We start from the raw sequence: 60,948 nt of genomic DNA on the forward strand, positions 1-60,948 counted from the left end.
GCATTTGGAACGCTGATATCAGTTACTTTATACCAAATGTTTACTATAAATCATCTTGGCAGCACTTGTGCGAGGTAGTCCGATACGTTTCAAAATGGATCCAATGTATCAAAATAAACAATGGTTTGCCTTAATGTTTGATGCCTGAGCTATTCAAAGGAACTTTTAATCTCTATTTATGATTAATTTTCTTCTACTGCATTGTACTTAATACACAGCAATATTACAGCATCTTGAGTATTGGTATTTCATATCTAATCTGAAGCGAACTATAGTAAGATGAGGCAGAGCCATGAATTTCCAGTAATGTCGTAGAATACTGGAATATAAAGTTAGAATTTATTTATTTAATTTGAATTGAACGTGTTAAAATGATGGTTGGTATTTGAATTTCATAAATAAATGTATAGTCTAATATGCTTATGGTATAATCTTAAATTTACATAATCGTTCACTTATATTATGAATTTTTCAATTAGTTTCGTCCTATAAATTTTATTTATTAGATTCAAATTTTACCATATACATTTTTGTGTGAGAATGGGGCATTCACGACCCCTTACTGTTTAACAATGCAAAGACACCTGTCAGAAAGGGCGATTTTGGTTGGAGCATTTTTTGAACTTTTATTAATATCAATATTTTACAACGTAATCAGTCCATGGAACCACTTATCCAGTCCATATGAAAATAATTCGAAAAAATTGTTCTTCGAATGACAACCCGGTACTTCACCCATTGTTGTCCCAGGTATGTAGAGTGCAGACTTCCGTTTCGTCCTCCGATCAGATCTTTTATGTAGATGGCTGTTTTATACTGCGGATGTTTATCTAGAGACAGTAAATAGGACATATAATAATATGGGGCATTGATATTACAGCATCATGAGAATTGGTATTCCATATCTAATCTGAAACGTACTTATAGTAAGATGAAGCAGACACAAGAATTTCAGTAACGTCGTAGAATATTGGCCTCAAATGCTAGAATACATTTTATTTGGAAGTATTCGAATAATAATAAATTTATAGTTCAATATGATTATGATATAATCATAAAATTTACATAATCTTTCTTCTATAATAAGAATTCCTTCTTTTTTTTCAATTGCTCCGATAAATGGTATCTATCAGATTCATATACATTTTTGTAACGAGACATTCAGGACTTGGTTCTGTTTTAACAGTGCAAAGACACTTGTGCGTTAGTGATATTTTTGTTAAAGCATTTATTGATTTTTTCATTAATATCGATGTTTTACAACGTAATCAGTCTATGAACTACTTATTCAGTCCATATAAAAATATAATAAAAATTATTTGAAAAAATTGTCCACCGATGACGACCTGGTATTTCACCGACTTTAGACCCAGGTATATAGAGTGCCGAGTTCCGCTTCTGTGTCCATGAGATCTTTCATACAGATGGCTATGTTGGACTGTGGATGCCTATCTAGAGACACGAAAAAATAAAACATATAGTATGGGACATGGAAAACAACATTTACTTATAACTAAAACAGATTGTTACAGTAGTTGTGATTATACAATTTTTGGTTTATTTGTTAATTAATGCAGTTTAATTAGGTTGTGCTTTTGTTAGTTTACTGGCAATTAGGTAAGAATACTTTTCTGAGTATATATTTCCAGTGTAAAATATTCATTAATTAATTGAAAAGACGTGGCCATAATGATGTTTCTGGTAAATACATGCGCAAATAGTAAGGATTTGGCGGCATTGGTTACAATGCCAACGATTCGAAAGTGGATACGAAAACACTACATAGTACTGAAAAAATGACTAATTTTACATAAAAATAAAACGCTCATTGATTGCTCCATATAAATTATTGCTTACCTGCTGTGAAAAATCTGAATATAGATTTTCACTGGCCGCTGAATACATTTTATCTCACAACTTTTTGTAACTTCAAGTCAGAAATGATGGTTGTAGAAGAAATTAGAGCTCGACCGATATCACTTTTTGACGCCGATACCGATATATCGGCCAACTAAAGGCCGATAACCAATGCCGATATTAATATAAATCGTATTTTGAGCCACAAAATGGGCTCTTATTATGTACCTGGCAAGTCGGTAGTTTCATTTTGATATTTAATATCATTGTAGTGAGACTTTTATTTAACTAACTCCAGTGCTTGAACAAATGTTATTCTGTAACTTTTCCTGCGACTTCAATATCAGTTTAGCCTTTTCCAGAAAAAAGAATTGTTAATTTGACGTTTTTAAATATAACTGTGGTCGTGGGCATATGTTAAAGGTATTGGAAAATTATAAATTGATATATTTTAAAGTGAATCGTTATAACGATAAATTTCTTCGATATTGCGATAGCATATGTGCAGTTGCATGAGAAACTTTTAATAACTGTGTTTCTAAAGACTCTCAATATCTTATTTAGTCAATTATAATGGATAGAGGTTTTTGTGTAACTCTCAGCAAAATGTTAAACAACCATCAACCATCAAATCTGTTACCCCAGAAATTCAAAATTTAGTATGGGAAGGTCACAAATTCGGAACTACATTATGATGACATCATTGCTTTGAGCCCCCTGTACCATGTATCTGTGATTACTAACTCACCAGCTTCAAATCGATTCTATTTATAAAACCACCGTTTTCTATTAATACTGAATTTGCCTTTTTCTCATTGTGCACTCTCTCGAAAAAGTTAATCCGGATAATAACTTTCCAGTTATGACCATGCATGAAATGGCTAATCATGTGCCAACGGTAATTGGGAGAGAGACCTTTTAACGCAAAATGAAAGCGAGAGAAATATTGGGATACCAGCAGTTATGCAGAGGCTAGCCGTTGAAGCGCGCGGTTTACTGCCGATATGATATATAGGCAAACACGCAATATCGGCCCGATATATTGGTTGACCGATATATCGGTCGAGCTCTAAAGGAAATACTTCGACCTTTGGTATATACAAAAGATGAGGTCGAGAGCATTTATACAGATTCGTAGTAAACTATATGTAGGTTCATAGTTTTTAAATGAGCGACATTTATGCCAGTCACATTCAAAGTTGAAATTTTCATTTGATTAAAAAGGATAATATTGACAGTAACTCCTCCTAGTTTTTGGTATTGTGTAACCTTGCAAAGTCAATGGATATATTTAAAATTTAGGAATTGAACTACCATGATTTGACATAATGTGTTGGTGCCTGAGCTGTTCAAGGAAATTTTATAAATGATCTACCTACACCTGGGGTTGGGAACCTTTTTGGTCAAGAGAGCCATAAAGGTACATACTTTCAGTTGCATTTCCGTGCGAGCCACACAGCATTTTTTCTTTCCTTAATCATGTCTGAAATTTTTACTCAAAAGTCAACACATACAATGTCTAAATATACATTCAATGAGACTTCTGATGCTGCATGTTGTCGCCGAGGAACATAGAAAGGCGTTGAGCGTGTTCTCAAACGTATTGGCGAATGTTCTGCAAAATTATGCAATAACTTCATAGTTTGAGAACTGGTAACAATAGTAAGCTTAGCCTTAGATATTTCTGGGAGCCATATGCCGTCACCAAAAGAGCCATATATGGCTCGCGAGCCAGGGGTTCGCGACCCCTGACCTACACTGAAGTGTAACTTTTTTATTCTCGTTTAAATCTTTTGTGTGAGTATCCCTTTTACTTTCAGAAATAAAATACTATGATGATATATTTAGCTTGAAATTCTAATGAGTAAATTTTTGTTTGAGAATTAGACATTCACATTTAAGTACTTTTTTAACAGTGGAGACCCATTTTCACCCAAACCATAATTCCTATATATATCTAATTTCACCGCAACAACCTAGGCTGTTTTTGTTGAATGGACTTGAAACGACTGTTCCGTCCATGTCACTACTTATCCAGTCCATATATGATGATAATAAAAATATTATAAAAAACTGTCCAGCGAATGACAGCCCAGTACTTCACCGAATTTGTCCCAGGTATATAGAGTGCCGAGTTCCGCTTCGGTGTCCAATTAGATCTTTTAAACAGGTGACTGTTTTGGACTGTGGATGCCTATCTGGAGACAGTAAATAGGACATGTAACTATTATGGGACATGGGAAACAACATTTACCTAATTACGTTGCGTTTTAGGTATTTTACTGGCAATTATGTAAAAATACTTTTACTAGGTACCTATTTTCAATCTTATATATTCATATACTAATTGAAAAGATGTGGACGTAACGATGCTAATGTTCAATACATGCGCAAATAGTGAGATTTGGACGGCGTTAGTTACAATGCCAACGATTCGACCTTCGAGGCGAAAATACTATGTAGGATTAAAGAAATGACTGAATTTACATAAAAATAAAACGTTAATAGTTTGCTTCTTATCAATTGTAGTTTACCTACTGTGAAAAATTCTGGATAATCATTCTTTCCTAACCTAACATTTTTTCAACTTTTTGGAACTTTTGAATATAGAATTTCGAACAGGAAATGATGGTTGTATAAAAAAAATATTTCAGACTTTTTGCATATACAAAAGATGAGGTCGAGAGCATTTATACAGATTTGCAATGGGTTGGAATAGGTATTAATGAAAAAAGTCCATAAATAGAATTGAAAAATCAATCCGTATTAGTACAAAAAATTCGAAACGTTGGCAAATTTTATAATTTGCTTCTTTTGAGATGTTCATGTAATTGTTTAATAATAATATTAATAATATAATGTTGCCAGTAACTCCTCGCCAATAATGGAGCTCAGTTTTACTTTTTGGTATTTTGTAAATTTTGCAAAGTCGATGGATACAATTTAAGAATTAAACTACCATGATTTGACATTGTGTGTTGGTTCCCCAGATGTTCAAAAGAATTTTATAAATAATCTACCTCTACTTAAGTATAACTTTGTTATTCTCTACTGAATCTTTTGTTGAAGTATTCCTATTTCCTTTGGAAATAGCATATCATGTGTATATCATAGGTTGAAATTCTAATGAATAACATTTTGCGTAAGATTTAGGAATTCACACCGAAGTACTTTTTTAACAGTGTGGAACTTTACCCACTGCGTAACTTGTATCTAATTTCATCCCATTCATTTTTCGTTGATTAACAATAAAACGGCTGTTTCCAATTGGAATACTATTATGAGTCTATCGTGCTTATTCAAGTAACTTTGACATCGTTAGTATCCACATTCTAGCTTATACACTTAGTGAACTCGTCTTTGTGATTAGTCTAAAATAAATCAAGGCTGAACCTTATATCATTGAGTTGAACAACTCGGTTTACTCAAGGGTATTAGTCAGATCTAAAATCTGATGTTTACTAATTTAAAATATATTTTCACAATTTAGGATGAGACTGCCCATCTTATGTTTGGGGCTTTTCAACAGGTTCCATTACATTTGAACCCATGACATTTGAACCCATGACAATTGCACCTGTATGCTATTGCACCTATGGAATTTTTTTTGTTTCACGGATAGTTAAACCCATACTAACCCTAACCCATGGGTTTTAGCACCCGCATACAGATTGAACCCGTGGATATACGCATGGGTTCAAATGTACATGGGTTCAAATGTACGGTCACCTTTTCAACATGCCGTCGGTTGAGGAAACCGCAGAGACATTTTATCGCTATATAGGAAAAATCTTCTTCGACTGCAGGATATATTTGAATTGAACGTGTTTGAATTTCAAAAATAAATTCAAAAATAAAATAAATTAAACGTTCATTGTTTGCTCCATTTAAATAGTTGTTTACCTGCTGTGTAAAATTCTGGATATAGATTTTAACTGGCCTCTGAGTACATATCATCTCTCAACGTTTTGGAACTTCTCTATAAAGAATTTCAAGCCAGAAATGAATGTTGTAGAAGAAATATTTTAGAACCTTTGGTGTATATAAAAGATGAAGTCGAGAGCATTTATGCAGATTTGTAGTTAACTATATTTATAAGATTCATAGTTCATTCCTGATAGCCATATTTAATCTACCAGAAGTATTTTACAGTATAAAATTTAGGAATAATTTGAAGAAAAAAATTTAGTATTTATTCTGAAAAAGTATTTTTAAATTTTATGATTAGATGCCAAAATAACAGTGCTGATAGTGATAACCTACATAACCGTTATAAAAAAAATGATGACAATTTTCCAACAATTCTATTATGGATACAATGGGTTGGAATAGGGATTAATGCATGCAGTTGATAAATAGATACATAGAAAATGGATACATTTAAAACTTAAGAATTAAACTGCCATGATTTGAAGTTGTATGTTGTCCTCTAGTTTAGGTTGTTCAAGACAATTTTATAAATAATTCAACTCTACTGAATTGTAACTTTTTCATTCTCTTTCCAACTTTTGTTAAAGTATTCCTTCCTATTTCCTTCAGAAATAAAATATCATAATTATATATTAGTTGGAAATTCTAATAAGTGAATCTTTGTGTGAAAATTAGATATTTCTAAGTACTTTTTTAACAGTGGTGAACCATTTTTCACCCACGCCGTACCTCGTATCTAATTTCACCCCAACAGCCATCGCTGTTTATATTGAATAGACATTAAAAGGCTGTTAACAATCAAATACTACTATAGGACTATCCTGCTTATTCAAGTATCTTTGCCATTGTTTGTATACACTTAGTAAACAAGTCTTTGTGATTTGTCCAAATCAGACTTAATCAAGTCTGAACGATGCTTACTTATATCATTTAGTTGAACAACTCTGTTTACTCAAGGGTATTATTCAGATTGAAAATCCTATGTTTACTTATGTACAATATATTTTCACAATATATGATGAGACTGTTTATCCTAGTATTTATTGTGGTATACAACATGCCGTCGATTGAGAATAATTCAAAAACTAACAAAATTTTAATATAAAAGCAAGATATGTAGCCTGTATATATATATATATAACCAAGTTCCACATTTCTAAATTTTTTAATTATCTCATTTCCACTATGTCGACTATGTGAGCAATCTCCAATATGTCGACTCCGCCAGCAATGTCCACCATGCCGTTTACGTTAGCAATATTTTGACCATTGCCCCTATGAAAATAGCTCAGTAAATTTCCAAAACCATAACAAATGTTTTAGAAGATATACAAAAAAGATCCCGATATTGACCTGAAAACGGAATAATATTGGCGAACAAAATGCAATTCTCAACAAGGTGTGCCACAAGTGAATAACTTATACGCAAGTGTATGCACATAACTTGAATGGCTGAATATGTCAATTAAGTGGGCCGTATATGCATATTTTAGCAATATATTTTTAGTAACACTATCCACGTCGAAACTGTGACCTCCAACTGAACAAAGAACTCATTTAAAAAACATAGTCGATAATGTCAAATAGCGCACATTTCCAAATGAAAGACTGTAGTCGACATTACCGATGTATATTCATCGAATTGTTGGCAAACTTGCATCGTTTTCCTCTCAACGATTGTGATTGGGTATTTAAACACGTAAGCCTTACTTTTGCAACTAATTCTAATATATCAGGGGTGTGCAACCTTTTTCGTAGGCGGGCAAAATATCAATAATTGGATAAAACCGAGGGCCGCACCTTCATTTAACATAGGCTTTCTATTAGCTGCAGGCACATAATAGTGTCTATATGTTATTGATCTCAAGTCGTCATCATTGGGGGTCCTTGCAGAAATGATGAGTTAAACTGTAGTTCAAATATATTGGTACATCCATTTTATACAAATTCGGTAAGAAATTTACTGCTAGATTTTTTTCCTGACTACTTTTATTCAAATTTTCTTAAATGAAAGTGCTAGCAATTCGATATGAGCCACTTTTTGAACAAAAAGATGTAATCGAAAAGTGCCATATTTGAAGCCATCACCTTTTTTCAAATGTGGGCAGTTATCTTGGTAGAAATGTTTTCGGTAAAATACGCCAAGATTCATTTCCAAATCATTTGGTGTCAAATCCTATTCTAGATTAGATTTGAACAAAATCAACTGATAGACTGGAACCAAAAGTCAATTTAGTTTTTGTATCTCTTAATATTAAAATTTTAAACTGCTTTCCAGTTGCTTGATCTTTAATTGCCCGTTCTTACAAGTTCATTAGCGTCTGCTCCGCATTTCCCTTTAAATTTTTCGCAGTTCTGCAAGTGGCAGCTTTGTGAATCGCGTTGTTCGCTTCACTGTTAGGACGTTGTGACGTCATAGGTACAGATAACAAATTTGATTCGCATATTAGCTTTGAAGCGCAAAGAGAACCAGTTCAAGATAAATTAAAAACTAGTTTAGCCGCACACCATTCAAAATTGGAAATTTTCTCCGGGCCGCACAATATTCCCTTGCGGGCCGCACTTTGCACACCCCTGTAATATATCATTACTCAAAATATACACCTCAAATATATACTTACGGTGTTTCTTTTCCAGAATGGACTATAAAAAACAAAACTGTAACACATTCAAACTATTTAAAATTTAAATAAACAAGTTAGTAATGCAGAAGCTATTGACAAAAATTTTGTGCATATAAATTTCTTTGATAAGCTTGAATCTCCTTCCAAGTGTATGCGTGTGGGTTTAAAAATCGCTTTGAATTTAAACTTTTATTTACCTTTTTCATCATCATATTACAACGTAATCAAATTACTCAAATAGCATTTTGATGACAACCTGGGATTTACCCGATTGTCGTCCCAGGTATAGTCGATCTCTGCTTTAATGTCCAATCAGATTTTTTTATACAAATAAATATTTCGCACCTTAGATACATACATTTATAGTAATGAAATATAAAATTTGTATATTTTGAATTGTTCTTGACTTATGTACAATATATGGGGAAAACATTATTCATGCATTTTGTTAGATACGTTGCGATTAAGTTGCCATGGATTAATGATATTCAAGATTGAAAGTTAAATTTCAATTTTTTTAGGCCCCATCAATTTTATTAGTGAATCTATATGATAGTAAAAATAATATGATAGTAGTAATAGTGATCTATTTAGTAAAATCTATATGATGTGGATTTTAATATATTTATGGTAGAGTCAGAATTCCACACAGTATGGGGAAAACTACTGAACTCAACAGAACCAAACACAGGTATATGTAAGCTACATTATATTTGCTAACAGAAATAGCAAATCATGTTGTATAATTCACATAATTATTCAAACTGTAGAAAATATTTATCTTGATATTTTTATTTCACCTCATATATGTTGCAAATGGTAATTATGGGCTCCTACATTACTTCCATATATTTTTGTGTAAGAATCACACAAATACGGCTAAATATTTATTTAACATTGCAAAACCATTTCGAAATTCACGTAACTCGTTTCAAATTTCGCCCCAACACAGTTATCTTCTTTTGTTGAGCGGAACACGAGAAGATTGGTTTCAATTAAAATGCGATTATAAATGTACCGTGCTTAATCAAATCTTTTTATTATTGTTTGTATCCGTATTCTTGCTTAAACGCCTATTAAACTCGTCTTTGTAGTGACGAACCGCGGAGCCGACGTAGCGCCGCGCGATCCAGTTTTTTTTAGCTGGGTCCGGAGTCCCAACTTAGGCGGACTTGGTTGTTCTTCGACAATAGCACCTGGCCTGCTCACGCTACAAGTAATAAAATTGGCCAAATATAACAATTCATCATACAAGGAGTGTAATAAAATAGGTGACCGAGGTAAACTGGGAAAAAACGTATTTCCTTACCCACAACAACGTTAAACCACAGACTCTATAGTGTGTTTTCAAGTAATATCTGTCACGAAAAAATTCAATTTTAAGACATTACAAAACCAAACACGAGAAAAGATACCTAACATACCACGGTATTTCTCGGCAAGCAGTTTTAAACTAACTTAAGCCTTTATATATTCCCCTCAAAATATTGGTTAGAACGGTAAAACCTCATTCTTAATATTTTTAAAGTGAGTAAATTCGCGATGTTTTGATCATCTTTGAGTTTTCTCCGACTGCGGCCCGTGAGACTGTTTCAAAAGTTTTTGCGGCCCGCCAACCTCGCAACCTTGGACCACCCTGACCCAAAACATCAAAATTTGTTTTTAGTTTGGTTGTGGCAGCATCAGGCGAGTCAGATTTGTCGCGTGGGCCGTAGTTTTTCCATTTCAAAATTAGTCCTTGGTCCTCCCCGACGGAAGTAGCAGTAAAGTACAAACATATAATTATATCTGGCATAATATCAGTTTCAACTAATCCTACGACAAATCCTTTTCTTTCACTGTAGCTTTTTAGTGTGTTATATGTTAGTGAGAGAGATGCCGTTTAACTGGCGAAGTCCTAAATGTCCGAGCGTATTTAGCTGGGAAGATTTGAAGAAGATCCCTACTCCTTCAGAATGCGGTCGTATTATTCACCTGAAGCATGCCCCGACGACAGCAAATGCTCTTAAGCAACTGAAATCGGTTATGGCCGAATCCAAGTTGGAACAAATAATTTTGATTGGATGCTTTTCTGAGACCGAAGACATGCGAGAAGTACTCGAAGCACTACGTAAAAATAAGCTTTCGAAGGTAATGATTTCTTTCATATTTCTATTAATATTTTGGCGGGTTGTTGGACATTCGTCTCATTATATTGTGTTCCTAAGTCTTTAGTCTCAAGTCTGACTTAATCACAGTAACTGAGTCCCATTGGGGAACAATCCCCTGCATATTCTGATTGTACATCGAGTATGATGACACTTGCATATTGCAACGATGATAATAATGACTGAATAAACCATGTCCTACGCACGTTATACTATACTGAGAATCGTCTTATCAATTTTGAATTATCCATCTGTTTGGCCAATGATTGCTTTGTGAAATCAAACGGTATTAGCCTCTTTCTGAGCGAATATATTTTTATTCAGAAACTTCATCTTAATTTGCACTGGAACGTGTATGACGACAACTGTATTTCAATTCTGACAGATCTTTTGTATAGCGGCATCGTGCGTTCGCTTGAATTCCCCGACAACATGGATGCGGTCAACGCCGAAAGATTGTTAGAAGTCATTCATAAAGTCGAAGATGTAAGTCGAAGTGGTACAGTCCTAAACAGCATAAAAATTACTAATGGTTTGCTAGAAATCTCATAACGATATTTCTTTGCCAGTTTGAGTTAACAGAAATTAATATTGCTTATTTCTACAAGAGACCACGGACTCCCTGAAAGCTACAAGCAGCTTAGTGGATTGGACCTTATTGTATTCGGAATTCTTTCATATTCATTAAAAAATTCTGAATACAATAGATTTTATTCCTTGAAATACATCATAAAGAAAGTTCATTCAAAAGTATAAATTACGCTCAGCTGTGCTGTTTGTTAGTCTTGCAAAAATATGTAATCGGTAATTAGGCGACAATTTGGCAAAATCAGGCACAGAAGGAGAAGCATTTTTATCCTAAAAATGTTATCATTCTAAAAGGCATTGTTCACTTTGCATTTTGAAATTCTGCCAAGTGCAACACCTGATGGACGATATTTTAATGCCTTATTATTCAGTTAGAAATGAAGAAACTAAACTTGAATGGCGCGGTATTAAATAAGCATTCACTGAAATATATTGAAGAAATTTTGAAGATTAGAAAAGTAAAAGAGTACTTTAATATGTCGAACTGCATGAGAACAAAAGAAGCATCACTGACTGAAGAAAATTATAAAACTCTAAAGAAAGCAGCAGGTCAAGGAAATCGCTGGGTAAGTAAATCGAATATCGCAGTTTGCAGTTTGCTCATTTACACCAATAATTAACAGTCTAGAAACAAATCGTGGTGGCCTTATGTGAACTATAAGCATGAAATATGATTTATATAGAATGAGCGAAACATAATATTTATCGCAGATGTCAGATTATTGCAAAATCAAATTATCACTGCAATGTTAACGTCTAACAAAATAAATTGTTTACCATTTTATTATTTATTTCCGAGTTCGATTCCAATTAACTTGAAAAACTAATAATATAGATTTATATATATATAAAACGTTTTGACGTGAAACAGTAGAAGCCAATAAATTTAGTAGTGTAAAGTTACAGCTCACAACGTTGTGCGCCAGTCTTTATTGGAGCTATTGGGGTTAAAATGACTGATGTCTATTAACGTAACTTACAAACCGCCATGTAAAATAGAATGTAATGAACTGTATTCTTACCGTTTCAGTATAAGAAAAATTTGCAAATTGAATGGTTTTCGTACGTTGGAGACATCGATGTAAAGCACTTCAGTAAATTTACCGTAAGATTATTTGAAGTAATATTCTTGTTTGAAAGTAGTTGAAAGATGATGTGTGTTAGATTCCAAAACAAAATGGATAGTCCGGGATGGAAATAAACTAAATTTATATAAAAATGCATTATTGAAAACTCAGTCAGGTTCAAACAAACGTTCGTTGTAGGCTATGTTTGTTGTAATATAATTTTATATGACGAATAAAAGGATATTTTATTTGTTGAGAATTATCCAACTATGCAAACAAATTATTTCTGGTATGAAATCAAATACAAGGTGCCCTGAAAGTAATCTGGTTTCGTCGGGTATATTTAAAATTTTGGTTTCTTCCTTCCAACCTTGCAATTCAGTAATTAGCAGCAAAGATAGCTAGCTTTTCTATGTGTAAGTCAAATCAAATTTAGTAATTTTTTGGTACAAACTTAGCAACGGCATTCGTTTTGTTCTTATTTATTCGCATTGACGCGCTCATTTTTTTCCAGCTGATGTTCAACAACACCACGGAACATCTTTTCAATAGCGAAACCATGACAAAATTCAGTTCTATACAAGAAGTCGTTAGGTTGAATGCAAATATGGCCTGGCAACTACTGAAACCCGGAAGCAAAAGGAGTCGAAATCAGATAAAAACCAACAGTGTGAGTTATTTCATTAAGTAAATAGCTTCAATATTTAAATTCATTACAGCAAGGGTTGACGAGGTTTTTGAAGCAAGGGCCAAAATTCTTGCCCGCAGATAGGCGGGCCATGTATGTGTGACGTAAAAAGGTATATTCTATGAACAATATTTACAGTGTTGCAAAAGCAAAAGCAAATTCCTTGAGCTATTTTTAACTAAAACAATAAAATTTGGTTTAAGTTCGGTTGGGCAGCATCAGCCGGGCCAGATTGAATATTCCAACGGGCAGGATTTGGCCAGCGGGCCGTAGTTTGCCCATGTCAGCATTATAGGCCATTTCCATAGTATACGAATAGTTTTTTCTAGTATTCCAACTTAGAACAGATTTACTATATTCGCAGGCCTCAACTGCCGAAAAACGTCAGAAAATTAATCTTGAAAGTTCAGTTGATGCACTGGTCGATATGATTGAAACACAGTTTGAAGGTGGATAAAATATGTATATGAGAAATAGCCTGTTATCAACGAATATTCAAATAAACGTTCAATAACGTGATAACATTTTTTTACCATTACATTTTTTTCATTTGGAATATTTCACTATTCTGAACAAAATATCCAAAATGTAATTTTTGACGAAAAGCTTGGTATTAGTTTATATATATTTCATCCCATATTATATAAAACTTATCAATTGCATACCAAAAACATACACATTCCATTCCCTTTAATTGAATTTTTTTATTATTTTGGATACCGAGTGCGCAAAATTTATTTTCGAAGAAATATACATTATTTGTTCATCGCACATTATTTACAATATGAAAACATAAAATAATACTATCATATTTTACAGTCGGTGCTAACCCTCCAGAGAACAAAGCAGATAAGGAAATTGATGGAGTTGCGGAAAACAGTGAGTAGCAATTTCTTTTTATATTAGGTTTAATTTATTGCATATCATAGCTCGCCGGAGGTGAACAGAACAGGCCTAAGTAACAATTTTGAGTTTTGAGGAAAACGCAAAAAACAATTCGGAATTTTTTTATTTTTGAAATTCTAGTTATTCACACTTAGAAAAGTCCTGAGCTCTGGTTATTTTAATGTGGATGATAATAACTTTGTAATCAATATTTTTTGGCAGTTCAGCTTCAATTCCTTCCTCCTTTTTTACCCCCATAAAGGATTTTGGCCCATTCTGCTCTTAACAACTTCTGAAATTTTTTGTATGAGATGCAAGGTAAAACAAGATGAGTTAGGCCTAAGTTGCACTGAACGAAATATTAGGGATTAAGTTTCGGACATTTCATTTCTAATGTTCATGCATATCATAATGGAACTTAGGACTATCTTTTTTCAATATTTCGAGGTTTTGAGCCATGCTCTACAAGGTGGTGGTCTTGAAATTCTGAATTTCTCAATAATAAAAATTTTAGCTGGACTTAGGAGGCCCATTCTGTTCTTAAATATTTTAGTCCTAAGTCCAGCTGAAATTTTTATTATTGAGAAATTCAGGATTTCAAGACCACCACCTTGTAGAGCATGGCTCAAAATCACAAAATAATAATAAAAAGTCAATTTTTCAAAAATGTGACTTAGGCCCCTTCTGTTCTCATTCGGCGAGCTATTGTTTTTCGTATCTCATATTCTGAAACTTTCATGAACTAGATCTAATTTTCTATATGACGTACTTATTTGCCTTTGACTTAGAATAATGCTCTGTACAAATATCTACTGCTAACAAGGAGCTTCTATAGTTTTGAAGGACCGGCATCTTGCAGGTTTGCAGTGGGATTTCAATTAAGCAGTGGAATTCAATTAAGCACGAGAATTTTGCTTGATGGAAAAATAGTTATTTTCAGTACTCGAATAAATGTTACAGACCGTTATGTCATGTAAATGAAAGTTTTTATATTAGTATGACATTTAGAGCAAGTTTTTTAATTTTATGAAATACCAATTTTCATTTTTATGTCTTATTTTAGACTCTCCTCATAACCGTTGGTTTGAATCTCATCCAAGTACGTCTTCAGAAATCCAACAAATGCCACCTCAGGCAGAAGTACCACAAACAACTGACCAGCAACTAAATCGTGTACCAGGTAAGTGTCAGAAACAAACGTAATGTTTTTATGTCTGTGCTTTTCTACCTTTTACCAATTTTTAGTTGTATATCAGCATTTAAAGTATCTTAATAAAGTTTTTCGATAAAAGTCAGCTCAACTAGTATAGTATATCAGGGGTGTTCAAACTGTGACCCGCGGGCCAAATGTGGCCAGCAAGGAAAAATTTAGCGGCCCGCGGAGAAGTGCTAATTTTGAAGTGGCAAAATCGTGTTGCAAAATACACAAAACTATAAAAACGTGACCTCCACTGAATTGATTTAAAGTCGGCGTGACAATAAATCTGAATAGCAGTTTGCTTTAGAAATGTATGGGTTTTTATTCACCATTTTTGCAGGGACCCCAACAATGCCGTAAAATCAATAACAAAAAAAAATTGTTTCTGCAACTACTAGAAAGGCTAAATTGAATAAAGGTGCAGCCCGCGGCTCCATCGAGTGACTTGTATCCGTCCATCTCGAAATAAAGGTGGCACATCCCTGTAGTATAAAATTGGATAACCATATACTTGTAAGCAGCATAATAAACTACATTAATGAAATGGATAAATTAATTTAGTAATTTATTTCTCCACTATATAGTTTAATATTCACACGTATACTATTGAGACTCGTAATAACCTCAGCTTTTTTTTAAAGATACTCCACGACAAATAGTGTACAACATCCAGAATTTCAATGCAAAAAACGTGAACACTGGCCAGGGTGAGTTACATTCATTGCTCTGTAATATTTTTGTGATGTGTCAAATTATATGATAGTCGATATTTATCTAAAAAGCTCAATTTCGACCCTTTTCGCACTATAGCTCTAAAAATGGATCAGGAAAGCTATGTTGTCGATGGTCTGTTGCAGGGGTTCCGAAACTGGTGGTCAACGAATTTTTGGAGTCGCAAAGTGCACACTAATTCAACATAACGTACTATATTTAATTATTGAACTAGTGCAAAACATAAATCCTATGATTTCGAGAGAATACTTAGAATCAGAGAAGCTGCGCACTCCTCGGAACAGGGGATCGCGAGCCTATAAGTTTGGGAAGCCATGGCGTATTGCTTATGATGACAAGCATTACCCATTTTGCCTAATTCTTAGTCTATAATACATTTAATTACACAGTATTATTTAAACAGGCAGGGGCCCACAAGAAAAAATTATGCGACCCGCGAAACGAGTTCTGAATTTAGTTAATCTGGTAGTCCAAGTAATTCCAGTGTGAAATCAATTTCTTATATATGCCTATGACCTTGCAATACTCTAACAGCTAGCTTGTGCGAAGCGAACAACTCACACCATAAGATCAATTACGTTACTTTTTGCGCATGAAGCTACTAGGAAGCCTATATGTTAATTAAAGGTGGGGCACTCGGTTTCAATCAGTTATTTGTATCCGGCCCTCCTGTATTGAAGATTGCACACCTTTGATTAAAACCATTTTTTACCTAATGTACAAAGTTCATGCTTTGCTAAATTTTTTTTTTTTTTCAGTTTCTGACGGTGGAGCCATGAATGTCGGCGATTCGTCACAACTCACATTAACACCAAGATCGTCAGGTACACTCTGGATAATTTACTTCTTGCAAGATGCATACTATAATTAATATATGCATCCTGTGATACATAATATAATTACATTTTTTTGCCCTGGTAAAGTTGTTCAATCATAACTAATTAGGTGAAAATTTCAGAATGATTTGGATTAAATGATTGATTCTCGTTTTTTATCTAGAAAACGAGCGACTTATTGTGTTGGTTTTTAGCTTCTTGATCTGATGCTTAAATATTCGAAAAAAAAAATGAATACAGTTTTTTCCATGTGTAGGGCATGTCCACTTGTCCATGTAAACACAAAGAATTTTTCACAACAGGAAATAATTAGATACTCATAATTAAATAGTATTGTACATATCATCCAACAGTAAGACTTCATTTTACATATAGAGCAGGAAAACTAATCTATCATAGGTGTAATGTACAGGATTTATAGTTTGTTCAATTTATTTTTCTTTTTGTAGTCTCTTCCAGCGGAGGAATAAACGTTGGTAATCATTCACAAGGCACGATAACACCAAGATCGTCAGGTATACCTTATTTGAACATTTTTAATACTTTTGAATACATTGAACCACCATTTTGAATTTATAGCAGAGAAAATAAATCACAGTCTGGTTATCAAATATTTTTAAAAATTTGGCAAAATAGTGGAACTTGTTCAAGAGTTTTTAATTTTAAGGACACCTAATTAGTAGACAATGACCCAAAAATTTGTGTTTTCTTTCTTAATCGTATTATTCATGCCTTTGAGGCCATTCGAAAATTTGCAGATTTCCTTAAAGCTTCCCTCCACTCCTCATTTCATATCCTATAATTTTAAAGATCACTTTTTTATTTTTAGTGTCTGATTACAGAGCTTCTGAAAATCATCCAGTCAACGAGCTCAGGTAATTTCATTCGGATATTAAATTGACTTACTAATTTTGCACATTATTCCAAAGGCGTACACAATTCGATTTCAAAGTTTAATGCAGTTAGTAGTACGTTTGTAGTACGTTTAGAGGCTAATTAGAACTGAGATAATCGAGTAGTCCAGGGGTGTGCAACCTTTAATACAGAAGGGTCATATACAAATAAATGAGTAAAACCATGGGTCGCACCTTTATTTAAACTTTCTAATACTGTAGTTATGGCCCTAAAATTTTGGTTATCGATCTTATGACGAGCGTTGTTTGCCGCACACAAGCTAACTGTTGGGACATTGTAACGTCATATTACATTGGACTTTGCAAAGCAAAGGGATTGGAATTACTTGCCCACACCAGATTGAACTGAATAAAAAACTCGTTTCGTGGGCCGCAGACCACTCATGTTGGCACTTCTCCGCGAGTCACATGTTGCACAATCCTGATGTAGTCGACAGAATGCTTATTACCATTTTTGTGGAAATCTTCATATGGCATAGAAGACCGCTCATTTACAAAATTATAAACACTCATATAAATAAAGTGTGAATTTGTGTACGTTCTCATCGTCAGTGCTTATATCTTGCTTTTGCTAACAAGAGGCTTCTGAAATTTTATTAAAAGCAATACATCTGGCTAAACGTTACCTAAATTTATACGAATATATATTTAAGAAATTATACTGGAATATGTGATGTAAAATGCATTAATCTAACACTAAACAATGTTTGAAACAAGGCACACTATTAATTTACAGATCTCCAGAAGGCGACGACAATAATAGACCATCGACAAGCCGGACAATACCGCGCTAGCAATAAGCCTAGTATTGATAAGAAACAATGCTTTAATGTCATTAATTAAAGAACAATGAATTACTGTTCTACATGTACGGCATATTGCCAAAGAAACTGCACAGGGCATTCTATAATTTCATTCAAGCTGTGCTAACTCCACCCACAGAAGACTAACTCCAACCGAAAATGTTTCTACAACAATTCTCACTGTTTTACACCTTTAAAAAAAATCACGGTTTTCTGTAAATTACTGCTTTGTATATGTATGTACTGTATTATTGCAAAATAGCTGCCGAAGTTTTTTATACTTAGACGTGATATACTTTTGTTTTAATGATTGAGCATTTTATACTTAGACGTGATGATTTGTTTATATTTAATGCTTGCTGTTTACTCCCTCCTATATGAGTTATAAAATAAATATTTTATATGTGGTGCAATTAGCTTTAAAAAATATTTAAATATGAAGTTTGGTAAGATCCGCCGCCGTATATACGGGCCATCTGAATGTTGACACATCTTTTTAACATAAAATGACAGCTAGTTTTATTTGTGTTACACCCAAATTTTAGACACCACACAGGAAAGCTAGAACTAAAACTGAAAATCTGGTCGGTTTGTCTAACGCAGACTTCGCTGATTTTTGACAAAAACAAGCACTAATATAGATGCTCGAGGAAATATTCATTTGGGTAAAACAGTTAACGCAACGCTTATCTTACATCGGCAGCTAAACTCAGACCCGTTGTGATTCTAATAAATCATCAACAGTTATAACAAATACTGTACAACAAATATAGTGATTTGCATTGGTTTTGCTTGACCGATTTTTGATAATGTGTTTTTATATATACTACACATTGAATAATTTTTTTTAAAAATTTATGAGTGCAAATGTTCATGTTGAAAATGTTCGTGGGTGGAAATGTCCATGGGCAAAAGTATGCAGGTACAAATGTCCTGAGTGCAGTTTACGAGTGAAAAAACACTGTCACGTGACGTGCTGTTAAGAGTAAAAGCTGTAGAAGTGTAGGTTCATTTATCCGGTAGAAGGTTCGTTTTAATTCGGTGCCTAATAGCTTTGACTGCTGTCTAGAACAGTATCTGGATAAGTGCAAGGCATTAAGGGCGAGCTGATATGGTTTCATGATAGTGACGTGGACCATAGTGTCAGTGTTTGTATTGTGTTAATATACTGTTGTATTTCTCTGTATGCTATTTACCAGACCTTTGATATAGGGAGTTTTGAGCGGACTCCGACCACCCATCACACGTGCGAATAAAAATTTATCTCTTGTACCCTTTCTCCTCCGTTTGGATGTAGAGGTCGACTGCGTTTTGTTGCGTCCCCTGTTTATGCTGTGTTAAGTTCTAAATTCTGGGGTTGCCGTACAATAAACAACAAATCCGGAACCCTTGAGTCTTCTGACTTATTTAAAACCAGTGTCAAAATCTCAAACGTTGACAATCGCGAGCACGGCGACGGATTCGGACAAAATTGTTGACGGCAGCTCTGAAGGTTCTGTTGCTGATAAAAGTTCTAGCTCAAGATCGAGGGGGGGGGGGGGCGGTGAATGTATAGTGGAACCTGAACAGCAGTACATTATAAACCAGGGGTGGCCAACCTATTTGCGACCGCAATCGACTAAAATCGTCAAAATAGCTCCCGATCGACGGAACGGTAATAAGGTCATGCACAAAAATAAATGTGTACTGAATATGCAGATAACTGAGCACACGCATGCAAAAATTTCGCCGCTGCCAATAAGCTCGGTTCTTTGGGCGCATTCTCAATGAAATCGGCATAAATTTTACTGAGTATCCATGTATTATAAACAGCAAATAATAAATATTCCCAAAACATAACATAAATGTTAGGGGAAGGTTGAGACACTTTTCTTCTGCATATTTCGAGCCCTATATTCTGCACATTCATTTCAATTTGCTGACTAATGCAGAGGGGGGTAAATGTAGTTTCTATTCAGCGACTAAGAAATTCCCTTGCGATACACATCCTACCACCAAAATGCTTTGAAAAACGTTTGTCTAGTGTCCTACTGTACTCCTGTGGGGCACATTAAGACAGACCAAGGGTCATTCTGTTCAATTCAACAAAGTATGCCCTTAAAAATAAGCAAAGAATACGCAATATCGTCTGAAGCAGTGGTTACCAAACTTTTTTTCGCGACCCCAATTTTCATAAAATTATAGCCTACAGATACTCGAGACCCTACAACTAGAAATGTTCAGCAACTTTAAATATCAGTTTAATTATCTCATTTAGAACAATGTACCTGTATATCGACTGCAATTGGACGTTGACGATTAACATTGTCCCAAAAAAATATAATAGTCCGCCAATGCGCTGGAAAACGGGGAAACCTTGAAAATTTGATAACACATGGCATCTTATGAAAACCACGTTATAAAAGTCTCTTATATCAGAATTATAGTGATTCTTTGGCGAAACATAGAGGAACATGATAAAAAAAAGGGATAAGTTGTAAGGAAGCTTACGATACTTGAAAAATAGTAAGATTGCTTTTAAATATACATATATTCAAAATTTTATTTAGTTTATTTCAACAGTGTGTTTTTTTATTTTTAGTTCAATGTTAACTTATTATAGATTGCTCTATTATTAATTCAAAAGTAGAACAGAGCATGAAAGTAATATAGGAAAAAGCTTTTACCGAATCTCATCATTTAAGTGCCTTTCGTTTTATTATGCTAGAACTTGTTGTTGTTTTTCGTTTAACTGCTCGAAATGCTTCGAAATTATGTATGTATGAAACGTCGAAATACGTAATACTGCAATGAGGCGATGTTGACAAAAACACGTAGCCTACTCGTAGATTTCAGACACGTGCGCGATTTAACAAAGCGATTTCGCAACTGATCGAAGCCTAAAAACCTAATTAGGGGCCAATGGCCAAATAACACAAATTTTACTTGTGTATTCGATAACTAAGCGGCTAAACTGGTACAAAAGAACAAACCAACATAATTCCTCCTGGCAAAAATCTGGTTCGTGTACCAGCAGATGGGGCACAGTTCGGCATAGATGGGAGGGAGTGATACCACCAGACGGTCAGCAAAGTCAACTCCCTCTTCACGGTATTACATTCAAGATTCACAATTTCAACTCGTAATTATTACTCATGAATTATTACTCATGAATGAAAAGATAATGACTACGGTCAACTACCCATTCGGATGCAACATGATCAAAAATACTATAAAATTGGCAATATTATTGGCGCTCGTAACACTCTCCCTCAATTGCATTTATTAATACCGATACCTGTCGACCACTTGGAAAGGTCAAGTATCACGATTTACGACAAATTTTGGCACCGTTTGGACAATAAATGGTCGAGTTGAAGCTGAAAAAAAGACCATTTGGTCCAAAGTTAGGCACTTTTCGGGTGCCTGCCGACCAGCACAAATTTCACTTTCCAACTTTCAAATCAAAGTCACTTGTGTGCGCCTATAGGCGACCCCGAAATATCATTACGCGACCCCATCGGGGGTCGCGACTCACAAGTTGGGAACCCCTGGTCTAAAGAACGGGGGGGGGGGGGGGATTGAAGATGGACGAGGGAATATTGAAGATTCAACATTTTTGAAATCCCACCTTCCCCTAAATGACTGCTCAAACTTCCCAATTTACAATTTCCTCCGAGTCCGATTCTTTGCTCGCTTAGAATTAGAACAAAATTGCACTCTGATGCCACTGCTACCGTTGCGAATAAAATTTATCACACTACTCTCTGGGTGAGACAATTATTTCCGCATAGTGCAGAAGTTATCGTACGGTTGCACACCCGTCGAAATACACGATATTCGGCAAGTTCATTTCTTAACATCGGCAGCGGCGAAAATTTCTTTTGTCACGTAATAACATGCTCTGTCGGCCCGTGATCCGCTACAGACTTCATACTTCCTAGCCTATTAATTTAAAAACTTTTTCTGAATTGTAACGACATCATTGGCATTTTTGACTACAGTATAAGTCTATAACACTACACCACACTGCGATTTAATTTCGTCTACAGCCGTGGTCGGCAACCACCGGGCCGCGGCCCATCGCCGGTCCGCGCAAAGGTTAGTGACACAAAAACAAACAAGGCCCTAATAACACCTCCACAAAATTTAGATTCTAGAACCCTTCGACAAACACAACGCATGTGATTAGCATGTCTGACTTCACAAACAATTGCCATGTCTGTATGTCGCAATAATGCTGCGTCAATTGCGTCTGTATAAGAACGTCTCACATCAGTCCAGGTAAAATCTCTCAAACAATCTCGCTAACAACGTGACTGCTGGATCGCAGCTAACCGGTCGTAACTGGTCAGTGCTAATACTATACTTTTTATGATAATCATAAAGTTAGCACTTGTAATAAAATTAATTATGGCTAAACAAACATCCATAATTCAATTCTTGAATGACTGTGGCCCAAAATCTAACGAAACTGAGATTGTAGATATACGGGAACACCATCCGCCAAGAAAAAAAGCCCTTCAAGCGCAAGTACAGTGAACTGTATTTGCAATATGAATTTATAGCGGTACGTGACAACAACGAAATTTGTCCAGTTTGCGTCCTTGTCATACTACGCACTCAAATGTGACAATGAAGCCTCGATACTTATTCGACATTTGGAGTCTAAGCACTTAAGTGTGCAAACAGCATGCAGCATGCAAACAAAACTCAGTCAGATGCAGCATGCAAACACAAAATGGTTAGATGCAGCATGCAAAACACAAAATGGTTAGATGTAGCCTGCAAAACACAACACGGTTAGATGCAGCATGCTAAACACAAAATGGTTAGATGCAGCCTGCAAAACACAAAATGGTTAAATGTAGCCTGCAAAACACAACACGGTTAGATGCAACATGCTAAACACAAAATGATTAGATGTAGCATGCAAAACACAACACGGTTATATGCAGCCTGCAAAACACAAAATGGTTAGATGCAGCATGCAAAACACAACACGGTTAGATGCAGCCTGCAAAACAAACAATGGTTAGATGTAGCATGCAAAACACAACACGGTTAGATGCAGCCTGCAAAACACAAAATGGTTAGAAGCAGCATGCTAAACACAAAATAGTTGAATGTAGCATGCAAAACACAACACGGTTGGATACAGCCTGCAAAACACAAAATGGTTAGATGTAGCATGCAAAACACAACACGGTTAGATGCAGCCTGCAAAACACAAAATGGTTAGATGCAGCATGCTAAACCCAAAATGGTTAGATGCAGCATGCGAAACACAACACGGTTAGATGCAGCATGCTAAACACAAAATGGTTAGATGCAGCATGCAAAACGGTTGGATACAGCCTGAAAACAAACAAAAAAATGGTTAGATGCAGGCACTTTTTTGTTTTTCAGGATGTATCTGACTATTTTTTGTTTTTCAGGATGCATCTAACTATTTTCTTTGTTTTGTAGGTTGAATCCAACCACTTTTGTTTTGCTGCCTGTATCTAACCATTTTGTGTTTAGCATGCTGCATCTAACCATTTTGTGTTTTGCATGCTGCATCTAACCATTTTGTGTTTCGCAGGCTGCATCTAACCGTGTTGTGTTTTGCAGGTTGCATCTAACCATTTTGTGCTTAGCATGCTGCATCTAACCATTTTGTTTTGCAGGCTGCATCTAACCATTTTGTGTTGTGCAGGCTGCATCTAACTATTTTGCGTTTTGCATGCTACATCTAACCATTTTGTGTTTTGCAGGCTGCATCTAACTATTTTGTGTTTTGCTGGCTGCATCTAACCATTTTGTGTTTTGCAGGCTGTATCCAACTGTTTTGCATGCTGCATCTAACCATTTTGTGTTTTGCATGCTGCATCTAACCATTTTGTGTTTGCATGCTGCATCTGACTGAGTTTTGTTTGCATGCTGCATCTAACAATTCTGTGTTTTGCATTCTACAGCTAATCGTGTTGTGTTTTGTATGCTGCATCTAACCATTTTGTGTTTTGCAGGTTACATTTCTTCTCCGAGGTGCATCTAACCATTTTGTGTTTTGCAGGCTGCATCTAACTATTTTGTGTTTTGCATGCTACATCTAACCATTTTGTGTTTTGCAGGCTGTATCCAACCGTTTTGCAGGCTGCATCTAACCATTTTGTGTTTTGCATGCTGCATCTAACCATTTTGTGTTTTACATGCTGCATCTAACTATTTTGTGTTTTGCATGCTGCATCTAACCATTTTGTGTTTTGCATTCTGCATCTAACCATTGTGTTTTGCATGCTGCATCTAACCATTTTGTGTTTTGCAGGCTGCATCCAACCGTGTTGTGTCTTGCAGGCTGCATCTAACCATTTTGTGATCTGCATGCTGCATCTAACCATTTTGTGTTTTGCATGCTGGATCTAACGCTTTTGTGTTTTGCATGCTGCATCTAACCCTTTTGTGTTTTGCATGCTGCATCTAACCCTTTTGTGTTTGCATTCCGCAGCTATCGTGTTGTGTTTTGCATGCTACATCTAACCATTTTGTGTTTTGCAGGCTTCATCTAACCATTGTGTTTTGCATGCTGCATCTAACCATTTTGTGTTTTACAGGCTGCATCCAACCGTGTTGTGTTTTGCAGGCTGCATATAACCATTTTGTGTTTTGCAGGCTGCATCTAACCCTTTTGTGTTTTGCAGGCTGCATCTAACCGTGTTGTGTTTTGCATGCTGCATCTAACCATTTTGTGTTTTGCAGGCTGCATCTAACCGTGTTGTGTTTTGCATGCTGCATCTAATCATTTTGTGTTTTGCATGCTGCATCTAACTATTTTCTGTTTTGCAGGCTGCATCTAACTAACCATTTTGTGTTTTGCATGCTGCATCTAACCATTTTGTGTTTTGCATTCTGCAGCTAATCATTTTGTGTTTTGCATGCTGCATCTAACCATTTTGTGTTTTACAGGCTGCATCCAACCGTGTTGTGTTTTGCAGGCTGCATATAACCATTTTGTGTTCTGCATGCTGCATCTAACCGGGTTGTGTTTTGCATGCTGCATCTAACCATTTTGTGTTTTGCATGCTGCATCTAACCATTTTGTATTTTGCATGCTGCATCTAACCATTTTGTGTTTTGCATGCTGCATCTAACCCTTTTGTGTTTTGCATGCTGCATCTAATCATTTTGTGTTTTGCATTCTGCAGCTAATCATTTTTTGTTTTGCATGCTGCATCTAACCATTTTGCATGCTGCATCTAACCATTTTGTGTTTTGCATGCTGCATCCAACCGTTTTGCATGCTGCATCTAACTATTTTGTGTTTTGCAGGCTGCATCTAACTATTTTGTGTTTTGCAGGATGCATCTAATCATTTAGTGTTTTGCAGGCTGCATCTAACCATTTTGTGTTTGCATTCCGCAGCTATCGTGTTGTGTTTTGCATGCTACATCTAACCATTTTGTGTTTTGCAGGCTGCATCTAACCATTGTGTTTTGCATGCTGCATCTAACCATTTTGTGTTTTACAGGCTGCATCCAACCGTGTTGTGTTTTGCAGGCTGCATATAACCATTTTGTGTTTTGCAGGCTGCATCTAACCCTTTTGTGTTTTGCAGGCTGCATCTAACCGTGTTGTGTTTTGCATGCTGCATCTAACCATTTTGTGTTTTGCAGGCTGCATCTAACCGTGTTGTGTTTTGCATGCTGCATCTAATCATTTTGTGTTTTGCATGCTGCATCTAACTATTTTCTGGTTTGCAGGCTGCATCTAACTAACCATTTTGTGTTTTGCATGCTGCATCTAACCATTTTGTGTTTTGCATTCTGCAGCTAATCATTTTGTGTTTTGCATGCTGCATCTAACCATTTTGTGTTTTACAGGCTGCATCCAACCGTGTTGTGTTTTGCAGGCTGCATATAACCATTTTGTGTTCTGCATGCTGCATCTAACCGGGTTGTGTTTTGCATGCTGGATCTAACGCTTTTGTGTTTTGCATGCTGCATCTAACCATTTTGTGTTTTGCATGCTGCATCTAACCATTTTGTGTTTTGCATGCTGCATCTAACCATTTTGTGTTTTGCATGCTGCATCTAACCCTTTTGTGTTTTGCATGCTGCATCTAATCATTTTGTGTTTTGCATTCTGCAGCTAACCATTTTTTGTTTTGCATGCTGCATCTAACCATTTTGCATGCTGCATCTAACCATTTTGTGTTTTGCATGCTGCATCTAACCATTTTGTGTTTTGCAGGCTGCATCTAACCCTTTTGTGTTTTGCATGCTGCATCTAACCATTTTGCATTCTGCAGCTAATCGTGTTGTGTTTTGCATGCTGCATCTAACCATTTTGTGTTTTGCAGGCTGCATCTAACCCTTTTGTGTTTTGCAGGCTGCATCTAACCGTGTTGTGTTTTGCATGCTGCATCTAACCATTTTGTGTTTTGCAGGCTGCATCTAACCGTGTTGTGTTTTGCATGCTGCAACTAACCATTTTGTGTTTTGCATGCTGCATCTAACTATTTTGTGTTTTGCAGGCTGCATCTAACCATTTTGTGTTTTGCATGCTGCATCTAATCATTTTGTGTTTTGCATTCTGCAGCTAATCATTTTGTGTTTTGCATGCTGCATCTAACCATTTAGTGTTTTGCAGGCTGCATCTAACCGTCTTGTGTTTTGCATGCTGCATCTAACCATTTTGTGTTTTGCATGCTGCATCTAACCGTCTTGTGTTTTGCATGCTGCATCTAACCATTTTGTGTTTTGCATGCTGCATCTAATCGTGTTGTGTTTTGCATGCTGCATCTAACCATTTTGTGTTTTGCACGCTGCATCTAACCATTTTGTGTTTTGCAGGCTGCATCTAACCGTGTTGTGTTTTGCAGGATGCTTCTAACCATTTAGTGTTTTGCAGGCTGCATCTAACCGTGTTGTGTTTTGCATGCTGCATCCAACCATTTTGTGTTTCGCATGCTGGATCTAACCGTGTTGTGTTTTGCATGCTGCATCTAACCGTGTTGTGTTTTGCATGCTGCATCTAACCATTTTGTGTTTTGCAGGCTGCATCTAACCGTGTTGTGTTTTGCATGCTGCATCTAATCGTGTTGTGTTTTGCATGCTGCATCTAACCATTTTGTGTTTTGCATGCTGCAACTAACCGTGTTGTGTTTTGCATGCTGCATCTAACCGTCTTGTGTTTTGCATGCTGCATCTAACCATTTTGTGTTTTGCATGCTGCATCTAACCGTGTTGTGTTTTGCATGCTGCATCTAACCATTTTGTGTTTTGCAGGCTGCATCTAACTATTTTGTGTTTTGCAGGATGCATCTAATCGTGTTGTGTTTTGCATGCTGCATCTAACCATTTTGTGTTGTGCATGCCGCAACTAACCGTGTTGTGTTTTGCAGGCTGCATCTGACCGTGTTGTGTTTTGCATGCTGCATCTAACCATTTTGTGTTTTGCAAGCTGCATCTAACCGTGTTGTGTTTTGCATGCGGCATCTAACTATTTTGTTTTTTGCAGGCTGCATCTAACCATTTTATGTTTTGCAGGATGCATCTAACCATTTAGTGTTTTGCAGGCTGCATCTAACCGTGTTGTGTTTTGCATGCTGCATCTAACCATTTTGTATTTTGCAGGCTGCATTTTTTCTCCAACCTGCATATAACTACTTTCTTTGTTTTGCAGGATGGATCTAACTTCTTTTCTGTTTTGCAGGTTGCATCTAACTATTTTTGTTTTCCAAGCTGCTTCTAATTATTTTCTGTTTTGCGGGCTGCATTTAACCTGTTTTTGTTTTGCAATCCGCATCCAACTATTTTTTTTTCCAGATTGCATCTGACTTTTTTTTTCAGGTTGCACATAACTATTTTTTTTTTTGTTTTCCGCCTGCATCTAACTGTTTTTTGTGGGTTGCGTCTAATCATTTTTGTTTTGCAGGCTTTTGCATTTTCTGGCTGGTAGTGAACATTTTAAAGTTGTGAGGTATGGCAATGAGCATATATACAAGGAGTGGAAACTACCAAATATTTGCTCATTATGCCATTGTTCCCTGCAATTCGTCGTCCAGCTGAACGGTTCGTTGCATATTAGGAAAACAGATCGCTCGCTTCAAAAATCCCTTGCTTTAGCCGAGTCGGGTGCGAAATTGGCCGTATTGAGGTCTTTAATTCTTCAATTCATGTTTGGTTTTGGGCATGGCACGCTGAAAGTATACAACTATGAGCATATGCTTATTGGGAATGCATATCAGACAGAAAACGTAGCTACAGAACAGAATATAAACCAGTCTGCCAGTCGCCAAGTCATGCAAGTGGGGTGCGGGTATTTCTATATTTACTGATTTATTCATTGATATAACACGGGAATTACATATTAATCAGAGGGAGAGGAAAGGCGATAAGACGGCCTATATATATATATATATATATATGGCGAACCAAGACCTCTCTCAATCATAGCTCTGTTGTCTGTGCTCCATATGAACCCCCAGGGCTTGGGGTGCTATTCGTTTACTCATTGGACACGTAGTGGACATAGCGATCGTTTCAATATTATGTTGTTGTTCTTTGACACGTTTTTAAAAAGTCGCGTTTATCTTTGATTACTGGACCAATTGCTTTGAAATTTTCATTGGTTGAAGATAAAAATTTTCTTCAGAACGCTATTACTTTTTTTTTGCTATGACGTCATCAAAATTATTGCCATTAGGTGGCGCTACGCTGATTTTAGCTATAAATTACTCTGGGATATCTTGCCATTAGAAATTAGAAGAATAGCAGGGAAGGAAATGTGTTTAATATGTAATAGAGAACTTGAGTTTGTTTTACATATATTCATGTCTTGTAAATTTACACAAAAAATTTATGAAGATTTTGTTTTTTTAGATATAGAGGACTTGCACGGGTCACGTGACTTTGTTACTGGACGGCAATAAAACAAAAACGCCCATTTGGCTCCTGTCAGTTGCAAGTCGGATTATACGTTTCCGTTTTGGTTTGCTGTTGAAAATGGTTATTTCGTATTGTTCCGCTGGCTGTACGTATAGTATAGACAACGAAATGGATCTTCAGTTATATTCCACTGTTTTCAAAAGATCCGGAACATCGCGCAATGTGGATATCATCTATTGGCAGGACTGCTTGGTGTCAAATTCAGAAGCCATCTCACTTGTGTTTCACTGTTTGCGGACAGCACTTCGTTGACGGTAAGTCATAATGTGCCGTTATCAATTTTTTTGAATATTCATAAGCTCCCTCATTTCAATGGAAAGAAGATGACAAACTACTGTTATTGGTAGGCCTAGGCGTAGGCCTACTTGCAGACTTGACTCGTGTAAGGTATTAATCAATAATTGCCATAAGGTATTGTTTCCCTAGTTAGCAGGTAATCTATTAGTAAGTGTGAAAAGTTGAATAGATAACTAAAGTTTAACGCCAGTGCTAATGCAAAAAAATAACCAGAATTCAATTGAATTCTCCATCTAAGAATGCGCTCGCCACCGCATCTCTGATCCCCCTGGGAGTTTCACAGGTTCAAATTTCATGCGGGGATAGTTATGTGCGAGGGGATTGCAGCTCTCCTCCCACTGAGGGTGGTTCACACGACCGCTGGTCGATTACGACATCCCCCACCATCAAGTCCATGCTTCTAAAACAAATAACTGGCTAACTAATCCCGACATAGAATGGTAATCGCACGATGTTGCACCTTGCAATCTGTCCCCAACTACAGATAAATTCTATCCTAAAAATTACTCACATTGGTAGGCATAGTTGCGTTTTAAATTGAAAGAAATCTTCATTAATGGTCAGAAGGTGTTGTCTGATTGTTTTGTTAGTTAGCAGGTAATTTATTACTGATCTGATACACAAACTTGACACTGTCAAATGATGATTAGTGTTTAATTTATTTTCAGGAAAAAGGAAGATAACCCATTATCAGCTGCTTATATGTCCACATAACTATCCCCACATGGGATTGAAACCTGTGAAACTACCAGGGTGATCAGAGAGGCGGTGGCGAGCGTATTCCTAGATGGCGAATTCAATTGAATTCTGGTTATTTTTTGCATGACCACTGGTGTTAAACTTTAGTTATCTATTCAACCTTTCACACTTAGTAATAGATTACCTGCTAATTAGGGAAACAATACCTTATAGCAATTGATTATTAATTCCTTACTGTCTTACACAAGTCAAGTCTGCAACTGCAAGTAGGCCCACGCCTAGGTCTACTAATAACAGTAGTTTGTCATCTGCTTTCCATTGAAATGAGGGAGCCTGTGAATATTTTAAAAAAATGATAACGGCACACTATCACCACATTATCACTCACCAGCAACGGAGTTCTGTCCGCAAACAGTGAAACACAAGTGAAATGGCTTCTGGATTTGACACCAAGCAGTTCTGCCAATAGGCAATAGATGATATCCACATTGCGCGACGTTCCGGATCTTTTGAAATCAGTGGAATATAACTGAAGACCCATTTCGTTGTCTATACTATACGTACAGCCAACGGAACAATACGAAATAACCATTTTCAACAGCCAAACAAAACGGAAACGTATAATCCGACTTGCAACTGACAGGAGCCAAATGGACGTTTTTGTTTTATTGCCGTCCAGTAACAAAGTCACGTGACCCGTGCAAGTCCTCTATATTAAAATTAATTAGAATACATTTTATATGTAGTTGACATATTCGAAGAACCTAAATTTTGCTTTTTTAGAAAGAGAAGTCTAAGCATCATTAGAATAGTATTTTAGATGAATATGGCTTTCCGTTGTTGTCTACCAGATGTGACTTGACTGCAAAAGACTGCACACTTTTTGAAATTCCTCAAAAAAATTTCTCTCTGGTTCTGCAAAAGAATGGGCAGATAAATTGGAAAAAATTATACTTGGATGCAGACAAGAAAGACATATATTTAATTTATTTCAAAGGGACATGGGGAGGATCTGTGAGCGACATTTTGAAGAAAGTGATTACAGACTAGGTAGGTACTTAATCATCCATGTATGTCAGTCTATTAACAGATTCTTTAATATTGCAATATTTACATTTTTGTATTACAGTGGGAAAACAGAAACGGCTGAATATTGGTGCTATTCCTTCTATAAACTTACCAAAAACTCAAAAGACTGAAAAATTTGTCAGATTGCCACCAAAAATTAGAAGAAAAAAAAACAATTATTTTCAAGGACTTCAACGCATTCAAAAATAGGGCTTCAAATTCAACATTATTAAAAAATTGGGAATGTCTTGTATCCGACAAACCTAGCTATTGTATTGAGGTAGATAACAATTTTAAAATTCAAATATTATATTTTGGATGGAGAGGTTGTTTGGGTTTTAATATTCAAAACAATACACCGCTACAACTGCTGCATTATGTTGAAAGTTTAGTCATTTGCCCTGGTCTTCAACATGAAAATGGAATACCACATCTGAAAACAAAGCCTGCAGAAAATAGTGAGCTTTAACTGCATACAGGTTAGTCGAAATTTATAAATACATTTTAGTGTAGATTAGAATGATTTGTGGATATAGATAGTTTTGATTAGAATTAGTCAGCAATTGCAGGACTATCAGACTATGTCAAGAAGTAACAATTTTTTGAGGACTTCAATAGTACAATTTCTTAGATCGCAATCATGTGAAATATTCACTACTTCTGGAATATGCAGCAGCTGCTGCATGTTTGCCACTAAAGAAGTGAAAAATAGTTAGCGTAGGAAAGCCTATTCTGAGAAAGTTGTGAATTTGCCTACAAAAAGGAGAAGGTCTGGAAATCTGACTGGGAGGCTGAAGGCAACATTCAATGCGCAAATGAGAAGTAGGTTGATTAGGTACAGCGCCGGATTAATTATTAAACAATATAAGCACGTGCTTAGGGCACCAAGCAAAGAGGGGCACCACAGACATTTTAGAGCAGAAATTTGTATAGTTTGTCGGTGTTTATTAAAATATTACGAGTTCACCAGACGACTCAAACTTCAAAATGTTCTCTCATTATTCGTCTTCCAGTATCATATTAACCTTCTTTATTAAAAATAAACACTGAAACATTTTTTTTTTAAACGAAATGGGCCTATCAGTCGTTTTCCTAAATTGTCGTTGTTTTTTATTACTAGTATTCTCCTTGTTGCTGCTTTTTTTTAATTTCTTTTCTCTTCAACAATTGGACCAATGAACTATTTACACTATGTGGCGGTTCCACGATCGCATTTAAACGATATACTGGTCAGCCAAGTCGGGAGTTTTTTGATAAGGTAGATCAGGGTGGTCCAAACCCTGCCATGCTGATACATTCCGTGCGGCTCACCGAACAATTTTAGCGTATATATGTATTTAATGGAGGTACGTTTTTGAGTTTTTTTGGCTATTCCAACTGGGGTTGGGATCCCGAGATTCAAACCCTTTTTCTAACGCTTTGTGCCTTTATTTTAGTAAAAACATCTTCTGTTTTTAAGCGTTGGCCATGTGACAGTAGTGACAAAACGTAGAGCCGACTTAACGCCGCGCAATCCAGTTTTTTTTTAGGTCCCGAAATACCAACTTAGACGGACTTGGTTGATACTTGACGATGGCACTAAGCTTGCTCACGCTGCAAGTTTTTAAATTACTCAATATAACAATTCGTAATAAAATGAGTGTCGCAAGAAAGGTGACATATGGAAAAACACGGCGGAAACGTATTTCCTTGCCCATCACACAGTGTCTGGTTTGTTTCAAAATATCTGTCACGAAAGAATATAATTTGAAGCGACATTAAACGCGAGATGCGCAAAATACAACGGTAATTCTCGGGAATTAACTTTAAAATAACTGGCTTTATATACCTTCTTTAAAAGAACGCCACCCATGCAACACAATAATAGTCTGATTAGAACGGTAAACTCTCGTTGTTTATTAAATTTAAAGTAAGTAAACTAGCAATATTTCGTTGACTTTTGGGTTTTCTCCGACTTGCAGCCCGCGAGACCTCATCAAAAGTTTTCGCGGTCCTTCAATCTAGCAACCTTGAACCACCCTGAGGTAGAGTACAGGTACCGGTAAAATTACAAACTACAGTTGTGACTTGTATCCTTTGTTAATTCGATTCACGATGAGATTGGAGGCATGAATCCTTATTGTCACACTCCCTCAGGATTAGAGCTCAACCGATATATCGGCTCGATATTGCGTGTTTGCCGATATACCATATCGGCAGTAAACGGCCGATATATATATGTAGGGTATATCGGTTATATAACAGTTGAAAAACCTAAAAATGTGCGTAAATGTTGTTTTATTTACTGTTGGTTGTGATTATTTTCAATGGATAATACACATATGTGGTTTATTGTTTTTATAATTAAATTACACATGAGGGGGCACCAAAGTCTTCAGTGCTTAGGGCACCAAATGGGCTTAATCCGCCCCTGATTAGATAGATGTCAGATGATCATTATGTGGCCAGGTTCAAAGAGTATGTATTTGATTTGAATACTGTCAAGTTATTTTAACTTATACTTTTGGATTTTTATGAAATTTAAATTGAAAAGCTGTCAAAAACATTTATATACACATCTGTTTGGCATGTCCGACAACAAAAACATGATCCTAGGGTTTCGGCCCGGTCATAAATGGCTGATCTGTGTCATAATTTGGGATTATGACTAAATTAAATGTATTTTGGGGGGGTCAATAGTATTTCATAGTGGTCTGCATGTGAACAAAACCAATTTCAAAACTCAAAATGTTTGAGTTTAAATTATCCATGCTTGATCCGAGTGTTCTTAATTACCGTGATGTCATCATATTTTTTTTATGTATAATTTTTATTTTGCAACAAGGTCAATTTTATTTGTATGAGTATTTCAAAGCTTAAAAATAACCAAATAGTCTGTTGTTAGTTGAAAACGAAGTATTTTGAACGCGCGAGCAACGTTCTTCGGCTCATAATAAACAAACAAAGATACCAGACAGCACGCGATCAAATGCTCTTCGATAAAACGAATATCACTTCACTTACAAATCCCAGTCTTGTTTTATCTTGAAGGTGACGTATAGCTCTTCTAAAAGAGAACTCTTTCTCTCGCATATCGATCATGTGTCGACCACAGCGTTAAAAGTGAGAAACTTTTTCTCGAAATTTTTTGAAATTTTCCTCTTCTTACCGTCGTACGGCGTACACATTTGCGCTACGTAATTTGGGCGCGTTTTAGTGGAAAGCGACGAAAATAAGCTTTTTAAGGACACATTAATGATGTTTTTGGCATTCTTGGTTGGTGAAATATTAAAAAAATTATAGAGGGGTGTCAAAATGACCCAGGGACACCCGAGATCAGAAGGTTAAAAACATTATGACGTCGACTTGACGTAATTTTAGATGCGTATTCTGAAGGGCTCAAAAATTGTTTATTAACCACACCTAGAGTATTTTACCTTTGGCACTATACTACAACAGACCTATGTGTCAAGTTATTACTTATCGATCCTAAGATCGGTAAGTATGTTGATAGGTATTTGTCTGTGTGTTAGATGCACGCGATATCTCACGAATCTGCTCCAAATTTTGCATGTGCCTTCATCATAGCTCGGATCAGAAGCCTATTGATTTTGGATGGATTATGTCTTATAATTAGCGAGTTATTGTTTAATTAGTGCAGGACACACGGTGTCACTATGGAGTAAGACCACTGTTTTGGGGGATCCCCCAACCTTCGATCGATAAGTCTTCGGTTTCTAACCGATATTCTAGTTTAGTTCTTGTCAAATTACTTTCCAGTCCGTCGCCTAAAATGATTTCTATCTGTTATTTATGTTTATTCTTGTTCTATAATTTCTGTGTGCAAAACACTCGAACCAGAGCAGATACTATACCTCACCGAACTTCTGCTTCTAAGTAAATCCATTTGTAAGTGTATATACAAATATGTGTATATCTTTCAATTCTTAATTAAGTCGCCAATACTCGCAAACTCAGTTGTCCTCTCTCAACAAACTCTTATGTTGTCTGACAATTTTTACTCGACTGCCGTCTAAAAAAACAACAACACAATGCCCTTGAATAGCTTTTCCTCGAATCGGCTCTGCTTTATTCATTGTTTATACGGTTGCCATAGCTACCTTTCTCGTCTTCGCTCGGAATTCTTTTTGTGTAAATATAATGAGCGACTTTTGAAAATATCAGTTCGCCCTAACGTGCTCCTTAATAAACATTTTTGAAATATATTGCTGAATTATCTTTTAATATTGTGAACTGATAGGTTTCGTCAATGGCGCCGCTGCTCGATGAGCAGTGTTGGTTATTTCTTGCAATGCTCTTCTTGTGAAAATTCTTTTTTTTTCAGCCCCAAAAGACATACCTATTACATCAGTGTTACGTTTTCAGCATTAGGAAAATAAATAAATGCAAAAGGATTTTGAAGTTTTTTATACGAGCTTATACACGCATTTCGTTCCGAACAAGGTCTTGTTCAAGCGTCCGTTGTAACCCAACGATATGTAATGATCTGCATATTTTGGCAGGACCGAAATCTTTACGGCTCTACACGCCTTCATCTCCGAACTAGGCCTTTTAGTTAAATACTACCATAAGCTAAAATTAAAAGTTCGACAGTTTACAATTTTACCTTGATTCAACAAGTTTGATAATAAGACTCCAGCGGATAAACTATCAAATATATATCTTCCGCGTGGTTTCGCTAATAAGTCGGTTTTGGTCATAGGTATAATGGCGTCGTCGCATACGAACGATTTTATTAGCAGTACAGTACAATGAAACAGTGCAAGCCATGTAATTTCAGAGTTAGTGAGGTTTGGTAGCGGTAGGTTTTGGCGGATATCCACCCTAAATTAATGCAGTCGGTAAATAATAATGAAGTGAAGCAGGTTTTGAATTATTGATTGCTCGTTTAATTCAAGTATTTCTAATAATTTCTCATCGAAGAATTATTACTTTTGTGCAAAGAAAACTCGATAGTTGATATTGTCCCAACGCTAGTTTTCTGGTCTGTTTTGGTTAATAACTCTGAATCTGCTTGTCTAGAACTTAGTTATAAGCAAATCTATGAAAGAAAGTGAACTATAAAACTCTACGTTAAGATAAAATAAACTGTACCTAAAAGTGTCGAGCTTGTATCTTGTCGTCGAGAACAGTTTTATGAGAAAAAATGCTATTTCTAATTTATTGAGCCAATTTGCAGGATAGGAAATTTTATTAAAGCTGAATCAATATAATTACAAACAAGGTACTGTCTCAGACCTGGTTAAGCTTGCGCGAACGTCCCTTAATAGAATATGTTTTTTGTTTTAGTATCTAATGGCACACATTTATGTAGACATTGTCTATTATTTTAAGTCGAGCGTATAAAGGATTTGCATGCGCCATTATCCGTTCACTTTGACAGACGCTTTACTTTTAGTACTATACTAATACATATAGACTCATATGGTATATTTAGTTTGAATTCAGCGAGATGTGGAATAGGGTAACTCACTGATATTTGCTGACTGTATTTCTTAAAGGCGTTCCGCGTTTAGTCTCTGAAAAGTATCTAGATAAGCACTAGATACATTATTAATTCAGTTATGGGTATGGCGTATGGGTGTGGTATATAACTTTTATATAGTAATTGTTTTACGCAATGCGTCCCTTTAATAAAAAGGTATACTAGGTTTTATCTCGTGGAAAGGCTTTAGACAAGCATATACGAGCTTTAAGTTGGAATATACCGATGGATAAAGAACAGTAAGTACCACACCATTATAATAAAGCGTTCTAAGTCTCAGGCCAAGGCTGATACAATTAAATACACCCTAAGCAGGTCAATGACGTCATTAGATATCAAATTACAGGCGCACAAAAGATAAAGTGAATTGTAATAAATCTTCTTTGGGGACAGAGTTATACATTATCTTCGCTAAACAAAAATTAATACCTTTGTATCTGCTTTCTAGGTTTTGTATTCAGCGATGACATAGAAAGTCTCAGGCATTTCCCAATTTCAACTACTAGTTGAAAACTTCAATAGCACGCAATTCTAACAGGAAAGGGAAGCCGCGGGGAACATAGCTGGTTGTCAAGACTAGATTATAATATTAAATTAATAACCCTGTATCTGCTTATCTAGGACTTAGTTCCAAGCAAATGGATGTGCTTATCTAGGAATTAGTTCCAAGCAACTGGATGTAAGAAAATGACTTAAGAAACTCTTGCTTGAGGGAAGATATAATGAACGTTTTTTAAAACAATGTGTGGTGCTTTTATTATCATCTTATGTTAAACCTGATTATATTTACGTTAACCTCTGTTGGTGAAATTTGTTTTTTGTGCCTGTGTTACATATGCATTCTGAACACTGCGCTATTATTCTCAAGTCGAGCGTATAAGCCTATAAGGCTTTGCATGCGCATCATTTGTTCACTTTTATCAGACACTTTACTTTTAGTGCAATACTATTACATAGGCACACATACGGTATATTTAGTATAAATGCAGCGAGGTGAGGAATGGGGTAACTCACTGATATTTGATGACTTATTAATATAGTTATGGGGATGTGTTATATAGCTTTTATATAGTAATTATTCACGCATTTCGTTGGGTGGAACACTTTAATAAAAAGCTATACTAGGTTTTCCCTCGCAAAAAGGCTTTAGACAAGCAGGTACGAGCTTTTTAATTGAAATAGATGGAATGGTGAAGAAAATTAAGTACCACACCATTATTATAAAGCGTTTTAAGTGCTCCAGCTAAACTGATTTAATTAAATACACCCCAAGCAGGTCAATGACGTCACGGTCATTAGTTATCAAATTACAGGCACACAAAAGATAATATAATACATCTTCTTCGGGGGCAGAGTTATACAGGTTGGTCGCTAGAAAAAAACAAAAGTTTGTCAAACAGCTATTTATTTAATTTTATAAAGACTAATTTTTACAAAGTTCCATCAAAGGCATATGTTATATTACACTCATAGATGCTCAAAATGTCGGCTGTGCACTTCAGAGCAGTGCCTTAGCCTAGAAGTCCAAGCTCGTTTTGCGTTTTGGAGGGTAATTTGTGGGATATCGTCCAATTCAACCTATTCCTATACGCATTTTATTCGTGATCTCATCTGACCTTCTGATTTTCTAGCGACCACCGTTGTATTAGAAAGTGTGCAGTAAGTACAGTGTTTCTCAAGTTGCGGGCGTGGAGTCGAAGTTTTATCAGAGTCGTTGAGTTACAGCCTGATTAAATTCATAACTTGAATGTCAGACTTTTCGCTAGTCGAGTGAAAAAACTTATGTTGTTCTTTGCTTAGTCAAACTATGTCAAGGTGGTCCAAACCCAGGCCCGCGTTGGCTATGCCTGATAACTAAATAGTAATGTTGTGGCCGAACAATATAATTCCTGCTGGGTGTTTTTTTGTATCCAGCCTAAACAGTATTACGAAAAATGCTGCCTATATGTCAGAAAACTTAGTATTTACCCTCCTGTATCTCAAATTTGATAAAATTCGGTAATCAATCAATCCGCAGTTATTTATAATATTTTGGGGTTTAGAGGCCGTTTAGCTTCGTTTCCGGGCCGGAAAGCGTTTGCCCGAGTATTGGGAACTTTTCCATGTATTATTGGGGGTGGGGGCAGTGCCTCCGCCCGCTCAGTGGTGAGAAAACGTGTGGAAAGCCACGCCCACTTTGTTATTATTGATTTTGGACGATTAGGAGCACTTGGAATGGGATTTCGATAAAAGCGATGCTTAAATCTCGAAGGGAATAATTAATCAAATATTTCACCATTTGGAATTTCCCCCTCCCTGTAACGCTCCAGTGAGTTTGAATAGAGTTTGGAAAAATTTTTTGTCACGGTTGAGTGATCACGGACCAAAAAAATTGATAAAACTCGACTCTCATTATGAGTGATCAGTTCATGACATGGTATTAAAACTATTTAGAGGACTAAAATGAGCGGGGGTAGCGCGCCGGACGAATATACGCCATTCGCCCTGCACAACGCCCTTCCTGCTTCCACTCTACATCAAACGAGCGTCAGCTTTTTACTTAGTCCAAAACTTTTTCTCTAATGATTCCCCTCGCGGGTAGCGTAGCGACCGTCCACTGGATATGGGATGGAAATTACCACAATGCTTGCTTGATATGACTGCAAGTTGTGTCTGTGACAATCTAAAACGGCATTATCGCCTTATGGCACTTCTTCCGTTATGAAGGGTTTGAAATCTTACACTAAATGTATATATAGTAAGTTTTTTGCACGTTTCATTGAGTTTTTTGGTTGTTTTTGCGTGTTTTAGTTTGATAAATGACACATAATGATCAATGTGTTTTGACAATAAAAGTGTTTGTTTTGTATTGCACTGTTTACTTATTCTTTGCACTATTGTGACCCGCGAACAATACAAAAATAATAGTGTGGCCCGCGTGGCCGACAACCTTAGACATTTCAGGACATTCTCATGAAAATGTCAGGACAAAGTTCTAATATTAAATGAATAATTCTGTATCTGCTTTTCTGGGACTTAGTTTTTAGCGAAGTAAGTCAACTATGAAATTCTGAGTAAATATATAATAAACTTAATGTATGAAGTGTGGTGCTATTATTATTATGAGTAAAAACTGCTATTTTCTAATTTATTGAGCCAATTTGCAGGATAGGAAATTTCATTAAAACCGACATCAATAGGATGTACCAGGTACTGGGTGAGACCTGATTATTCTCATGTGAACCATTGTTGATGGAATTTGTTTACGTGCTGGTGGTAACTTTTCATTTGAGCACTGTGCTCAGACTAAAGTGTATACACAACCCCATTTGTTCATACCTATCAGCTCGATAAGATTTTGCAAGTATATTTGTATGATTAAGTCGTTCAGCACTACCTTGGCGATTTTTGTTTAGCCTTTTAACTAATTAAGATCGTTTAATCATTTACAACTTCCGCAGCATTTGACGAATTTTGAGTACAAGTAATAAGTTTGTGTTGAGAATATAGAAATAAAGGGAATAGGTCATGAATCAAAAATACTCATTAATACATCATCAATATTCATTTTGAGCTTTGCATAAGGCTTGCATTTGTAAACGTAAATCGCGATCGTGTTTACGCTTTGCTATGCTTAATAGCAGCGGTTTCATCATTTTTGTTGAAGCGTAACCCCAACGAAACATTCCAGTCGAGAAACCCTTGTGAACCCTCGAGGCACCCCTGTTGACATTTGCAAGAAGACTAATGTTCACACAAAGAAAATAATAACTGCATCGCCATTCGCGCAAAATCTATATACTCCGACGAGTTTTGATAAAAATTTTTGTGTGGGCCGCAATATTCTTCTATTCAACTCTTGATATTACTTTTGTTGCAGATAAAACCACCTTTAATATGATGCGATAAATTCTCAGAGATAAAATATTTTCTAAATAAATATTGCTGCACTATTGTAAGAATATATTTACTTGATTGGTGAATAATTTTGGGATAACCGCGTTTGTTAGACTAGCTCAGCGTTTCCCAACCTTTTTTGGTCATGGACTATTTTCTCACCGGCGAAAACCTTTGCGGACTCAAGGTGCGTTTATTGCAACTGTACTCTGTGTAAAGAAGCAATAAAATCTAACACAACAGCAAAACCAAACACAACGAATATCAAAATCGGAAATTCGCCGCAATTACGCGTTCGTTAAAAGAGCCGACATTTTTGGTGTATAATGGATTCTTCTGTCGCACAGTATTCATTCCATGACAACGACGAGAATTTAATTTCCATTTTAATTTAATTGTGTTCATCATGGTAACTCGCGGTTGCGTCGACTTACGACAAGATGAAAGCATGACTTTTTTAAAATTCCACTGCCATCTGCGAACATAATAATGAGAGAATATATTGCCTGAATATATTCAGCTTTGATACATATTTTTTGCGATCTTGCGAATTCGTTATAGCTGTTAGAAAAAATCATACTATCTGCTATAAATTTCCAGAATGTACAACTTAATTTAGTATTTATTAATAATATATAAAAAGTATATATATATATATATATATTAGTAAATCAAGAATACATATTCATCGCCTTGGAATTCTCGCAAACAACTTCTGAAGTAATCATCTCGTATACGTCACTCGTTAAGTAGCCAACGTGATTGAATATATATATGGAAGTGACAAATAATATGAAATAAAGTTGACACACTTTGAAAGGTATCATGGTATTTATGTCATTACCAACTACATCTGCAACAAGGGACATAAATATTTTGAGATCATGATAAGTGTCTTGAAAGAACACAGAGAAAAGCTGATTGCCAGTTAATACATCAAGGTTATCATGGTATTTATGTCATATAAAACTGGCATGATATTTTGGTATCTTGAGAACAATTTTATAACATCGCTAATTGGCACACATCGGAAAGTATCATGATATTTATGTCATATAAATCTAGCAATATTTTGGTATCTTGACAAGTGTCCAACAATGGAAAGTAGTCATTGGGAGTTGAGGAGATATATGCATGCCTAGGCTAATATTATTTTTATGTTTTTTTAAAATGTTTTATAACAGAATAGCTAGTTGGCACACATCGAAGGGTATTATGGTATTATGTCCCACAAATCTGGGTACTACCGTAGTATGTGCACCAAGATGGCGGACACCGAAACGTAGTGTGGGTACCAGGTTAGACCATAATTTCAGGAGTATATGGCTAGTCCCCAAATTCGTAATAAAACTAAATACGGAAAATTAGAATAAATTATGCCCATATTACGTTCCGGCGTCCGCCATCTTGGTCCAGCCTAAATCTGGCATGATATTTTGGTATCTTGAGAAGTGTCCAACAATGAAAAGTAGAGTCGTTGGGATTTACACAAATATATGCATGCTTTGGCTAATATAATATATTTTTTTTTTATGTTTCCTTGGACTGTTTTATAACAGAATGGCAGAAAATGATAGTTGGCACACATCGAAGGGTATCATGGTATTTATGTCATATAAATATGGCATGATATTTTGGTATCTTTAGAAGTGTCCGGCAATGAGGAGTGTAGAGTTAAACAGATACAGATATACATGCTTCGAATAGTATAAATTTTATGTTGAATTTGAACAGAATCACATATCTTGAAGCTGAAATAAAACAACTTCTAAAGGACACAGAAACATTTGTTCTTGTCGAAGATAGCTTTTCCAATGACTTGAGCACCATAATAAAAAAAGGTAAAAATAGTATATTTGTTTAGCTTCTAACTTCTATCAGTAAGGGAATACATTTATCAAATCTTTTCTTAATCACACTCAAAATGATTTCATCCCACATCCTACCACTGAACTCTGAAATATCTTTTTATATGTCTTGAACCACAGCATCACGAAAAAATGAAGTTAACCACTTTTATTCACTGTTCTGGAAAGAACAAACCAAATTAAATAGAGCATCATCATGCGGAAAAAGATACCACCCTGAAATAATCAAGGAACAAAATTTTGTCTTTAAATTAAAATTGGCCATATGAATAAATAAGAGATTTATATTACAGATTTTACCTGAGTTTGGCTGCAAAAGTCGTAGAGCTTATGAAGAACTGAGAGAAAGCGGTTTGCTCCACCTGCCGAGCAATCGAACATTAAGTGATTACAGGTCAGGCCAGTCAGAAACACATGCCAAATAAATCCATGTTGTAAAGATTGTGTTGCAAGTCTATTAAAGGCCATTTGAATGCAGGAATGTTTTCTGACCCTCTCCAGGGTTACACAACCATGTTTTGGAAGAAATCAAAACCAGAATCCTAAAATGGAAGAACATGAAAAATACATAGTGCTATCCATTTGATGAAATGAAAGGTGACCGATATATCATTATATAGCGTACAAAAGACCTAGAAAATGTTTTGTGTTACAGAAAAATTAGTTCACATAGCAAAAAGCAGTCATTGGAAATATTTTGCGCTTACATAGTAAAAAACAGTCCTTAAAAATATTTTGCATTACAGGTAAAATTAGTTCATAGTAAAAGCAGTCATTGGAAACATTTTGCATTACAGAAAAAAAAAATAGCTGACAGTGAATAGCAGTCATAGGAAATATTTTACAATGCAGAAGAAATAGTTCACATAGTAACTAGCAGTAATATAAAATATTTTTGCATGACAATGAAAAAGAATTTAGCATACAATTCGGCAACCGATAAAATGATAGGTTTTGTTGACCTCGGTCCAAGTCGAGGAAAAGATGAAAATTCAGCAGCTACACATGCCTTACAAATTTACATTCGATCAATAGCAGCAATTTTCTTACTGGATGATGAATCCACATAATCATCTTCAGATATTCAGAATATTGTAGTACACAGTAATACGCTAAAAACTAGTGATGACAAAACCATATCTATCTAAAATACCCTACTAGTATTCTAATGATGCATAAATATTTTTTCTGAATAAGCAAAATTTCGTTTCTTTCAAAATGTCAGCTACCGTACATACAAACATAAGGTACCGCTCCTATTGATGTGAGGCAGTTTTTTTTAGATTTTGTCAAGTCTTGCACCCCCTCCCTCAGGAGGTCCATATGGAGCACAGAGCTATGATTGAGAGAGGCCTTTGTTCGCCATATATTTGGACCGACTTTCCTCTCCCCAGCTCCCCCTGAATAAATATGTAAATCCCATGTTACCGGTATATCAATGAATAAATACAGAAATAACCGCTCCCCACTTGCATGACTTGGCGACTGGTTCATATTCTGTTAGGTAGCTACGTTTTCTGTCTAATAGATATGCATTCCCAATAAGCATATGCTCATAGTTGTATGCTTTTAGCGTACAATACTTCGAAACCCAAACCCAAACATGAATGGAAGTATTAAAGACCTCAATACGGCCAATTTCACACCCGGCTCGGTTGTTTTTGCAGCGAGCGATATGTTTTCTAAATATTCAACGAACCATTTAGCTGGACGACGTAAAAATGCAGGGTTCAATGGCATAATGAGCAAATATTTGGTAGTTTCCACTCATTGTATGTATGCTCATTGGGTATGAATATGGTAGCAATTCTTGAAACTGAAAATAGCCAATAAACATAGTATCAACATACATAAATTCAATATTTAATCGAATTTTTCGGTCTTTTTGCGCGCGACACTCACCTTGTATTTGTTCATATTCGAAAACATTTTGTTCACGATGTGATTTACATACTATTTCGCGTATTGTGTTATGTAAATGGAGGGAGGTGGTCTTTATTCTCTATAAATAAAACTATTTTATTTATTCAGTATTCAAGGGACCGTTTGATAATGTAATTATAAAAACCCACTTAATAGTTGTGCTGCACAATATGTTCTCAATTCAAATTACTTACGGTATATAAAAAATCCTCTCTTAAAATAACAAAATTCCTCTCATTGGTGGAATTTTTAGCCGGCTAGAAAGCATTTCCATCAGTGTCTAGTTAGTTTTACCAGTTGTTTGTTGGACTATTATTTGATAACAAACTTTGCGGTCGCGACTGAAAATTTGTGTAGCTAGCACCTTGAAAATTTCTTCTAGATAGTATTTCATTTTATTTTATTTTTTTGTTTAAATATTGCGCATGTGAATTTTGAAGCTGTTAGGACCGTCTTGTTCATCTTCTAATGTCAATTAAATTTTTAATTTAAAAATTTGAAGTTTACAGAAGGCAGATTTTCCGGTCGCCCAGACCGTTTTTTGACTCCCAATATTTTCTGGTCAGCCTAATACTCGGAAAATACGGTACTCAAAAAATAGTAATGATAGTTTACTCAAAGACAATTACAGAAAATTTAATTTTTGGGGTAAACGAATAATAAAATAATTGATAGGTATTGTATTTTTCATTAAGAATAACTATTTCAGAGAAAACACATTATAGCCTTATATACTTTCTTTTGTAGGACCTACGAATTTCAATTATAAATCAGCATATATCGTGAAAGGTGTCGCGGCACGTTGGAAAATATCCATGGGGGTCTCGACGCAAAAAAGGTTGGGAACCACTGTATTAGATAATTACCTGGCAAGCTACCATCAATCGTATTATCGAAACGTGGAGTTTTATGTTCTGTAGGTTGAAAATGGTAGTTTTATTTATGTTAAAGTTAAACCTCCTATCGAATTTGTGTGATCTGTATAACATTTTCAATGTTATAATCGAGACAGAAATCGCGAAGCGTCGAATGTGCGTCATCTTTGTAACAAAACTTTTGGCAATATTTGTGACCGTTAGTAGGCAATAGTGATATGTTGAAATGACAATGGATACAATTATACTGCTCCATTGATCTTAGTCGACTTGATACATTTCTATTTGTGACGCTACGACCTTGTATTGAACACGTGAATATTCAATTTATTCTTTCTAGAGAATTGTTCGAACAAAGAAAAAACACCCACTTTTGCAAAGCTATAAAAATCAAGATTGCTTTACTGTGAATTTATTGTAAACGTGATGTATACGTTTTAACAAATGCATAGGTACTATATAGAAGAATTGAACTAAATGCTTTTAAAATATTTATTTCACTTTGAGTGATATCATGTCGAATTAAGAAAACGAGAGATAAATATTTATTGACTAGTGGTTAAAGTTGCGGGCCAGAACTATATTATGTGGTACACCCTTGGATTACCCTATTTTACAGACTTTTCCCCCTCAAATTCGATCGTGCGTCTGAAGTGTGGATCATGTAGTGCTAGATGATTAATTGTCCACACTCCTTATTAACCAGTAAATATGGACTATTGAAATTTATTGACGGTGCGTACTAAAACGCGAAGCGTCAAATGGTGCGAAAATACGGTAGTCTAATCAAATTAGATTTGTATCTAGCAGATTTATTTCGAAAATTACTAAATAATTTTACTTTTCAGTTTTCTAGAATTTTTTTGTAGAAATCATTGCATTGCTTCTTACATGATTTTCATTTTGTTCGGTTTTTTTTACTGAAAAGACATTTAAAAACGCGTTAAATTAAAACGAAAATCATCACTTCTAAGATTAAATACACCAATCAACTGAAGTTTATTATTCTTAAACTGTTGGTGTTGCGGAGCCCTTGAAAGGTTGAATATTATTCGCGGAGCCCCAAAATAAATGTTAAAATCGTTACTTTCATATTAATATTCCTGAGCAAGTTAAAAGTACTTTACTTATTTTAAACGCTGAACCTTTGTTAATAGGGTTAACACAAGCCATAAATAAATCTAAATTTCAAACATCAATTATATATATATACTAAAGCTGTAAATTTGACACTTGACAAACATATTAATTAATTAGGGGGTGAATCTTTTCCCTGTTGACATTTTTGGAAGACTTAAAAGGCCTCTAATAACGTGCGCAATTTCATTTTGTTACAATCGCCGATTTTTTTCGTCAGCATGGCGTGTTTTTGAACCTTTAAACATCTTTACGCCAGTGTTTATTCTGCCCAAATCAGAAATTTTCTTCGGCATATACATGTATTGTTACACAATGACGACGTTAATTGCTTTTTTGTTCTCGTGGGGAATTATGAGTTCAATGTGAAAATTATGTTACCATATTATAGTCATCGGCGATGAAATGCTAAAAATAATATCTAATAAAGAGGTAAATCCGCAACTCAAATTTCTTGATTGAAAAACGGCATTCTAAAATATAAAAACTAAAATTTAAAAGAAAAGATCATACGTTTGGTTTTCAGCAGACTCACCTCAGATTGAAAACGCTTTTATAGACATTGTAAATCACAAAATTTGGTGTTATGTTAGATTTTCATCGTAGTAACTGCGAAATCGAAAGACAGTCAATTGTGCGCGCGATGTACCTTTTTTTCATATTCTCAAAATACCGACGGAGCCGAATGCAACAAAATAAATTTCAATTGTTCGTATTTTGCCCAGAAATTGTGATTTTTTAAAACGGCGATATCTTGCTTAAAAATAATCTCAAGTGCGAAAGAACAAATCAAGTATGACAAATCCCAAGATCGAAAAAATACGACTCCTATTTATTTATAGTTGGCAGTTTATCACATATTTTATGTTATTTTGGAATAGTATTCTTTCATTCCAGTAATCCTAATAATAATCTTGAACCAAACGTGAGTAACGATGAGCACAATTACATTTATAACGACGAGACACGTGAAAGGCTCGCATCGATCATGGATTGAATATTTTACGCAACAGAAATCTCGTTATCCGTTTTTTTAATCGCGAAGAATGTTGCGCGGAACCAATTTTGCACCACCTCCCTCTACTCTTCTGCTTATAAATAATGTCATTTTTTAATTTCGCCCTTTTACCATATTTCGAGGCTATTGCGTTGTCAGATTTTATCAAAGCTGTTATTGCTCCTTTGAACAGTTACAAAATTTTGAGTCAGTATTTTGAAGAGTAATCGAATAGCTCGCGGGGCCCCTGTGTTTCTCTCGCGGAGCCCTGGGGCTCCGTACGGAGCACTTTGAAAACCTATGTATTATTGCACTATTATTCGCACTTTTCACAGGAAAGACATTTGAAAAAGAAACAAAAAAATCGAGAAAAAATGAAAATCGAAACAAAAATCACCCTAAATAAAATAAATAGGAAACACCAATCATTAAACTAAAGTTTATTGCACAACGGTTTGAAAAGTTTCCATTTTACTTGTTTTCTCACTGAAAAGAGATTAAATGGAAATAAAATATTCAGTTATAAGTATAAAACAACAATCAATAACAAAAGGTTATTGCACTACTGTTAAAATAAATTTTATTTACTAGTTTTCATACTGAAAAGACACTAAATTGAAACAAAAACTATCATTTTTAAGTACAATAAATATAATCACTAATCAATAAACTAGCGATTATTGGATTACTGTTTGGATAATTTTTATTAATCTCTTTTTCTTACTAGAAGAAATTTGAAAGGACTTTAAATTAAAAGGAAAATTATTACGTCCACATATAAAAACACAAATGATTGAACTAAAGGTTATTTGTTGGTTGATTTTCCAGGTTTCTCAAGACCAAATATAGTGAAAACGATTTTAGAAGAAATAATTTGGAGCAGCTAATTTGAGTGTGTTTGTTCAAGTATTGCTTTATTTGAAAAATACCACACAGTGGCACGTGTTAAAGTCAAGTCATTGGTATCATTACCAAACTAAGTTTCTTGTCAATTCTTTGTTTGTTTTGAGCGCTGTGTTATAACAGGTCATTGTCGGTGTCGCTTTGTGGAGACCTATAAACGAATAGGGTGCAATTAGTATTGCCTTAGTTTAAAACACTCAATAAAATATTTTAATAGGATTTTGAATTTTTTCCTATTTATATTTATAGTGTTTCAGTTATAGTATTTATTTATAGTGTTTCAAATAAAGTTTTGGAGCATTTTTGCAAACTTAAGCATAGGGATTGAAAAAAAAACTTAAATAATGGCAATTTTTTTATATTCAGTGTCTGTATTTTTGCAAATGAATGGCTTATAAGCTATACCGGGTATACGACGCGTTTTAACGCCTTTTTCCGAACAACACTTATATTATTACTATTATTTGAATAAAAAAAAGTTCCCGGTTTGGCATTGCTTACTCAACTTAGTACACCTTTGGTGAGATGGTGGGCATAAAATTTAAACCTGTAATGTTTGATCTGCAATGCCAAATCGGTTGAATACAGCTGGGCCATCGCACCAAAGTCATTTTATTGAAAGATTTGATTACTGACAGATGCTGATATTGGTTTAATGAGCATTTTAAACTTGCAGATAATTATATTTACTTTTGAATTCAATTTATGCTTGTCTTCATGATAATATGTATACTTTAGTAGGCCAATTTAATATTCAAAGTTATTCACCTGATCTCATGACGTGATTCATTTTCAGATGCTCTGCCATCAGAAACTAAAAAAAAGAAGAAGTTTATAAAAAAATTTATATAGTTTAAAAAACATAAAATTTACAAGAAATTGCCGGGGAAGAACCCAAGCAATCTGCAATTTTTTATGTCATAAAGTACAAAAACTAATACTAATGATACAGACGACACCATATGACGTAGCTTCAAATTGAGGAAAGTTGGACAAATTTTCCCCCTTCCCAAAGTTCCCAAATTTTTAAAAGCTGTTCGATAACCGACATTTGCTTGAGAAAGCAAGATATCAAAAGAGTAATTTCTATGCAGTAAAATCAAAGCGGTATCCCACCTATATGTATTGTATTATTCAAGTCAAGTATTTTCTTATTGACCTACATATATATTACATTTTCATGGACATGGTTTACTCATGGACAAACAATATTCCAATAGCAAATCTGCGATTTTTTTATGTTGAAAATTAACAAGAAGATAAGCCGTTTATTTTCTGGATGAAGCCCGAGAAAGATTCATTGAACATTGTTCATTGACAAGTTTTAGGTACTTAGTAAAATTAATCATTCCAGGCCACAAATCAATTATGTGACCCGACAAAGTGTTATAGTAAAAATTTTATCATGTCTAATCTAATCAATAAAAACTCGTGAAGTATTGAAACTGCACAGACGAGATGTACCTGACGTTCTTGGTGCTGTTTGGCCTCGTGGCGAATCACCGACATTTATTCCTCCACCACCAGAGACTGAAAAAGAGAAAAAAATTTGAGCAACCTATAATATTTGCACATTACACATATGATATAAAAAGATCGTTTATGAAAAGAAATGCTGAGAAGAAAAGAATAACTGATATGAAAAGAATAACTGAAATGCATAAACCAGTGGTTCTCGAACTTTAAGGATCTGTGACCCCCTTTTAATAACTCCTAACATTCGTGGTCCCTTGCTCTTCCATAAAACATACCTCTGTTTTGATAATACCTCGTTCACATGCGGTATTTTACACGCCATGTTTAATAATAATAATAAAACTAACGTAATTAAATCACTGTATATCCAATCAGTCTTTTTTGTCCTTCAGTCTAATTTGCCTGAAGTATGAGGGCCGTGGGCGAATTTCGTTTTACTTGGTTGATCTGCTATAATGCTAATATTCATTTTCGATGAAGCATCAATAGCATCACCCATTTTCCCAGAGATATGATAAGACAAAGTTTGAATTAAGCCTTGTAAATATCGACTACTGTAACATTTGAGACATCAAAAATATTCACAAGAAATGATTGGAACTTACCGTGTCCGGTGTTCACGTTATTTGCATTGAAATTCTGGATGTACACTACTGATCGTTGAGATTCTAGCAAAAGAATTGTAAGATTGAGATTTTACGATAATAGCACTAGACCTTGAAACAGAAATTACTATAAAAAAAATTTGTTTTCATTTATGTAGCTTACTATGCTGCTTACGAGCAGGGAAGGACACCCTTTGGTGCGAGGAGCGAGGCGGTCCCCCTCCCCAACAATTTCGTCTATATTTAAACATATATTGTTTCCTACTAACAAAACTATCATTATTCGGAAAATGGTTAATATGCTTCTGTGATAACTGTTGTTTACAATAATGTACACGGCAGCACTATCGGAGAACCTCACATCTTTGTAAAAAGATGCGTGTCCGCAAGGGTAATACGTGGTCTTCAAATGCACCACCAATGCCGTATAGCCGCCGTCTACGTTACGCCATTATTATTTTTACACGTTATGAACGAAGAAATATTTTAATGTTCATCACGTTGCCAAATTAACTCAACAGTGGTATTGCCGAAAGAAGCAAACAAAATGTATCTCATTACAACAATTAACTAATAACTCTGAATAATATATTAGGTGTAAAATTGTTTCGAACATGTATAACCGATTGACGTATCTTTTCCCGTTATGAATTTCATGTAAAGCCGAGAATTATTTGACGGCAGACATCACCGCCCACTACTATATCGTAGCGTTGTTTTTCATTAATGAAGTCGAAACACTTATTAGAATTGGATTTTCAGAAACTAAAATATTATCGTTTTGGTGCTTGAGATGTGAAATAGTCGACAGTTCCACGCATTTCATTGAGTGCAATTTACTAAATTTAATAAAGGTCCTAATGAGATGCGTTGCAGCAGTGTTACAAGGACCGGGCGTTTCACTGGAATACTGGCGTGATTACAGAACTCTAGAGGTGGGCTAAAACAAATATTTTATCGACCTGGATAATATTTCTATCGAATACCGAATATTCTTAATATATAATGGACCTTTCCCCGACCTTTGACACCCGGCTAATTCTTCCTATAATTTACCATTGCAACATTTTCGGGGCTATTTTAAGAGTGCTTCTGCGAGTTGGCGCCTGTAAAATGGGGTATGTGTTACAAACCATCATTATGATTCATCGCATACAACAATATTTTTTTTAAAAGTACCGGTAAAGAATTTCAGGCTAGTCTAGGAAGACAGAGTGATCATTGAATTATCTGATTTATATTCAAGTTTCCGAAACACAACTGAAAACTAACGAATAGAGTTCAAAAACGCGAAAACGAGGTAATGTTTACAACCACACTTGAAAATCTGTCTGAGTGAGAAAAGTGTCTGAGCAGATGCGAAAAGGGGGCATTGTTACGTCACTTTTTGCATCTTGCTGATTGGCCAATGTCACGAAGTAAACAAGGAAAACGATGCTCGGGGAAAGGTCCAGAACGTTAGCCATCATAATGGGTACTTCTGTAGTATGCGAACCAAGATGGCGGACACCGGAATGTAGTATGTGTACCAGGTTAGGCCATAATTGTATTCCCGTAGAATGCATCGGCTTTGATCTTCCCTATCACCGTTTGTGAATTAACCGTCCGAATTTTAAGCGAACGATCTCATCTTCACTGACACCAAAATACGGATATTTATGCAATCGATAGTCAACTTATAGTTTACTTTTCTGCAGTGTCTTTTTTTTTTATTTCTCTTTTGAAAAATAGCCAAAATTGCGTAAAATATTTTTTTATCTTATTTGACATTTTTAAATCCTTAAATTTAACTCCTTAAATTTGTCGTTTCTGTATGTTAGCAGGCTCGCCCCTGCTAACGAGTACATGCTTATCCTATTTTACACTATACTACATACTAGCAGAATTTTTCATCGGTAACATTGATTAGGTACTTTGAATTATGAGCAACGTAGCAGAATTGGTAAAAGGTAGAAAAATGGAAATAAATGTATTTTATTTTTCAGACTTACCCGAAAAACGATTTAGGTGGTTTTCAGCTGTTTGTGGTATTGCTTCTTGAGACGGCGTTAGTTGAGTTCCCGAAGAAGTGTTTGGTGGATGTTCAAAGCAACGGGGATGAGGAGGGTCTGAGGTAAAACGTATTATTGAACGTTTCTATTTTATTAGATTAAAAACTTGCTCTTGTAGTCGGAATCAAAGCGGTAAACTGCTATATTTTATATCGTAATGGAATGTTCAATCAATCCTAGATCTCGAAGCTGCAAAACAGCCCCAAACATCAAACAAATCTTGTCGACATTTACTTATTGTTTGAAAAATAACATTGACCCCCACGATCTTCGCGTGCAACATATCTTAAAAGATCGAAAAAGAATTGTAATATGGGTTAGATTGGTAAATAGGTAATTTTATGACTGCAATAATTTAAGTGGGGCCCTGGACGCAATGGTTTTGTGAGACCCAACGCTGCGGCCTAAGTATGTTTGTTCATTTTCTCGTCCCGAGTCCCAGTCACACAAAGGCCATCCCAATATTAGATTTTGGAGGATTAATATGGTACCAAACGCATGCTTGTAAAGAGCCTTGTTTAAAAACACAAACAATTTTCAATATACTCAGAACGATTCTATTTCATCCATATCACATGGCGGCCTATAACATAACCTACGCATCAGACCAAACTGTGTCCCAATAAACTGGGCAGGCAATGTAGAGCCAGAAAGATTCCGCTCCTACCGAACTGTAGTAGCTCATTACTTACCAGTGGATACTGGTATGTTCAGACCAACGTTCATAGGGGAAGGTGTAAAGAATTAATGCAAGTTTATTATATTTCGAAATTTTAGGTCAGGAAAGAATAGCCCCTGGATATAATGGTAGATATGTAGTAAATTTAAATCTAATATGAGTTGAAATTACTACTCACTGTTTTCTGCAACTCCATCAATTTCTTTGTCTGCCTTGTTCTCCAGAGGGTTAGCGCCGACTATAAAATATAATATATCATATGTTTTCATTTTGCAATTAAAGGTTTGTATGATAAATGATGATATATAAACAAATAATGCGATTTTATTCAAAAATGTATTTTTCCTGCTTTGTTTGGAATAGAATATGGAGTTTCAATTGAAAAAAATGCAATGTGAAAAAAATTGTAACTATTTTTACCCGATGCCATTATAATTCTATTTTTATAATATTAGATGATCAACATTTTCATATGTAAATATTTTCTCCAAAGAGATATTTTTGGGTTTTTGTTTCAATAAAATAATGCATTCCAAGTGAATAAAAAATGGAGTGTGAAAAAATGCTATAACCTTATTTGAATTATTTATTTGAATATTCACTGATAATACAGACTATGTCTAATAAGCATATTTTACCCACCTCCAATCCGTGTTTCGAACATATCGGTAATTTCATCAACTTCAAGATTAGTTTTCTGACGCTTTTCAGCAGTTGCAGTCTGAAAATATAGTAAATCTGTTCTAAGTTGATAGATTTGCGTATATGAGAGTTTTTTGTCATAAAAACGTAATAACATTTTTCTTCATTAAGTTAAGAGAACTATTTGGGCAAATAACTCACACTTTCAGTTTCAGCACGCCGATTTCGGCTCCTTTTGCTTCCAGGTTTCACTAGTTGCCAGGCCATACCTACATTCAACTTAACGACTTCTTGGGTAAAACTGGTTTTTGTCCTTGTATCGCTATTGAAAAGGTGTTCGATTGTATTTTTGAACATGAGCTGGAAAAAACATTGGTTTGTCAGCCAATCGCATGTGGATGAACTTTTAAACTATTTGGTTGTGAATTAATCAGAGGAATAAAACACAAAAATAATTAAATTTGATTCAAACTTACAAAATGAAAGCTAACTAATTTTGCCACTGTTTACTGAATTTCAAAGCGGTCAATAATTGGAAGAATATAACAGTCTGGTTTCGTCTCTCGTGGTGTATTTGATTTCATAACAGAAATGATTGTTTGCTTAGTCAGAAAATTTCTAACAACTAAAATATACCTTTATTTGCCATGCAAAATTATAGTACAGCCAACATAGACTAAAGCGAGCATTCGTTCGAACCAGGCAGAGGTTTCAGTTTTGCAATTATATAAAGTCTTTTTTTTCCATTTCGAACTATCCATATTGTTTTAATATCTAACAGTCAGAATAAAGCAAAGCGATCTCATCGGTGCGAGGATATACCTCTAGCTACTTCAGTTACTTACCTCAAAGTGACTGCATTTTGTCACGTCGATGTCTCCAACGAACGAGAACCATTCAATTTGCAAATTTCTCTTATACTGAAACATAAAACATATAGGTAATATTTCATTTTAAATGGCGGTTTGTGAGCAACGTATAGAATAGACAACAGGCACTATTCACTAGACATTTAAAACCCAACTGCTGGATTGAAGACCGGCGTTTAACATTGTACGCATTTATTAGTTTCAGCAAATTGCTCGACAATGTAAATAATAAAATAGAAAACACTTTGGTATTGTTATCTTACAAATATCCAATATCTACGAGAAAAATTCTGTTGTTCTAATCACATCGTTTTGACGAGTGCGCGGCAAAAAGCGTTTAAATCATGAGCTATCGTTGGTATATATTTCAAAATAACCGTAAGTCAGGTTAAAGTACAATCGTGTGACATTTTAGGCGTTGATTATCTTACTATGGATTATCACTGAATTTAGTTCACAAGCTACACCAGAAACATTCATAGATCACATACTACACCAGTACATAAAATTGTTTCCACCTTGCTAGTGACTAATTGTAACAAATCGCAAAATATAGGATACGTTTTGCTTACCCATTTATTTCCTTTTTCTGCTGCTTTTTTCAGAGTTTTATAATTTTCTTCAGTGAGTGATGCTTCTTCCGTTCTTTTGCAGTTCGACATATTAAAGTGCTTCTCTATTTTTCTTTTCCTCAAAATTTCTGCAATGTATTCTAGCAAATGTTCATTCAAAACCGCGCCACTTAAGTTTAGTGTTTGCAATTCCAACTAAAAAATGAAATTGTAAAGATCAGCATTTGGAGTTTCAGTTGACGGTTTTGAAGAAAATTGGGAAACAACGCTTCTTGGAATGACAAAATTAGAAATTAAATTTGATTCTCGGTTTGTTTGCTAATTTGCCAAAATGTTATCTTGGGTGATCTTGCTTAACAATAAAAGCAGATCTACAACTAATAGAAATATATCATATTAAAAATAGCCTTGTTTGGGTGTCTTTTGAGTGATAAAATTTTTTCGATCCCTCAAGTACTCTCGCTTATTAAAGAATCCTAGTGCTATTTTCACGACAGCTGTGGCGCAGACTGCTTCAATCCACGTGTCATAGACATAGTGTCCGTAAAACAGGTGATTTTTGGGGCATCAGTGGTATCTTGCGAAAATAGTATTAAATATTATTGGTAGGCCAAAGAAGCAAACAGATTGTAACTACTACTTGAGCGAACTATTTGAAAAATTTATTATTTCTTAAAATTGTATTAGTTTAATCGACTTACGTCTTCAGTTTTATTAATTACTTCTAACAACCTTTCGGCGTTCACGGCATCCATGTCGTCGGGGAATACAAGCGAACGCACGATACCGCTATACATGAGTTCAATCAGGACTAAAATACATTCATCGTCGTACTTGTTCCAGTGCAAATTTAGATGAATTTTCTGAACCAAAATTCATTGCGTATTCACTCAAGAAGAAACTAAGACTTGATACATTGAGTTTTGAAAAACATTCAGTTATATATTATTAGCACGGTTTTACAGCTTATGACAGCGTGGCCCAATACAAAATTCAATTATGTTTCCATATTGCCATTAAATTCTTGCGGGAGATGAGATTTACTCGAAATGAACTAAACCGCGGATTGCATTTATTTATTTGAAAATATGATGTAAAAAACATCAGAATATTATCAGAAATATAAAAAAAACATTACCTTAGAAACTTTATTTCTTCTTAGTACTTCAAGTACTTCACTCGTGTCCTTGGCCATCGAAAAGCACCCAATTAAAATTATTTGCTCTAATTTTGATTCACTAATAACCGATTTTAATTTTTCCAACCCATTTGGTGGCGGGGCATGCTGGAGATGAATGATACGGCCGCATTGTGAAGGAATGAAAATTGTCATCAACTCTTCCCAGCTGAATACGTTTTGAACTTTTGAGCGTTTCAAAAACGGCATTTTTTTCTAAATAACTAAATAACACTTTTATATGATGTTTTCAAAATCTGCAATAAAAAGGAAAAAAAGTAATCAATTGAAATAAATCAATAAAATAATGAACTAAAACATCAAACGTTTCGTACACGTTGTAATACATCTCTATGATATGTACGTTAAGAAAGTGTATAATTTAAAACTCAGGTCAGGTATAGAATTGTTCCCAACTGCGCCTTTCATTGAGCATTAATTATATTGGGGGTGCTGATGGATTTGAAAATTTCTGGACTTTACTTTGTCATTTGTCTTTCTAAATCAAAACCTAAATTTCAAATTCTCAATACTGAACTATAATTGGCCCACCAGAAGTATTCGTACCAATGCGGGGATCAGTAAGGCAAAGTATCCTATGGGAAAATTCCCCGGTAAAAATACTATGGGAGCACCCGTAAAATTTGACACATCTTCACTGCATGAACATGACTAGCATAATAAGTGTTTAGTTACAACTAATGCTCTCTGTATTTTACAATTTACATCATTCAATATATATTCATGCTCTTGCATGAATATATATCTCGATATAAATCTAGGGTCCCAATACCCCATATACATAAGACCTGATTTGACACCGAAGCATTACCAATGCTACACCTAGGGCAATATTCGGGGAAGTACCGGGTTGTAACTCGAAGGACAGTTTCGGTAGTCAAAAAAAAATCAAAAGACTATTAGGTAATCACGTTTACAGCATACTGCCCAAAACATGATTTGAAATGTATGTGTATCGTATGTGGATATGGAATAACATTGGTCTTTTCACTCCATAATTGCAATTTTAATCCCCGCATAGGCAATTCACATCGATTCACATTTTGAGATATATATTTCATACAAATATATTGCTCCAAATTTTATCATAAATCATTCCAAAACGGGAATAAATTGTTCGTCAAAAATTGTTAATTAATGATCACAAAAATAATATTAAAATACTCGAATAAAGCCCGCCAAATATTCCAACTTTTCAGTGACCCAGTACACATGAAGCTATTTTATAAAGAAACAAGCAAATGATAATTAGCGGATGTTCTGGACTTTGGACAAAATCGTTGAGGTTACTGTGGTTTTATCCGTGAGTAACCCGAAATTTGACAAACGTGGCGTGATATTGTGTTTAATCTAGAACAAACAAAAACTGCGACACTATTATAAAAATGATTATCTTACTAACATCTCATTGTATTAATGAAATTCATACCAGCAGAATAAATGATTGCATAAGACACACAACTCTTTATGCGTATGAAAAGTTCCTTTGTTTGAAATTATGGTGTGAATCACAATATGACAAATATATAAAAATTGTATGTATCCTCGTTATTGAAAACCCAAAACAACTTAAGTAAAAGGATTTCTATTTAAATTTCCATGACGGTTTCACACATATATCAATTGGTTGTAATTCTTTAAATAATCTTATCAGATACTTTCTGTCTTAACATTTAGCTATGGCGCAAACCAATATAAATATTTCCATTCACGGGAAACGAGCAATTGGTGTTGCATAGGCATGGCGACGATGTGCCGGGTAAAAAGTTTGCAAAATATGAGCAGTATTTGGATCACTTATGAGTTTTACCGACTGCGGCAAGGTTTTCTCGAAAATTTTTGCGGCCCTTTAATCTTTCAATCTTGGACCACCCTTGCATAGAATATATATATATATATAGTACGCCTGAAATTTAAATATTTACTAAATTACTACACAATTTTTTATCAAAAGTCCAAACATTCCACACAAAATATAACAAAAAGTTTGCCGTATCACAAAGTTTCTCTAGCACGCTGTTAATTAAAACGCAATGACTTCTCAACTTCTGTTAAATCTTTTGGCTTCTATCTTCACAACTAAAAGCATGAAAATACCTATTCAGCTTCAATAAAAACATTTAAAATTACTGAACCGAAATTTAGAATTTTTACCTGATATAGACAAACAATGATACCAAATCCCAATGTCGAAAAATTATTATCTGTGATGTATAAACGCCTTCACCCCAAACAAATAACATAACAAGCAGCCATACTATTTACGGGAGACCAAATCGTACAGCTAAATGAAACATTATTTTTGGTCACCGCTAAACATTTTTGAATATATCTGTTATTCGATCGCATCATTTCCGTTGTATTCATTATTGACCAACACTTCTTCTTGTTTTCAATATTTTTTTAAAGTAATCCCAGTTGTTGTCAATATATTTGCTAAAGTCAATCGACTCCTAGCTGCTCTCGTATTTGTGTGAATAAATCTTTACTAGTGCACCACGTGCTATTATCTATGATTTATGCTTGAATGTATTCCCCCCAAATCCGACACCAACTATTTACAAAACACTATAATGCTTGTTACTACAGTATTATATGGAACTAAACATACTCATTTGAAGCAGAGGATTTAAAGCTAAGCAAACATTTGCATTGTAGCATAGAGCCGATTGATTTTATTACGTAGGCGTCGCCTCACTTCTCAATACTGTGTCTAGTATTGCGAAAATGAATGAAAAAACATGTGACATGTTATATCATACGTCATTTGGTCACTACGCGGTTATCTCTTTTATGTCTTTTATCAATTACCACAACTGTCAGCTTATTCACTCTGTTATAATATGTTTGTAAAAAGATTGTATTAGTATATACTGCTAGATCAATTTGTAGTTTATTATTGTAGTGCGTGTCATTTTTTTTACTTATCACAGTGCACATTTTCACCAGCATATGATATACATCGGTGAATTGGCTGTACCCCCGTAGTATCAAGATGGGGGCCACCGGAACGTAGAATGTGTACCAGGTTAGAGGTAGGCCATAATTTTATTCTAATTTTTCTTATTTTGATTCTATTACGAGTTTGAGGACTAGCCGAGTGACTCCCGTAGTATTTGTACCTGAAATTATGGCCTAACCCTAACCTGGTACACATACTACGCTCCGGTGTCCGCCATCTTGGTTCACATACTGCGGAAGTACCGAATTGGCAGCTGTAAAGTTCAAGCCAGTACTCAAATCAATCTATCCTTCCAACGAAAACTTTAGGTTTAAGTTTGTTATGTTAATATATATAAATGGACTTGCGGATATAAGGACATTATGATACAGGTGTGGAAGGTCAAACATTATCATATCTGCATAAAATAATATACATTTTACTGCATTTCTTGGCGAGCGAGATGTCGATTTGATGTCTTAATACTTCTCTTTCAATTCTGACTACCCAAACTGTCCTTCGATTTAAAACCCGGTATGATCAGTTCGCAAATATGGCTAGCACGAGTGGCAAATATATCTTCAAAATATTCTTATATCTGACCACCATAAAGTGTTAAAAACGAAATGAAAACTTGCCTTTCCATTATGTTCAACAGTTCCCAACGCAACTAAATTTAATGATTGTAGAATAACTTGTGTTTAATATCCTCGGCCATGTTGGTAATATAATTGATATCAATATTTTTGCAATAAAAACTAAAATATACTGCAACACATGACTATGTATGATCTAAGGTTCAGTTATCAATTACTCATCTTTTCATTCTACAAGAATAAATATGTATACTAAACTGTGGCATATATTTTCTACATAAAAAAGCATAAACGCTTAAAAATGGTAAGGTACAACTGATGATCCTTTTATTTTACATCATTAAATATACATTCAGGCTCTTGCATGAACCTAAATTTCAATAAATATCTAGAGTCCACAAATCTATCTGAACGTGAGACCTGATTGGAAGCCGAGGTAGTATTTGACAATGTTGCACCAAGGACGATATTCGGTAAAGTACCGGGTTGTAATTCGAAGGTAAGTTTTGATAGTCAGAATTACGACATACTGCCCAAGAAATGAAGTGTATTGTGTTTATTGTATGTGGATATGAAATCATGTTAGGCTTTCTACGCCAGTGTTACGATTTTATCACCGTATCTCGATTCACATTTTTGGGATTACTTTACAAAAATATAATGCTAGAAATTAGGTATTTCAGTTACGCAAGTCCATTTTGCAGTCTCAGTTTTTAGAACAGTTTAAGATCTTATCAAAAATGGAAAAAATGTGCGGCAAAGCATTGTTGACAATCAATATAATAATGCATCAATATATTCAAAATACTGGAATAAAGTTCATCAATTATTCCACTTTTTCAGTGACTACACACACATAAAGCTGTTTTACAGCGGAAAAAGCTAAAACGGGGTCTGCCACAACTCAATTATTGAAAAATCTTAGCAGATATTTTCAGATTTAACAATTGCCGATTGCACTAACACATATAGATATTTATATTTACATGAAATGAAAAATTTTATGGCATTTGCA

The 60,948-nt window shown here is 35.1% G+C and overlaps 2 protein-coding genes and 1 pseudogene across 3 annotated transcripts; 2 read left to right on the plus strand and 1 right to left on the minus strand.

The window, feature by feature from the left end:
• Positions 1-10,286: 10,286 nt before the first annotated feature.
• LOC144432181 (uncharacterized) lies at positions 10,287-18,983 on the plus strand. The gene is made up of 13 exons (XM_078120342.1): positions 10,287-10,541; positions 10,883-11,044; positions 11,518-11,712; positions 12,177-12,251; positions 12,728-12,883; positions 13,266-13,350; positions 13,721-13,780; positions 14,850-14,966; positions 15,626-15,691; positions 16,475-16,540; positions 17,002-17,067; positions 17,382-17,427; positions 18,203-18,983. The coding sequence occupies exons 1-13, from the start codon at positions 10,287-10,289 to the stop codon at positions 18,258-18,260; spliced, it is 1,407 nt and encodes a 468-aa protein (XP_077976468.1). The 3' UTR covers positions 18,261-18,983.
• A 22,841-nt stretch (positions 18,984-41,824) lies between these two features.
• On the plus strand, positions 41,825-43,539 carry LOC144432021 (uncharacterized; annotated as a pseudogene).
• Positions 43,540-47,922: 4,383 nt separating this feature from the next.
• On the minus strand, positions 47,923-56,604 carry LOC120340399 (uncharacterized). Of its 2 annotated transcripts, XM_039408644.2 has the most exons (12): positions 56,337-56,604; positions 55,900-56,061; positions 55,199-55,393; positions 54,603-54,677; positions 53,959-54,117; positions 53,758-53,836; positions 53,294-53,353; positions 52,377-52,493; positions 50,386-50,448; positions 49,769-49,834; positions 49,073-49,118; positions 47,923-48,455 (listed from the first exon to the last, which is right to left on the minus strand). In XM_039408644.2, exons 1-12 carry the CDS (start codon positions 56,583-56,585, stop codon positions 48,419-48,421), a joined length of 1,308 nt encoding a protein of 435 aa, XP_039264578.2. In that variant the 5' UTR covers positions 56,586-56,604; the 3' UTR covers positions 47,923-48,418. The 2 variants fall into 2 exon arrangements, with proteins under 2 accessions (XP_039264578.2, XP_077976424.1); XM_078120298.1 differs by lacking the exon at positions 55,900-56,061.
• Between the last annotated feature and the right edge of the window lie 4,344 nt (positions 56,605-60,948).

The sequence above is a fragment of the Styela clava genome, chromosome 14 (genome assembly GCF_964204865.1).
Source record: "Styela clava chromosome 14, kaStyClav1.hap1.2, whole genome shotgun sequence".
NCBI lineage: Eukaryota > Metazoa > Chordata > Ascidiacea > Stolidobranchia > Styelidae > Styela > Styela clava.

Bases quoted from the DNA above. Each gene is read 5' to 3' on its own strand.
- LOC144432181 (XM_078120342.1), top strand. From the start codon at position 10,287: ATGCCGTTTAACTGGCGAAGTCCTAAATGTCCGAGCGTATTTAGCTGG. The intron at 13,351-13,720 runs GTGGATAAAATA...CATATTTTACAG, and splicing joins GATTGAAACACAGTTTGAAG to TCGGTGCTAACCCTCCAGAG. The intron at 13,781-14,849 runs GTGAGTAGCAAT...GTCTTATTTTAG, and splicing joins TGATGGAGTTGCGGAAAACA to ACTCTCCTCATAACCGTTGG.
- LOC120340399 (XM_039408644.2), bottom strand. From the start codon at position 56,585: ATGCCGTTTTTGAAACGCTCAAAAGTTCAAAACGTATTCAGCTGGGAA. The intron at 52,494-53,293 runs GTGAGTAGTAAT...GTTTTACCTCAG, and splicing joins TGATGGAGTTGCAGAAAACA to ACCCTCCTCATCCCCGTTGC. The intron at 48,456-49,072 runs GTGAATAACTTT...ATTCGTTTATAG, and splicing joins GAATCACGTCATGAGATCAG to GTCTCCACAAAGCGACACCG.